Source organism: Scomber japonicus, chromosome 10, assembly GCF_027409825.1.
Source record: "Scomber japonicus isolate fScoJap1 chromosome 10, fScoJap1.pri, whole genome shotgun sequence".
In the NCBI taxonomy this organism is placed as follows: domain Eukaryota; kingdom Metazoa; phylum Chordata; class Actinopteri; order Scombriformes; family Scombridae; genus Scomber; species Scomber japonicus.
Genome location: NC_070587.1, coordinates 3198857 through 3270031, shown reverse-complemented (window position 1 = coordinate 3270031; position 71175 = coordinate 3198857). Strand labels below are relative to the sequence as shown.

The 71175-nt window shown below is 38.2% G+C and overlaps 6 protein-coding genes across 7 annotated transcripts; 3 read left to right on the top strand and 3 right to left on the bottom strand.

Moving 5' to 3' along the window:
• Positions 1 to 24161: 24161 nt before the first annotated feature.
• Positions 24162 to 25798, bottom strand: glrx3 (glutaredoxin 3). The gene has a single exon (XM_053327241.1). The coding sequence runs from the start codon at positions 25791 to 25793 to the stop codon at positions 24816 to 24818; it is 978 nt and encodes a 325-aa protein (XP_053183216.1). The 5' UTR covers positions 25794 to 25798; the 3' UTR covers positions 24162 to 24815.
• A 414-nt stretch (positions 25799 to 26212) lies between these two features.
• Positions 26213 to 38402, top strand: bag6 (BCL2 associated athanogene 6). Its single transcript, XM_053327231.1, has 25 exons — positions 26213 to 26334; positions 28345 to 28432; positions 28604 to 28721; positions 28938 to 29152; positions 29386 to 29457; positions 29540 to 29662; positions 29764 to 29960; positions 30236 to 30368; positions 30698 to 30898; positions 31003 to 31225; positions 31626 to 31676; positions 31892 to 32238; positions 32328 to 32400; positions 32544 to 32890; positions 33635 to 33902; positions 34030 to 34199; positions 34464 to 34517; positions 34979 to 35087; positions 35181 to 35305; positions 35540 to 35674; positions 36004 to 36060; positions 36155 to 36379; positions 36608 to 36715; positions 36809 to 36955; positions 37345 to 38402. The coding sequence occupies exons 2-25, from the start codon at positions 28352 to 28354 to the stop codon at positions 37438 to 37440; spliced, it is 3675 nt and encodes a 1224-aa protein (XP_053183206.1). The 5' UTR covers positions 26213 to 26334; positions 28345 to 28351; the 3' UTR covers positions 37441 to 38402.
• Positions 38403 to 41530: 3128 nt separating this feature from the next.
• LOC128366509 (tetraspanin-13-like) lies at positions 41531 to 45030 on the bottom strand. Of its 2 annotated transcripts, XM_053327245.1 has the most exons (7): positions 44903 to 45030; positions 43367 to 43534; positions 43184 to 43264; positions 42926 to 43039; positions 42694 to 42810; positions 42523 to 42609; positions 41549 to 41603 (listed from the first exon to the last, which is right to left on the bottom strand). In XM_053327245.1, the coding sequence occupies exons 1-6, from the start codon at positions 44963 to 44965 to the stop codon at positions 42535 to 42537; spliced, it is 618 nt and encodes a 205-aa protein (XP_053183220.1). In that variant the 5' UTR covers positions 44966 to 45030; the 3' UTR covers positions 41549 to 41603; positions 42523 to 42534. The 2 variants fall into 2 exon arrangements, with proteins under 2 accessions (XP_053183219.1, XP_053183220.1); XM_053327244.1 differs by having other exon boundaries at positions 41531 to 42609.
• Positions 45031 to 46799: 1769 nt separating this feature from the next.
• On the top strand, positions 46800 to 50477 carry LOC128366507 (C-type lectin domain family 4 member M-like). Its single transcript, XM_053327242.1, has 7 exons — positions 46800 to 46947; positions 47454 to 47534; positions 47630 to 47737; positions 47837 to 48031; positions 48608 to 48768; positions 49071 to 49183; positions 49834 to 50477. The coding sequence occupies exons 1-7, from the start codon at positions 46890 to 46892 to the stop codon at positions 49979 to 49981; spliced, it is 864 nt and encodes a 287-aa protein (XP_053183217.1). The 5' UTR covers positions 46800 to 46889; the 3' UTR covers positions 49982 to 50477.
• A 4810-nt stretch (positions 50478 to 55287) lies between these two features.
• LOC128366173 (natural killer cells antigen CD94-like) lies at positions 55288 to 57484 on the top strand. Its single transcript, XM_053326854.1, has 4 exons — positions 55288 to 55540; positions 56059 to 56213; positions 56738 to 56853; positions 57337 to 57484. The coding sequence occupies exons 1-4, from the start codon at positions 55288 to 55290 to the stop codon at positions 57482 to 57484; spliced, it is 672 nt and encodes a 223-aa protein (XP_053182829.1).
• A 2070-nt stretch (positions 57485 to 59554) lies between these two features.
• gpatch4 (G patch domain containing 4) lies at positions 59555 to 65174 on the bottom strand. The gene is made up of 8 exons (XM_053327240.1): positions 65038 to 65174; positions 64177 to 64255; positions 64007 to 64080; positions 63785 to 63877; positions 62275 to 62391; positions 61062 to 61177; positions 60775 to 60825; positions 59555 to 60573 (listed from the first exon to the last, which is right to left on the bottom strand). The coding sequence occupies exons 2-8, from the start codon at positions 64253 to 64255 to the stop codon at positions 59817 to 59819; spliced, it is 1287 nt and encodes a 428-aa protein (XP_053183215.1). The 5' UTR covers positions 65038 to 65174; the 3' UTR covers positions 59555 to 59816.
• Between the last annotated feature and the right edge of the window lie 6001 nt (positions 65175 to 71175).

Below are 71175 nucleotides of genomic sequence, written 5' to 3'. Positions count from 1 at the left end.
ACTGCACTATAAGAGACCGCTGTTCATTTCCTGTTTTAAGCTGCAGCTGTCACATTTCCCGTTTAAAAAAAAAATGCCTCTGCCACGCAAGACTACTGTTTATTTCCTGTTTCCAACCACAAGTATCACATTTCTTTTTTTTTCAAAAGACCCAACTGTCCGTTAACTTTCACCACTGTGGTAATCATTACCCTTAGCCCTGATGACGACAGTCACCTGACTTTAAGGAAGTAAGTGAAATCCACATAACTAACTTTAAGTGATCATTTTAATTCAAACCAATTTTTTTGTGCCTAAAACTAATGGGACCCTGACCATAGCATTGTCACTTCATAAAGCATTATTATTATAGGGGTGATTGGTTTGAAAACACCCTTGTTCTGGTGTGTATGGTCAAATGACACGTTTGGTCGTTTAATTTGGGGGTTTATCAGAACTTTTTCTTTTTTCCTGAAAGCAGCTGGCCGAATGAGAGCTCAACCAAAAAAGTGAAGTTGCACATTGTTAAGCTAAAACAATGAGGTGAAAGAGTTTTGTAGACCTGAGAGGAACAATAGAGTAGGATGATACTTTTCTATCTACCAGCGACCATTTTAACAATATACAGTTATTTAATCCACTGTTAAAATGATGAAACACTAATAACCATCATAACATTGGGTGGTCATGGTTCATGGTTTCAGATAGATTTCCAAGTAAAAGCAAAACACCCTCCTAAAAATTCAGTCACTTTGAAGTTTGGAGTGTGACATTCTGGACTGTGATTTTACTTTCTTTGACTTTTGACATTTTGCAGAGCGTGCAAGCTCTTCCTCAGTTTCAGATCGACTGCTGTTAGTGCTGTGCAAAAGGGCATCTCAAAAATATTTCTGGAGAGAGAGAGAGAAGTGTAGCTTTCAGATTTTCCCCGCAGTGGGGGATTCAAAGCCCTGGGTCCACTTCTCTAATCTTAAGGTCATCCATTCCAGTGTTTCATACATGTAAGTTTAAATGTGTATCACATTACTCCTACACTTACTGGTTAGATCATAGATGTTGGTGATCACACAAGTTGAGCTTTGACAAGGCAAAGTATGCCACATGCCACACGCCACACGCCACATGCAAATGCAGTGGCTGCTTTGAGTGAAAATTCACACATTTACCCACACATTTCTTTTTTTGGGAGTGTGTGTGTCGGGTGGGGACTTGAGTTGTGAATTTTTTTTTTATTTTTTTTTTGACAGTCACAACCCCTGTGAAATGACTTGTTTCACTATCAGAATTCTATCCATCCGATCAAATCACAATTTAATTTGTTTGAATAATTTTATCGCCATTCAAATTCCCTAAGTCCCTAGTGAGCATGCTCCATGGGCCCATAGAGCATATGCAGGATGTTTTCAGCTATATGTGCCACTGACTAACTGTCCAGCACTGACAAGACTAAGGAAGTGATACTATTTCCTTGTGTCATTTTAACTCAGATAATAAAAACAGCTACTATCGCTAATGTTGGTGTGCTAGAAACAGGAAGTGGCATATGAAGAAATGACTTTTTTTCCCATAGTTTCAACACTGACCATTAAAGCTCACAATAACTGATGTAATATAATGAAATTAACCACATGCAAATTTAAAGCAAAGGTTTGATATTTTCAGGAAATATACTTATATGGTTTCTCGTGGAGAGTCATATGGGAAGCTTCACATGATCTCTATATTTTCGATGATTGAAAAGTCAGCAGTTGGTGCTCATGACCCAGGCCCACGCAGTTGTTGACACTATTCATATCGGTCACACTATAATCTATCATACTGTCACATTATAAACTGTTAAAACATTTCAAGTATTAATTGTTGTTCGTATTGTCAGAAATGTTGCAAAATTAGTAATGATATTAAAAGTATTATAATGTTTTGTATCTTTGAAAAAAATCATAGAGTAAATTTTAGTTAGATGTTTAAACAGTGATTTTTGTCTACATAGCAAGACAGAAAAAGTAATATAATGACATTTTATTATAATGTTTTTTTGTGTGAATAATGTTTTATTATAATGATAATAAAACAAAATAATTATATTAATGATTATTTCTTGAAATCGTGGGTGATGACATCATTTTATTCAACAATATTACTATGAATCAATCAGTTATGTATCAAACAATATTGAAAATGAATGCCATGTTGTGCATTAAAAGGCTTTGAATACATAATACATCAGAGGGTTAAGTTTAAAATCAGTGGCTGGTTAGCTAAGGGATTTATTTGACTGCTGTAACATTGTAATTCCCCTTTGGGATTAATAAAATAGAGGAAGTTCCAGCCAATCCAGTCATTTTTAAAACTGGCTACTTGAAGCATGAAGACTATAAATATTTTAACGCAGATAAGGATTCATAGTTATAGATTAAACTACCTACCGATATGGTAAGCAGTTCAAAATGTGCTCCATCTTGACCTGTTTTAATCTGAAAGTGGTGCTTACATGTTAATTTATCAGTATAATGAAGTACAGTGTCATGCGCCAAAATGCTGACAAATGCTTTAATTTTGAGACTTTTAAGTACATTTTTAAAATGATAATTGTTAATTATACAGAACATTTACTTTTTGATGGCATACCTTTACATTCAGGTATCGCTGTATTTGTTTAAGTAAAAGAGGTATGTCTTCCACTGATGTACATGCGCAACATTTATACTTATTTGAAGAAAGTTTTGTTATTCTGTAAGAAAAAGTGTTGGTATTTAAAAGCTTTACTGGAAATATTGTGGCTTTTAAAACAGTTCGACTTCAAGCGAAAAGAAGACTTAACAGTTATTGGAAGAAAATATTATCATTACCACAGAAGAAACTATTAGAGATAATCTGATTCTGTATGACGTACCAAAGATGACTTACACAGGAAGCATAAGACAGGAAGCATTAGATAAAATGAATCGTCCTTTAACCCAAAAAAAAAGAAACTCACACCTTTTAATGATCGGTTAGTTATTTTACTTTGTCTGATTATGACTAAACCACAGTCAAACCACAAGGTAAAGTATTATGGACAAAAGATATCTCTGTGAAACTTAAAATGTCATCATATTGAGTAAGAAGCTGCCATAAATAACGAGGCTGACAAAACAACCCCTACAGAACTACAAAGGTACGGAAGAACAAAGGGACAACTGTTACAGAAAATTTGTGAGGAAGTCAGATACCTGTTGGAGGTGATGTCATGCTGCCTGCCTGTTTTCTCATGCTGATCTCAATGATGCCCTCATGGTTGTGTGAACACCAATAAGGTGATGGACATGTATGGGCCTCACGCACAGGGGATATTTTTCAAACCACATAGAGTTGAGTCAATCTTATCTATCACGTATCGGGGAAAAAAATGGGGGAATCACTATTAGAGCTAGTTAAGCTTCACAGTTTCTTTATTGAAGAGTATGTACTCATCTGTGCATTTTTGCCCTCACACGTATTCATCTTTGTGAGGGTCAACTTGAACCAGGAAAGTGAAGATATTTTGGAAAGTGAGAACATTCTGGACAGTCATAAGGTTACAATATGATTGGGTTGAAGCTAGATTTGTGGTTTTGATTGAAATGTCTTGACAATTATCAGCCTATTGCCAGACATGATACAGTTGGTGTTCTTTCATGTATGACCATCATCAGGACACAATAGTTTCCGATGTGGAAGCACAATAGTTTCAGGTGACAAGAAATGAGCTACTGGAACTAGCACTGTGAATATGCATCAGTGAAATCGCTATAAGTATCACCAGTGAGACAGTGTACAAGCAGAGGTTGTGGGATATATGGATGTTTCAAAACCCAACCTCTAAAGAAACAACAGCAACTGCTATCGTGACTAATGAGGGTATGACAAAGCAAGAGGGAGCTAATGTATTAGCTCCCTCTTCCTGTCTATTAGCTATTTAAAAGCAAAGCAAGAGGGAGCTAATGTATTAGCTCCCTCTTGCTTTGTCAGAGGGGAAATCCGACATTGAGTACCAAGCCCCAACAAGACTGTGACAACACAAGAGCAATTGACCTGAATGCAGCACTACTACTAACTGAGACCAATCAGCAAAGGGAGATTTATTTTTTTATTGTTATCATTACAACTGATCCATAAACTGGAAGTACTCAATATTCAAAGGTAGAGGATGAAGAGAGGGAGCGCTCTGACCAGGATCTTCAGATTCGACGCACTGTCACACAGGTGGTGCACCCGGAGAGCCATGAGAAGGGTCAGGGACAACTGTTACAGAACATTTGTGAGGAAGTCAGATACCTGTTGGAGGTGATGTCATGCTGTCTGCCTGTTTTCTCATGCTGATCTCGATGATGCCCTCATGGTGCGAGGTTGTGTGAACACCAATAAGGTGATAGACATGTATGGGCCTCACGCACAGGGAATATTTTTCAAACCACATAGAGTTGAGTCAATCTTATCTATCACGTATCGGGGGAAAAATGGGGGAATCACTATTACAGCAATTTAAGCTTCACAGTTTCTTTATTGAAGAGTATGTACTCATCTGTGCATTTTTGCCCTCACAAGTATTGACAACCATCAGCCTATTGCCAGACATGATACAGTTGGTGTTCTTTCATCAGGTCATTTTTTTTGTTAGTTTGTTTGTTTCTTGGGACACAATAGTTTCCAGTGTGGAAGCACAATAGTTTCAGGTGACAAGAAATTAGCTACTGGAACTAGCACTGTGAATATGTATCAGTGAGATCCTTATGAGTATCACCAGTGAGACAGTGTACAAGCAGAGGTTGTGGGATATATGGATGTTTCGAAACCCAACCTCTAAAGAAACAACAGCAACTGCTATCGTGACTAGTGAGGGTATGACAACGCAAGAGGGAGCTAATGTATTAGCTCCCTCTTGCTTAATGTATTAGCTCCCTCTTGTATTAGCTCCCTCTTGCTTAACACATTCCGACATTGAGTACCAAGCCCCAACAAGACTGTGACAACACAAGAGCAATTGACCTGAATGCAGCACTACTACTAACTGAGACCAATCAGCAAAGGGAGATTTTTTTTTTATCATTATTATTACAACTGATCCATAAACTGGAAGTACTCAATATTCAAAGGTAGAGTCTTGATGTTTTCTGATTTTTGACTGATTTTGTATATTTCAGCAACTGAATCTCAGTTGGAGCAGCCACTTAGGCCCATCAACATATTGATCAGCGCATCCTCATAGTTGTACCTTTCTACTAAAGTGAGACATACAAGAAAAGTACACATCAGCTATGCAATCTAATGATAGTATTAGCTTTTATTGCATGAGAGGAACCAACCACCATGGAGTTTGATCTGAGTGTGATCTGAGGGCGTTTAAAGTTCAAATGTGTGAATGTGTGATAAGAGGCAAGCAGTATGACTAATGTTGTTCTACATGTGGCTTCCTGTTTTCTACCTTTTGCTCCTGTGTTTTTAACCCAACACCACATGAAAAATCCCTGCAGTTATACAGTACAGTATTGGTATCACACCAATGAGATGAGTAATACCACAATTTATGTTGCCGAAGGTGTTTGATTATAATCTAAAGATTTCTCAGCCTCTGTAGTCCGTGTAGTTTCTTTAAAGTGATAAAAGATGAGAGTTTGATATGAGACCGTGTAGTGTGATCTATGGAAACGATTGTGCATAGGTAACAGGTACAGATTGGCTTTCATGTCTATTTAGTGGGAGGTGGCACCACCATGTGGCGTGGCTGCAGCACACAGTGCAAATAAAAAGTCAGACGAATGGCTTTAAAATAATATTTTAATGACTTATTAATTTGAAACCGAACTATAACAATATTTTATTTTATAAATTACAAAGTACATACCAGAAAAAATAAGAAAAAATATATTCATGCTCCAGACAGTCACAGTTTACATTCATTTTATATGAAGTTTTGTAAAAATCTACACAAACTCCAAACACCCACACAATTTCAAGACTCAGAACCAGCTGACATATTAAAACGTAAAGGCTTTGCTGAGTTTGGACTAATACAATATGTTTTTATGCCAAGATTTTGTTGTCTAAAGCCAATGTGTGACAATGTTTAAAGGTCTGAGTTAGTAAAATCAGTAGTTAAAACCTTCTCCAACTTGTCTAATGGAGCTTATAACATTTTAGTGTTCCATGATGGATATTTTTTGCTTAAAATTGTGAATTGGAACAAAAATATAGGTGCTGAACAGCTTCTCTTGATAAATATTAGTATAGGCCTACAAAAAAAACATACTGGTCCAACCCAAAATTATTCTGACTTCTTTGGTAACAATTCTCTTGAGCCCTACAATTCAATTCAATTCAAGTCAATTCAATTCAATGTTGTTTATATAGTGCCAAACCCCACTTTCATATAGAGCAGGTCTAGACTGTACCTTTTAATTTAATAGATCATACTCTTTAATTTAATACAGCATTAATGAAGCTGATAGGCTCCCCAAAATGTGTTGTCTGAGTAAAAATCAGCAGTGATGTTTAAGCTGACACTGTCCCCCCTCTTGAGGATGACAATCCCGGCCACCCAAACAGAGCCCTCTGTTGTGTTTGGGAAGGTCCCCTCAACTAATGTCTTAACCCTTTTACCAATCGTGGGATTTTTTATCAAGATAACAGACTTTGTATGCTGTCCGTTTGGGCGCTTGCTGAAGGTGACCTGGGCATAGATGAAATAGATGCTCTTCTTTTTGCAGTGGATGCTGTTGTTATGCAGGACCAGGGAGCAGGAGTCACATCCGGGTACATCTATTTCCCAAGAGAGATTGTCGATTGCTGTTGGAGATTTAACAAACTCTTCTTGAGTCACTCAACTAAAAAAAACTTTCTGAACTCACATACAAAACTTCACTAGGAAGTGAAACAATATATGCTTTCTCATTCAGATTTTAGTTCTGCAATCTACCAAGGCCCTTTGTTTAACTCAAACTATCTTCACAAGTTGTATAATGACATTGTGCAGGTAAACAATGTTGATCTTCCAATTAATTGCTAATTTCCTTCCAGTTGGCAGACTAAGCATCCCCTGACAAGTCGATGATACAGTTGTCGTGGGCTGTAATTATGCCTTGTTGTGCTGTTGCTAAAGCCCACATTACAGCTCTTCTATGGGTTTGTTGTGGTTGTAGAAACCCACTTCATACAGGAAAAAAAGCAGTGTTGTGGGAGGTATAATATGCATGAGGCTGGAAACATGACAAGGCTACAAGTCTTTCTCAGTCTAAGCTGTGGCGGAGAGCCTGTATGTTTTACACTTTTATCTCTAAGATAATGTCCAACTGGAGTTTGAAAAACATACTGTATGTTATATTTTAAATAACAAGTCGTTTTGACTGGATCCAAATGAACCTAAAATCAAACAGAATTTCTAAAAATTGTCTAAAACATTTATAAAATCAGGACTTTTCCATTTTTGTTGTTGTTTACTCATCAATACACCCACTTTCCTGCCATGTACTTCACAAAGTCCCACATCTTTCAGAATGACTTTAAGTGGCTCAGAGAGCATACCTGAACCTGTAGCAACCAGCATATATAAGTACAGAGTGTCAGCAGTTTCTACTCAGTGAAAGCATAATGACAGCAAGTGAAATCAGAAAAAATATGAGTCAGACCCTGTACTCAAAATACATTCTACTTCTGGTCAACTGAAACTTCTGTGGGTGAGAAAGTGTCATCTCTGTCTCGACTATAGTGTCATTTTTCTTGATGTGACCATCGAAAGATGGTGTAAAGATGCTTCCAAAAATAGTACACTCTTTTAACCTTAGACACTCACGTCAAATCCTGGTAGTCACATGTTAGGTTTAAACTGATTTAAAGCTAAACTGATTTAAACTGATTTTTATAAGCTTATAAAAAGTACAACTATAGATGGTAAAGTAGTAACTTAGACACATGCTCTCTAAAAATGAAAGGAGAACATGATTTCTTTATATACTCATGATGATCTAAGCATATCGTTTACTGTCAATTAGGACCAATGAAAAAAGATTAAACCAGACAAGGAAGTGTACTTACACTTGGTTAGCTGGATGAAAGAGAGATCGAACCCTGAAAAGCAAAATCATAGAGTTTATTGAATGATGCCACAGATGTGATAAAGTTTACAGTAAACTATATTTTTTCAGTTCTCTCCATATTTTTTTTAGTTAGTTGTAAATTTTGTAAGTTGAGGAAATGCCTATACTTACTCACTGATTGTAGGGACGCCACAGAAGAAACTGTAGAAGAAGAGTTTCCAGCTAAGTCAATTTGTAGTCATGTTTAAAATGCTCACAAACTTCAGACAAGCACAGTAAAATGAGGTAAAAGGCATTATTTGAAGTGACACAATCATATTAAAATGTACCTGTTGGGTTGACATTGTCTGGTTTCAATGTGGGGACTCCGTCCTTGAAAGTATAGAAAGCAGAGTGTCATCTACATATCATCATCGTCATCATCATCGTATTCATCATCATCACTATCAGCATCAACATCAATGTAACTTTGTTGTCGCACCAACAATAGCAGTGATATTTTGCCATTTGTCTCCAAAATATAAAATTTTGAAGAAGTAAGAAAAGCTGCCTTTTTTTTCAGTCTTTTCTGAATCTGTCTCATCCGAAAAATGACTGTATAATCCTGAAAATATAAAACTGATTGAGGCAGGCTTGAAACAGGAAGCTAGTCTTGCTCTACACAATACAGCAGGTGGACACAATGACAGGATCACATGTGTAATGTAATCCAATACAGTAGCTCTGCAGTGAATGTTACGCTGTGACAGTAATGCTGTGAGTCGAAGAGGTGATAATTGCACTGTGGTACTTTTTGAGGTTGTAGTTTGTGGTATTACTGGTATCGGATCACAATGCATTGAACAAATGTTCCGTTATTGTGAATATGCACTGTAACACTTTGGTAACATTAGTATAATGGCGGTATCCTGTTTCAAACGTTGATGTGATCCAGCGTTTGATTTAGCCAGTCATGAAATATTTGCTGCCATCTAGTGGCATTTACAGAGAATTTTCACAAACAGGGACTGATCTCTACTTGACTTACAGCAGTAAACATAAAATACAGTAAAGAATAAATACATAAAAAGTTAAAGCAATTACAGAAAACAGATTTTTGACACAATTGTAATCATTTGAAAATATATGTGTAATATCATGCTTCAAGCACATGTGAGACATGATTTCACATGTGAGGGCATTCAATTCAATTCAACAAGTAGTTCCGCCATGTGCCTGCCACATGAGAAATAGCATACAGTCTAATATAGTGATCCAAATTTCAGGTAATCATTAAAGAATAGTTTCATATTATCTCTCTTAAAACATCATTCACATATCCACGTGTACATTAAAATAGATTTAAAAAACAAAACATTGACCAAACCTGAATTTTTCTTGCAGCTGACCATTAAAACCACCATATGAATCTAAATATCATTTTTACTTGCTGTGACAGGTGTACTGACCTCATCTGATTTCAGTTTGATTGTAGCCAGCAGGGTAGCCATAGCCACCATGGCCACAGTGAGAACACCACACCACACCTGTAGCAGCAGGGTCTTACTAGAGGACCTCAGTTGACCCTCCATTCTGTCAAATGCACACAATTCAATCTATGATGATAATATGTCTTGTGATGTAATATGTCTTGTGATGCAGCTTTACAATGAAGTCAACAAGGACAGCCAACAAGTTTAATCATATTTTTAAGAGATGGTTAAGGAGAATGGATTGTTAAAAACCTGTCTGATTGCCTGTGTTAGTTTTCCTGAGGAGTTTTTAGAGTTGACCATTGATCTCTTGTAGAAATCTGGTGAAAGTGAAATACCATGAGTCAGAAAATGTTGACCAATACTTACTACTACTTACTACTCTTAATCATATTTTATGAAGTAAGGACCACCCAACTAGGGCAGCTGGGTGGAGCATTGTATCACATGTCCAACTGTCAGCTGTTAATACAAATATACATTTGTTAGCTGTTGACACAAGTATAACTGAATCACGTCAATCATTACAGTGTACAGGGCTAAATCTAAAACAGGAAGGCTATGTGCACACATTGCATTGTGGGTTAATGGATCCTCCACACTTCACGTAGCCACCATGCTGCTGTTTTTATTATTTATTCTTTCTTTTTCTTCTTCTTTTTTTGTCTTGCACAGTTAGTGCCATGCCAATGCAATGCATACGTTTATAGTGCAGCTGTTTATTTGTGATGACATAGACTGAAACTCATTTGTGGTTGTTACCACTGTACCTCTTTTCTGTGTCAAGTGGCGGTCAGACACCCAGTCAGACATTCAACACACACGCATGTAAAGGTGGTCTACAGAAAGTTTCCAGTATCCGTTCATGTGCAACTTGTACAAACACATGGTGTATGATTATCTATTGGTGTAACTCATGTCAGTTTGAATGGCAGCAAAAAAATTAGCAAGTTGATGATGCAATATATGTTGAGGATAAAATGTTTTAATTTTAAATGACGCATTTTTAAAAATATATATATTTCTGACCAATATATGCAACCTCATACAATACAAAAAAAAATATTAAGAGGAATATTTATATAAAAGACACTATTAAGAATTACATTTTTCTTTGATAGAGGTAGAGAAGTTTTTACAGCATGAAGTAATGATAATGATAAATAAGGTACAGTGTGTGACTCTTCATTTGTGTTCATGTGAATCAGTAATCTGGTAAAGAGTTTAGATTTTAAGTTTTTTGCATTATGTTTAATGGTACTTTTTATTTTTAACCACCGACTCGGGATTACACAAATGGATGAACATGATTATATCATCAAATAGTTAGATCAAACATAGCTCTGTGACACTGAGGAAATACTAAAAAAAAAAAAAAATCCATGAATATGTATGTTCCCCTCTCCACACATGTTGCATAGGAATTCATGCATCAGAACATTTTTGTTCTCAGGAGCAAATCTTCCCTGGAATTAATCTAAATACATGTTGCATTTTAAAGGAAAGCTTGACTCACCCAGTCTGTGTTGTACTCTCAGTGTCCAAATTCGTCTGCTGCTTCTCTCTGAGGGACATGCCAAGTTAAAAGGGTTTCCCCTTTTACAAGAGCTTGTAATGAAGGTGATGGAGGTTTTTTTTCTGTGGTAAACTAAGAGTAGGAAGAAGGCTGTGGTGTAGGTGGCTCCACTTGTGGACGGCAAATTGTAATGCATGAAACTGAAAAGCGCACAACAGCGCGGACTAGTGTGAAACTTTTATTGGATTCATGAAACCAAAATGCAGTTTCACATACCATAACTTTGATGTTGGCCAGGCAAATGGAACAAATGAATCCTTTCAAATGAGAATGAGAGAAAAATCTTTAACAACAATGCCTGAGAAGCTGAAAATCTGAAGATGTTCCTTATCTTTGTGACATGTTGTGATATGTTTGTAGATCAGCCACTCGCTGACACCGTAACGCTTGTTGTGGGTGGCTTGTGATTTCCCACACTTATAGGTCACCAAAGCAAATATGAGGGACTTTTTTTTCTTCACACCTTGCATCTGAATTGACCACGTGCATTCAGCTACTACACTGCCTGTCTTTTTCAAATCTGTAATGCAGCATGTTGGTATTCGTTTTGACGTACTTCTGCTTAATTATGTCTCTCTCCAAAATCTATTTTCTTAATGCAATAAAAGCTAAACAAGTATTCACATTTGTGGTAGATTTGAAGTATGAATGGTTCAGAAGGCTCCATAATGGTCATTTCAGCTACATGAAGTGTATTTGTAATGTACATTTGAGCTGTTTATTTTAAAATGACATTAAAGTTAGATTTAGCTGCATTCTTCCTGTTCCATGTTTGACTAATCAAAATTAATCAATGAGTGTTAATTAATATTATCTAATTAATTAATTAATTAATAATTAATTAAGAAAGGACATCATTGGCAAGGTGTTTTGTAAAGTCTAAACTAATAAACGGAAAATATGACTCAACAGCTAAACATCTGTAATAGATTTGGCGAACAAAGCTCCAGGAGTCATTTTAAACTGCATGTTCATTCATTTATTCATTAAAACTTTGACATCTGCAATGATGTCAACATATAGAGTTAAAAATAAAACATGCAGCGCCAAATCACAACAAAGTTATCTCAAGGCTCTTGACACATAGAGCAGGTTCTAAACCAAACTCTTCAGGTTTTAACTTTAAAGAGACCCAACATTCCCACATGAGCAACAGTGGAGAGAAACAACTCCCTTTTAACAGGAAGAAACCTCAGAACCAGACTCAGAGTGGGAGAACATCTGCCTCGACCGGTTGGAGTAAAGAAGAGACACAGGAAGGATAGAGGAGAGAGAGGAAGGAGAGGAGAGAAAGGAAGGATAGAGGAGAGAGAGGAAGGAGAGGAGAGAGAGGAAGGATAGATGAGAGAAGCACAATGAAAATCAACAATGAAGCTAGAAGGTCCGGGACTGGAATCCAACATCCGGACGTCTACAGGCCCAGATCAAAAAGCTCAGTATAAAACTGTGGGACGTGAAGTATAAGACAGTTAGTAGAGTTAGTTTAGTTGGGTCCAGTGGTCCAATCCAGCAGAGATGTTATACAGAGTGGTAAAATGTCCAGTAAGGGTTTTATGAATGAAAAGAGGCTAGTGTTTATCACGTCATACAGAATGCAATGGCGAGAATCTCGAGTAATTAATCTGACAAAACTAGGCTGAGTGTAGGGGTTTGAGAGTGGACGCAGCAGCAGGTTCTACAGATTATATCACCATAATCTATGACTGATAGTAAGACTGCCTCAGCAAGTGTGTTTTAAAAAAAATATTAACCTACTGAAGCTAATAATACAGTACATCAAACATTTACTTTTAACACTGTACATACAAATTACTACAACACACTTTTTTATTCGGGATATGCTTGAACATATCCTACATTTTGATATTTAGCCATGTCATACCTTCTAGCTCCCTGACTAAAAGATTAGGTTTGTCAAACATTGGCACCGGCATGGGCTTTTTTTGAAGTTTTGTTTATTCTATTAATAGGATTTAGTAAGTAACGACATGTGTAAATCCCCTTCCATAAATACTGTGGCCTAACTATTGATTTTTTTGGTTTGCTTGGTTTTGTTGTGGCTTACATTACATTACATTACATTACATTACATTTGCCACAACCTGCAGAGTGAGACAGCTACAGAGTGAGACAGATGAAAGCACAACGTCCAATGGATATTTCTTTTAGTGTGCGTCCATAAATATGTGAGTTTGTTGTGTTCTGTTAGAGTGTATATGTCGCTATGAGAGCTAGCTGCCAGGTGTCACAGGCTGCAACACTTTATGAATGTTAAGTTATTGCATCATGCTGGTTAACGCTGCTGTACGATGCAAAAAATGTTAGCCGAAATTTCTTTTTTTTAATCAGTAACGGAAGTGATTTAAAATGTTTTGCGAAGTACAATACTTCACATAAAACATACTTAAGTAAAAGTAAAATTACAGATTTTTAAAACTACCTTAAAAAGGAACAAGTGCACTAAAAAAACTACTCAATTACAGTAACGCGAGTTGTTAGTATGTATTTTCTCTTAACATACCCCACTCAGCAGGGCACCATAAAGTCTGAGGAAACATGTCAAAGAATGATTGATATAGTCCAGAATAACTTGAAGTGCCTCACAAAGGATATCACATTCTGCTCAAACTGTCTACTGAAGATATTTGACCCACTCTGTGACTGTATAAGACTCCTGTGTTCTGGAGTGAATCTTTGTCAGTGTCTCAGGTATGCAGACATGAACCGAGCTCGTATTAAAACATGTATTAAGACAGGACTTCTGATTTGATTCATCTTTGCCGTATATCTACACAGTTTTGCAATAACACAAGTAAATGGAATTCGTTACTTTCCACCTTTGGCCACAACCCATCCTAGGTAGCCTTAGATATTAAACAATATGTGTGAGGCACATATCAAGACAAGATAAAGTAACATTTTGTAGATGCCCTTATTCTATTATTGTTTATTGTGATGACAGTAGTTAACGGTAAATACTCAGTAAATATATAGGGGGGTCTGGGGTGAGAACTACATAACTCATCACATATCTCCTGTAATGTCAATTGTTCATGTTGACAGAGTTACAACTGTGAAGTGTAAAAGTTCTTAAAAGTTCTTTTGTTCCAAATGCGGATTGGATTAATACTGAGAGGAACAATGTCAGTATTTCAAAAGAAGAAGGAGCCAAGAGGATTACAATTCCTGTTATTAAAACAGTAGTGAAAGTAGAAGTTTGGTTTTGTATAATGAGCCAGAGAGAGTGAAAGGGTCAATTTCCATTTCACTTCACTGTTTTTGGTTTCATGCTCCATGGGACATCCCCAACCAAGCGGTATTTTCTCCTGGATTATGTAAATATTAACTTATCTCCGTTATCTCTGTCAACCACAAACACATACACAAACAAACACATATACACCTACACATGCAACATGAAAGATAGGTGGGCTGGATGTCAAGCTGCTGGGTGCTGTCCCCACTCAAAAAAATTAAACTGTTTTCTCGTGTGCATTTTACCTGTAGTAGTAATGATTGTGATGAAAACACAGATATATTTCAATGTTATCAAATGCTACCACATAATTGCCCTCCATGATAGATCAATGCATATGAATGGAGGTCAAGCCAAGCCCTGAGTCACAATCTGTAGTTGTAATCTGTAATTAAAACATAAGGTCATTGTGGTCAGCACAGTCAGAAGGGACAAGAAGAAGTTGAACTTTAGTTTTAGGTTACCACGTAAAGTTCAGAGCTGCCCACTGAGAACATTATACCATTCTCTAGAACTCATAGTTATGTAACTTCAAGTGTTTTTTTTAAATCTACATTTTATCACAATATATTTTCATATTACATTATTCAGAGACATAGTCTAATTTAAATACCAAAGGCTGAGCTAATTATGTACTGTTTGTATATATACATGCATACATACATGCCTATATCATCATCATGTCATATATATTTATAATCTATATGTCATATGAAACTTGAATGTAGATTAAAATTATTTTATTTTATTTTCTGCAATGCTGACTTGACGTTAAGCGATACTTAAATTACTGAGAAATGTTTCCCTCACACCTTTTTCTGCAAGCTCCACACACACACGCACCTTTTTTGTCTGAAAAACGATTTAGGTTTCAAGTTTATTTTATGGTTGTGACACACACTGTATCATTTCACAGTAAAGCACTTTCTCTACAAGTAATGACTCATCGTTTGGAAGCACAAAAAGTTCTCAGCAAACATTATTTCTTTGAAACCATTTATGAATAAAACTGTGTGAGAGTTTGTCTGCGGGCTAACAGAGTGAAAGCTTATTCTAATACTTGTACAGGAAGAAATGACTTTAACGCCATTTGTATTGGACTACCACCCACAGCATGGTGGAATTCTTACATTAAAAGTTAATTTGTGGTAGGTTTATTAGACTTGATTTCAGGAGCATGAACTATTCAAATAGCTCAGTGCAGCAACAGACTCACATTTTGTATTTACATTTTGTCATTTGGCAGATGCGTTAATCCAAAGTGATTTACAAGTGAGGCAAGACAATCAGGCATTAATGCATTGCTTCATCTGAGGGAAGTATTAGAATAAACAAGGTTATATTCATTAGGATTTACATGAGCCTTCTATATATTTTGTTATCTTTGTAAGATTTGTGAAAAAAACATTTCATGTTAAGTCTGAAAGTCAAAACTTCAGCTTTCATCAGCAAGACAAAATATTTTTGCCAGAGGGCCAGATCATAAATGATGATGTTTCCGAGTGCACTCAGAACTACTGCACCAGTATAATAACTAAAACATAATGTTTCCAAAGATATAAAATATGTATGAATTTTGTGCAAATGTGTCTAAAATGACGCACAAAATATGAAAGATATTTCCATCTGATGAAATGATGCTGATACATAAAACATGTACTTGAGTTTGAGTATTTCATTCAGTGAAAATAGCTTATAGTTTCAATAAAGAGCTAAAACAGGCTGACAAAGAGCATATATATATATATATATATATATATTTCACTGTCAGACAGTGTGGAATAACAAGAACAAGGAGTTCTGCAACAGATTCAAATGTGTCTCACATTATACACACTCTGTGAAGTTACATGATACAATATAATGTAATTTGAAACCAGACAATGATGGGTTTGTATTAGTGGATATATTTCAATGGCACAACAATTCACAAACAACATGTGAAGAAAGATCAGTCGGCACATTGTTAACTAAGTAGAAAGTCACAGAGGGGAATTCAGCTCCTGCTTTCTGTACTTTTGGCTTGTTCTGTTCTCTTACCATTTGTAATACTTCCCCACTCTTTGTTTTCGTCTCCCAGAGCCTTTCCGCCACCCTGACTAATCTCACAAATTAGTATGTGTTTCTCAGTGATTATGCTTTGTTAACTAAATGCATGTTTGAAGAAACTCTTACACCTACAGTCCGAGCTGCTACTGTTACACTGTTAGCACATCTCATGTTGGCAGTGATGAGGCAGATAAGAACATGGATTTCATCATGCTGTGTTTATTGTTTGCCTGGGGAGTTTCAAAGAAGGTGGAGGTAACCCTAAAAAATAAAAATAAAAAACAGGTTGCTGTAACGACACCACGAGCATAAACACACACATCATTCATTATTCTGCTCCTGTTTCCTCAGGGAAAACATACCAGGGACTGGGTCTTAATAACAAAACATTCATATACTGTATATTAATAAAAATGTATTGTATAAAATGACAACATAGAGCAGCAAAAACTCAACTTATTGATATGAAACTGATCCTGAACATCACTTTAAAGGAGTCACTGATCCAATGGCCCAGCTACTTTAGGTTTTATTAAAGTGTTTCTTTGACGATTTGTGATTGAATTCCAACAAACTGAATAAACCTGAGTGTTTAATTAGTGTTAAATGCTAAAAAATTGTACGGTCTTCATTTAAGTTGTGTGAACAGGTACATCTGTCCAATAGCAACATTGGAATTCCCCTGGTTTGTGCTTCATGGGTGTGGGTGGATCCTTCCCCACAAAGGTGTTTTTATTGCATTTCTGGGCATTTGGACAGAAATTTACATGTTCAGTGGCTTCACTTTTCATTGGAGCATAATAGTTGTGTCACTAGTAAACATCAGTTTTATGATGATTTGAAAAAAAAAAAGCTCGGAGTCATGATGAGTTTCTTGAAAAAAAAGGAAGGAAATAAGATCAAAATGACAAATTACTTGGAAGAGAATACTTGGAATTTAGCTTTATTTATTTCCCCATGACACAAGACAAATAAAAAACCATGTGAAATAAACTTGTTATCCTTCAAGATTTCCATGGCAACAGCGACGTACATCCTAAAAGAAATCGTGGAGAGTTTGTATCGACATGAGTGAAGTATGGAAATATCATCAAAAAAATCATCATAAAAATAGTTCCTACCTTGAACACAATGCCTAGTTGCAAAACTCTGTAATAGAGATAACTTTTAGATTCAAATATAAACATTTAAAAATTTATAAGCAACATCAAAAACATATCCACAAGACAAACCTTTCTTTTGATCTGGTTTGACGTAATACTTTGAGCCGTTACAAGCCAGATTATCCATAAGTGTTGCCATCTCACTGATGTCCTTCTTCTCTCGAGCTAGAATAAAGAGTAGTAGACAAGAATTGATTTTATTTTGATTTCTTTTTTGTTGCCAACTTTAAAAATATATATATTTTTCCTATTTAGTTTGGAATTAATACAGGAGACATAACACAAGAGAGACTGAGAGTAGAGAAGACCTTATACACCAATCTCCCAGATCCCACCTACACTCACGCATCTACACACACACATACAAACCGCACACAGAATGAAGCTGTATAGATGACATGCTGGTTTAAAAAAAAAATGTCATGCAGCTCAGTAAACACCTTCACCCACCCAGAAAGTATACGAGGGCAGGTAAGTAGCTCCAACCACAATCCAGGGTTCAAACAGGCCTACACCACTACAGCAGGTGTCCACAATTAGATTCAACTATGGGTCAGTTTTTCCAGGGTGTTTTTTATTGAGGGGCTGTTTAATGATGCAGTGGAAAGTTTTATGTTTTTGATTAGTCATTTTAATTTCACTGAATTTCACTGACTATACCTGAAAGTTCCTGGTTGGCCCATAGACTTTACATTGTGGTGACATCATATATTTTTGTGCAATTTTTGTGGCCATTTTTGTGACCATTTGTGGCATTTTGCAATGCCACAAATGGTCACTGAAAAATATTGACTGCGAGGCTGAGCAGTGGTACCGTAGACTTAGAGACTTATTTGGTATTGGTTACTCACACAGTGGCTTGATCCATTTATGGTTCAATGAAAGTACTGTTGTTGTATAGGAAGAAATGACTTTTGTGTTAAGGCTGCCACCCATAAAAGTACATTTGTGGTAGGTTTATTAGACTTGATTTCAGGATCATGAACTATTCAAATAGCTCAGTGCAGCAACAGACTCACATTTTGTATTTACATTTTGTCATTTGGCAGATGCGTTAATCCAAAGTGATTTACAAGTAAGGCAAGACAATCAGACATTAATGCATTGCTTCATCTGAGGGAAGTATTAGAATAAACAAGGTTATATTCATTAGGATTTACATGAGCCTTGTAATTATTTTGTTATCTTTGGAAGATTTGTGAAAAAATATGTGAACATTTTGATGTTAAGTCTGAAAGTCAAAACTTCAGCTTTCATCAGTGAGACAAATATTTTTGCTAGAGGGCCAGATCATAAATGATGATGTGTCTGAGTACACTCAGGGCCCAAAGTTTACAAAGATTTAAAACGTGTCTGAATTTTTGCATGTATTTTCCAAGCTCCTGTCACAGAAATAGTAAAACGGGATGTTAAAGGGTAATAGCAAATAGTGAATGTACTTACTATTTTGAGTGAACTAGCCCTTCAAGATAGCTTACCAAACAGCAAGTGTCTGCCAAGGCTGTCCTCCGAGCCTGTACTGTCTAGAGGGGGCTCTATTTCCTGGATAAGGATGCAGTCTTTGCAGTCGAATGAATCAACTTCCCAGAGCAAGGTCCATCGCTGTGACCTCCCTGGATCAAAACCACAAGACACATCAAGGTAGCTGCAGTACTGATCAGTGAGAGGTACAATATGTAATAAAAATAATACTGTAGTTTACTCTCATTATGCAGAAGTGTGTTTTTTCTAAGACTGCTTTCTCTTTGTTAGTTATGATCTTGGGTGGTAGACAAGTTCCTGTATTGGCAGAAGGGTGAGACTTTGTTGGGGTAAAGTTTTCATGGGGGCAGAGTGCAGAGGAGGGAGGGAGGGAGGGAGGGAGGGAGGGAGGGAGGGAGGGAGGGGAGAGAGTTCAGCTTCCTCACAGCCTGGTGGATGAAGCTGTCCTTTGGTCTCGAGGTGCTGAGTGCTTTTCTGCCCAGACGCATGTTATAGATACTCCCCCCAGAAACGAGGGGAGTGAGGCACCAATGATCTTCCCTGCTTCATTCACTACAGTATGTGCTGGAGGGCTCTCTTATTGAAGGAGGTGCAGCTTCCAAACCACACAGTGATACAGCTGCCACGGTAGAACGAGCACATGATGAGTGCCGGGGCTCTGGCTCTCCTCAATTTGCGGAGAAAATGGTTCATTATGAGAATGTTTTTGGATTCTTTGAAGTATATCCCTATTGTCGCGTCCTAATGTTTAACTATTTTTTTGAGGATTTAATTTGAAAAAAATACAGTCTCAGTTGTTGCTGAACAGGTACTTTCTTTATCTGTTTTCCACAACATGCTCTATTGTACTTCACCATAGCAATAAAAAACATCTGTGAAATTAGATTTTTTTCCCCCCCTTGGTTATTAAGAGGTCTAATACGTCCCCGAGTTTTCATAGCTGCATACCCATTAAAATAATTTCAGTGCCGGGATTTTCAATGGTCTCAGCGATGGTCTAAAAAAAAAGAAACAATGTCTAAATAAAAAGGTGGGAATTCTCAGGGGCCTTTCCCACACTGCTACGAATACAATTCTTTTTTGGAAAAACGCTGGCCCAAAATTCACACTTTCAACATCCTACAAAATGTAAAACTAGCTTTGGAATTCAGAAAATCACATCTGTTGATACCTTATGTGTTCATGTCTTTGTGTGTTTTGGAGCATCTGTACACATGATAATTAGTTACCTTCCAATTCAAAGTCATTGCTCTCAGGGCGTATGCGGTAGGTCCAGGTCATATTTGTGCAGGTATCCCCTCTAAAAAATATTGTGAAAACCAATATACACATTTAGCACACCTTATAATAAATTTGACATACATACTTTCATTTTTGAAACATTTGGGCCTTTTACACTCTCTAAACATCACTTCCTTTATTCTGGGGCCTATTTATGATCTTGGGTTGTCTTGTTTCTGTTCTTCCTCATGACCCTGCCTTGTTGTAACCATGTTGTAAACCATTTTATTTTAATTAAAACTTAATTGGTTTGGACAGAGCTGATATTGTCTTTGTTGTTGTATATTAATAAAGATATAATCCAGGCTTAAACATGTGTGAGTTCAAATTGTTACACAAAATGTAGCCTACATCATAACTAAGAAGCAAACTAACTTTAAAAGGGTCACAAAATAGTGTTGAGACAATTCAAGCACCCAACAGGGCATTAAAATCCCTTCATAATGCATTTTGAGTGTAAGTGATGGGGGACAAAAGCCACAGTCCTCTAGTTCAAAAAATTATGTAATTACATATAAAAGTTTATCTGAAGCAAATACAAGGCTTCAGTCATCCAAATAAGTCAAATCAACAGGATATCATTCAAAATCAAGTATTTTAAGTGCCAAATTCTCTTTTTTGTTAATATACTTTCAGCACAGTTTGACAAAGAAACAAAAAGAATTTTAGGGAATTTTATAACTTAAATTTTTACACAAAACAAGTATTGTGCATTTTGTCCCCCATCACTGAAACTGAAAAGGCGGGGAGGAGGGGAGATTTCAATGGCTAGTATTCGCAGAAGGAATGATTACAACAAGCAAATCTCTTTCAATCTTTATATTGACATGTGACTCATTTGAAGACAGACTTTTAAAAAAAAACAGATGTGAACCCATCCATTAACTCATTGGCTGCCAGTCCTTTTCAGAGCAGAGCCCCATACTGCCAGCATTTTGACCGATCTTTCAAGACCCACAGAATATTGTGTTCTATGACTATGTAAACACCGAAGGTACCAAAAGAAAGAGAGAAAAACATAATTGACGTCAATGGCAGTGAACGGTTGTAATCAGATTGACATCTATAGACGTCAATGGCAGCCAATAAACATGTTATCATGTTGACTTGTTAGTAACAACAATGTAGTAGTTCATCAAACAAACTGCATATCAGACCAGTCACCATCACTGTGGTCTTACTATGATCAGTTGTCATCAAATATAGAGAGTTATGATGCAGACAAGATATGTTTAAGAAATATATTTCTAATGTAGTGCCTGTGTGTGTTTGCTTTGCTGTCTCACTTGCGCACACGTCCGGTCAGCAGCAGCTTCTTTTGGGCCGTCTCCTCCACAGTGATCACAAAGCTGTCCACTGCATTATACTCTTCGATATGAGCTTCTCTGTAACTGACTGCTAATTGAAAGTACCATTTCCCCAGAAACTGAAAAAAGACAGAGAGATAGAGTGGTGGAATAACAGTGTGGGGTGATGGCAACCGTAGAGAAACAGAAACGCTTTTCTAAGCCCACAACTTGCAGCACAGACCACTATTTGGAAAGAACAGAGACGGTGGAAATTGCATCTGTGGTTAGTGTTTAATATTTATCGTGGTATAGATCTGTATCTGCAGGAAATGCAAACAAATTACATATTCACAAAACATTCTTAACCAGGGTTATGCGAGAAGACTGACAGTAAATGAAATGAAATTGGACCAGTGATAGAAATACAAACCTCTGCAACATTTCTGCTGTCAGTTGTGATGTGAGTGTCTTTTGCATTTTCATACAAATACAAAGAACCTAATTGATTCAATCATTTTGTTTCTCACCTGCTGTGTGTCGATATTGCTGCTAGGCAGCCTCTCGGGATGAGGACAAGGACGAAAGAAGTATAACAAACTATGAAGAACAGTAACAGATAATGTCCCGTTCACCATGACTGCAGCTGAAGAGCCAATACTTCGAAATGAACCTTGGGACGCTCTGAATGTGTGTCATCTTCCAGCATGTCACTTTAAAGAGTGTGAGGTAAATTATTAACTTGAGCAAGCATGATTTTTGGACAGTCAGCTGTAGTAGAGAGAGGTATTGCAGACCTGGCTCAGTGGGGCCAGTGCCAGTTGAGTTGATTGATTTGCCAAATAAAAGGGTTCATTGAACTCTGTCTGTCTGTGCTCTCTGTTGAGGGATCCCACTGTGGCAGCAACTTGTGCCACACTGCAATAATAATAATAATAATAATAATAATAATAATAATAATTATATATGGGCTGTTTCTGTCCTTGAATGAAGAAGAACAGCTTTAGGACAAGCACATTAATCATTCTTTCACACAGACAGATTTGCTCATGCTCTAAAATCTGCTTGGAGAAACTTTCTTTACCTTAATCCTACTGTAGACTACCCTATGAACCCAGAGTTAGGTTAGGTTACTTTTTGTCAAATCTCACGTTCTTTTTCTATCATTTCAAGTTTTCATGATTTTATCAATAAATGCATTCCTAATTAATTCATATCATTGTTTTCTGTTTCTGTTTTAATTAGGGCTTTTAAAAAAAAAAACACCAGTTTATTCAAGCAAAAAGCACCAACTTCTACCTGTGCAGTTTTAATAGATAGAATAATGTGTTCTATTTATTGAGGTCATGTTTGGCATGGGTCCTAATTTAAAGCATTAGAAAGTAAGTCATTTTGAAGGAGGCAGACACAGATGCAGCAGACAGATTTACATATAACATAACATATAATATTTTGAGAGGAAATACGTTTTTAAGGAAATTATGCCATGTCAGTTGTTCCTAAAAGTAGGTTATTCTTGGTGTCCATGGAGACACCGGTCTGTAGTTCATGGTATTTATATATATTGGTAGTATGAGGTTTAAAAGCACTCTTATTAAACCATACAGAGTCATCATTGTCTTCTCAGAAAGTGGTGGTTTCTTTTAAATCGCTACAACAAAGCTAAATTTACTCAGTGCTACACTGAAGTTTAGTCTGTAGTCAACAAACGTGTTATGAAACATGTTTGAAGATAATGATAATGATAGGTTTTGGTAAACAAAGTACTGATGCAAATAAAAATGAATGATTAAATGAATGTTTGTATGACATTAGGGTCAAAACATCTGCAACCACTTTCCCAAAGTGACTTTTGATACTTACTACATATGATCATGAGGCTCAGAGATCAGATTATCCGTTGATGGGATTTAATTTACTTATATTTCTTTATATTTTTGACACTAACTTGATACAGCTTTGAATTACAGACACTGATCATGCAGTGTAAAATCAACCAGTCATTTTATATAATTATGTATGATTACTTTTGTCCTGCACACTTATAAATAAATGCTTTCCCTGCTTACTTCTATACTGACATGCACACTCAAGATGTGGACTAAAGTTAATACATGTTTTGTTGACATGGTCCAGAGCTATTATTTAAACTGTGCTTAAATGTTTGAAGCTGTTGTAATTTTCATTGTTCTTCACAGCTGCAACAAATACTCCATTAACTAATTAACAGAAAGTATTATTAATACTATTGGGTATTTTTTCAAGCAAAAACACCAAACAATCTCTAATTGCAGCTTCTTAAATGCAAATATTTGCTGTTTTTCTTCAACATAAACATATTTTTGACTATTGCTTGGACAAAACAAGCAAATTGAGGTCATCATTGTGGGCTTGAGGAGATAATTACTGTTATTGTGTCACTTTTTTAACATTACACAGACAAAACGTGACAAGAGAACTCCCTGTTAATGATCAACTAGCTAACATTGTGCTTCCAAACAGCTAGCCTTTTTTTTCTTAAGTTAAATGTAGTATCAAAAACAACACCATAACAGGGTTTTTTTTCATCATTTATTCATTATGTTATTGCTGAACAAAGTATTAACAAGTGCCTTGCAGAGTTAGTTCTAAGTACTGAAGCTGTTTTTAATCCTTAAAGGTGAAGAAAGTGTCAAGAGGAGCTGGACAGGACGGCACGATGAGTCAGCAGCTGGGTCAGTTGGTAAATGACACTAAATATTAACCTGTTGTCCACTGTGAGGCTTTGTATACAGAAAGAGCAGATGTAACCCCAAAAATGTTAAATGGCATCGGATAATATGAATGTAAGTCAAGCTGAAGGTGCTTTAACAACTCTTTATTAAATTAGGCTTAACTTCTCACTTTAAACATTTCTCAAGATATACAGTAGGGTCCAAATGTCTTCTGGACTCTACTGTTTTTCCAAGTATTGCCCAAAAGCAAAACACTGAAACACTGCAGAATAATTTCTCTTCATTTTAACTTAAAGTCAAACTATCATAATGCTGCAATGGGTTTATTATAAGTGAGAGAGAGCAAAAGAGAGAGAGAAAAAATATATTGTTAACTCTTAACTTGCTTTCATAAACTCTATCTTTCACTTCCTGGCCCTAGTGTTACATCAGCCACAGAGGACTCTTTTGGGCATCATGTGGGAAGCTGTTTTTGCTCTCCATCTTTGTTGACTTGGCAAATCCACCTACGACTCCCCCTTCAGCACTGATTGCAGGTCTCCGCTTTCCTTCAGCTCCTTGACTATGTCCAAACCTCCGATCAGCTCTCCTTTCACGTATAGCTGAGGGTAGGTGGGCCAGTTAGAGTATGTCTTGAGACCCTGACGCACTTCTTCATCCTGCAGAATATCAAAGGTGTCATAAAACACCCCGGTGCCGTTCAAAAGCTCTATTATCTGCCTGCTGAAGCCACATTTTGCAGCCTCCTTGTTGCCCTTCATGAACAGCATGACCGCACTCTGGTTGATAACGGTCTTCAGGCGGTGCTCCAGGCTGACAGCTTTTGGGCAAGTGTTTTCAAGCTCCCCAGACTCAGCCAGCTCCTTCACAATGTCCAGGCCTCCCACCAGCTCCCCGTTGGCGTAGAGCTGAGGGTAGGTGGGCCAGTTGGAGTAGGTCTTCAGCGTCTGTCTGACCTCCTCGTCGGACAAGATGTCGAAGCTGCTGAACTGGATGCTGTGCTCTTTCAGCAGGGCCACTATCTGCCTGCTGAAGCCGCAGCGGGGCTCCTGCGGGGACCCCTTCATGAAGAGCATGCAAGGTGCAGCATTGATGAGCTTCTTCAGCCGCTGGTTCAGCTCTGTGGTCTTACTTTCTGCACTTTCACCAGCACTTCCAGTGACTGCTAGGAGCTGTACCTTCTTGGTCAACTCTGGAGCATGTGCGCCATCCAGTCGATCCACATTTTCCCCTCCTTTGAAGAAAATGAAAGTGGGCACCGATGCGACTTCATACTTCTCCGACACCTCCGGCACTGCTTCCGCTTCCAGCTTCACAAACGTGGTGTGCGGGTGCTCCTTCGCCAGCACGGCCATCACTTCGTTCATTTGGCCGCACTGAGGAGCCCACGCTGCCTGGAAATGCACCACTGTCAGGCATTTTCCAGCTTTGGCTAAAAAACCTTCAAGCTGCTGCTGGTTCGTCGCCTCCACGAGATTCGCCATCTTTTTTTTTTCGTCACCCTGGTGACGAATCTGGCGTCACATCCGGGCAGCCTGGTAGCGTCTAGAACAGTCTTGGTTTTTTTGCTTTGTTTTTTTCTTGGAACCAAGTTCACTAGATGTAAGTGGAAATGGAAAAATGAAACTATTTCAATATAAAATAATGTAAATAAAGAATAAAATAGTAAATAAATAAAAATATCAATTAAAACACTTTGAATAACATTCAATGACAGATATACTTTTCTTATTAGTTATACATTTTAGAGACTCAAAACAATACTTTATTTCTATTATATATATATAGATCTTTTATATCTATAAAATAACTTAAACGATGGGGTTGTTTTTGATATTTTGGCCTTGTGGAGGAAGTCGTGTTTTTTTTTCGTCGCCTAATGTAATGAAACTTACGTCACATCCGGACAGCCTGGTAGCTTCTAGCAAGAAACAAGGAAGTCGTGTTTTTTTGCATGTTATTTAAAGATAAGAAAAACAGCTGCATAAACTGGATAAGCTGATAGGATATTGTGACATTTAAAAGGTAAGCGTTAAATAACATATTATATTATATTCTTGGGAAATGAAATGCGTTTATATTCACTGAAGTTGTTCGATTGAGATTAACGTCGGGGTTTATTTTAGCATTAGCTTAGCCGTCTGAGTCGGTTAGCCTAGTTTGCTAACGTGTGCTTGGCGTTAAATCCTCATAAAAGCTGATTATGACGAACTCTGTAGCAGGCAAATGTTGTCCGTAAGTGATGTCGGCGTTAACTTACATACCACTGTACTGTAAGTTGTTGAGATAATATTGAAATTTACAAAAACAGCCGTCTGGCCCAGCAGCAGCAGCTCCGCTAACTTAACTTAGCTTAAACACGCTGTTTATTAACATCATGATCACTTAGAAAAGTGGACTTAATGGATTAATTTAACTGATGTCAGCTACAGTTTCCACAATATAATACAAATAATGACTGAAGAGAATAACTGTAGAGAGTCACAGGCAGCACTGTACAGTTTGTAATGTGTGTTTTAATGTTGATGTCTCAGTTTATTTATGATTTTAACTGAAGAGCCATAAACTGATTTATATTGTGTTTTAACAGTGACAATAAAGATCTATCTGTCTATTTATACATTTGTGGTTTGTGTGGACAGTTAATTATTTTCTTGATCTTCTAGGAGTTGCTATATTAGTGTTGTTGGTGGTGGCAATATTATGGAAGACCTGGTTAAAGCTGATTGACATCAACAGAACATTGTTTTGATAATAGATTCAATGTTTTTGAGACATGAGAAATATATGCCAAAATGCTCTGGACTCACTCAAGGACATCTTACCAGACACATAAACAACAATTGTTGTGCATCAAACATCATAAAATCAGTGAACACTGAAGTGGAAGTTAGTATAATAGTATAATAGATAAACTTGAATGTAAAAATATAAAAGGAAATATGCTCAGATGCTCTGGTTTTGGCTTCTTAAAAGTGAACATTGCATTGGAGTTTTTTCTGTGATAAACTATAAATATTTGGATTGTGGTCTGCTAGTTGAGACAAAACAGGTGGAGCTGCAACAATTTGTTGATTATCCAATTAGTTGAAAACTATTTTTATCGTTGATTAATTATTACATAATAATGTCCAAATTCTCTGATTCCAGCTCCTCAAATTTTCGAGATAAAACCAGACATTTGAAGACATATTTCACCATTTTCTGACATTTACTAGACCAGCAGCTGTTATAACATGTTATGACTGTTGATGTCATGTAAGGAACTAGCTGAAGCTGCAACGATTAGTTGATTGACATTGACAGACAATCGTTTTGATAATCCAATGTTTTTGAGTCATTTTTTAAAAATAAATATGTCCAAATGATCTGGTTTTACCTATTTTGATCATTAATTAATTGATTGGTGTAATTTTTAAAGTAAAAATGTCAAAATTCTCTGATTCTAGTTTCTTAAATTTGAATATTTTCTGGATTTTTCAGTCTTACTTGACAGTAAACTCAATATTTGGGTTGTAGATGTTTGTTTGGAACAAAACCAGACATTTGAAGACACCAACTTGCGCTTTTGAAAACTATGATTTAGTAGACTAAAGTTATATCAAGAAAATTAACAACATGAATAATCAATAATGAAAGCAATTGTTAGTTGCAGTCCAAAAAATTAAACATTTTAGGTTGCATCTTGGGCTTCATGAAATGGTAATTGACATTTTATAGACAAAACAACTCATTTATTTATCAAAAAATAATTGACAGTGAAAGTGATCATTAGGTGCAGTTCAGTGCATTGACTTACTTGTTGTAAATATGGTTAAATGTGTCTCAGAGATGCTAATTTTAGGCCTGCAATTAAGTTGTAATTATCTATTTTATTTTCTGATTAATCAAGTAGTTGCTGAGGCTGTAAAGTCTCGGAAAATAGTGAAAAAGGCCCATATCTTGTTATTAGATTGTTACTTCAAATATCAGTATTTGTATTTGGCTTCAAGCATCCTTTGCTTATAATAAGTGTAACTCTATTTTATGATACAGGAACACCATGGAGGAACAAACTGCAGACATAGAGGTGACAGTCAAAACTTTGGACTCACAGAGCAGAACCTACACTGTCGGTGGTCAGGTAAATAAAGATTCAATATTTATTTTATTGTCTTCAAACACCATTTCAGCAGGGATACAGTGGAGAACAAAATTAGTAAAGTAAAGTGCAGCAGTTTTGAGCATAAAATAGTCTCATTTTCAGTCTGCCTTTGTGGAAGTCTAACTTGTGTCTGTTCCTTGTTTTGCATAGCTCACAGTGAAAGAGTTCAAGGAGCACATTGCCCCTTCAGTGGGTATCCCTGTGGACAAACAGAGACTCATCTACCAGGGCAGAGTCTTACAGGATGAAAGGACACTGGCAGACTACAGTAAGCAAACAAATTAAGTTAATTAAAGAAAAATCAAACTAGATTTCAATTTTAATTTGTTTTTACACTCCTTCTATTTTTTGTTTTGTGCAGGTTTCCAAAAATGTTTTCCTGTTTATTTATCATCAATATCTCTTGTGTTTCTAACAAAAGTACAAAGTCAATACATCATGATACTTTTACAGATGTAACCATAGTTCTTGCTTATTTTTCCAGATGTGGGCGGCAAAGTGATCCATCTCGTGGAGCGGGCACCGCCTCCACCCTCCCAGCCTGGCTCAGGCTCAGGCGGCACTTCAGCCGACAGCGGGGCTTCCTCGTCCTCCCAGGGAACATCACAAGTGCCTGGACATGATAGAAACGCTAATAGCTACGTTATGCTCGGCACCTTTAACCTCCCCGTCAACATCATGGACCCCCAGCAGATACAGGTAGATCAGCTTTGTGACTCATTTAGGCTTCTTCAGTGTATTAATGTTTAGTTTATCCTTATCATAATGGTGTATTTTTAATCATTTACTGTACAATAATTAAGCTTATGTAATAGAAGAATGCTTATTTATTAGTTTAAATGTTTATTTTCATATTGCACAGTCCTCTCATGACTATCAGGAGATGTATCTTACTTGTTAACTGATGCTTTATTTTTGTGCTGTCCTCTCAGATGTCAGTTCAGCAGATGGTGTCCGGCATGGGCGAGAATGCCAGGAATGCCAGAGTCACTACCAGTACTGGGGTAAGTTACTATGCTGCTGATTGCATATAAACCCACATAACATCACCCTGCAGTTCGTTAAATGTCACCTTTTCCCTTTCAGAGCAATGGATCCGTGAATGTACACATTGATATGGACCAACCAGTGCAGAGTGAGCCGAGGCTGAGGCTGGTGCTAGCTGAGAACCTGCTGAGGGACATCAATGAGGTCGTCCAAAGAATGGAGGTGAGAGTTCAACCTGTCTGACACTTCAGTAGCAAAAAAAACCCCAAAAATCGCTGCATGTTAAGTGACAAATATGACTGCTATCTTGTGTCTGGTTTCAGGGCCGGCCGAGTGAGTCATCCTCCCAAACTGAGACAACGTCTGCCGCCGCTCCTCCTCCTCCCTCGTCTTCGTCTACTACCTCCACTCCCTCTCCCTCTGCTCAGCCTATGGACACCTCCCCACCTCCAACAACTCCTCCACCACCACCCACCTCTTCAGCACCACCTGAGGGACCAACACCCCAGCCTGGACCCAAGTGAGACATCCCTCTCAGTGACTCACATTATCACTTACAACTTACAGAACATACCCGATGATTCACATGAGAAATTCCAATTTTTTTTTTAATACAGCAAAGCTTTTTCAAAGCAGAGAATCAATAAACACAAAGATCTTGCAGGCCAACAGGAATAATTTCCATTTGCTAGAATTTATATATTTAAAACTAATGTCAGTGCCACATTCACGAAAACACACTTTGTCATCAGTTGCTTTGATTGTGACCAGCTTTGCCTTCCTTTCCTCCTCTAGTCATCCCAGCCCAGCTGAGCTGGCCGAGATGTTGACTGAGCTACGGAGGGTGGAGGAGAGACTGCAGCCCTTCATCCAGAGAGCTCACACCATCCTTGAGACAGCCACTACCGCAGAATACAACAATAATACAGTAGGACTTAAACTGCCAAATAGCTTGTTGTGTGCAGGGGTAATAATGTTGACATGTTAATATCTCTGTTAGGGTTAGGGTTAGAGGTGCACCAGAGGGCAGTAGAACTAAAAGGAAAGCTGAGAAATATCCTCATACGTTTCTGGCCAAACAATCAATCAACCTTGTACTTAAAGAAAGATGTTTGGACCAAAATCAAGTTATCAGTTTTTAGTGAGCGTGGGAGTCATTCACATTCAATCTTTGCATGGTCAAAATGACACAAGTGTTAAATATGGATTATGTAGTTGTTATTTAAGTTTCTCAACCTGGTTTCTTTTCTGCCGCAGGAGAGAGAGGAAGACCAGCGCACTCTCATGCTTACATGGGAGTGTCTCCGTCTCCTTGGTAACGCCCTTGTGGCCCTTAGTGACTTGCGATTGAACCTCATGAGCCCTGTGCCCCGTCACTTACATGTGGTCCGGCCGTTTTCCCACTATGCCACCCCAGTCACTCTGCCTGGAGCCATGCACCACCACATCCCAGCACAAGTAAGAAAACACAAGCATATTTTAGTCAAAAGTTATTCATGCAAACTTTTAAACTTTTAAACCTGGATCAAGCTGACTGTGTTTGTATCTATCTCCACCGACAGATGAACCTGGGTGCCACAGTGACTGTTGCAGCTAACGGCACTGAGGGACAAGCCCCATCCGCCCAGTCGGCCAGCCAGTCGGAGCAGGCAGGTCAGGGACAGACCCCCCCCACACAGACTTCCCCGTCCAATCAGCAGGCTGGACAGGGACAGGCTGGCCCCCGGGTCATCAGGATCAGCCACCAGGCAGTCCCGGTGGTCATGATGCAGATGAACACGGACGGTGTGTTGTCCCCTACCCGCCACTGATTGAATGCTCCACTGCGTCAAAGCTGTTTGTGTGTTAATTGCTGGCAGGCAGTGCATTGGAGTCAAGTTAGCATACCACACTAATTCATCCTGTATACACTGCTGCCACAAGCAATTGCTGAGTGATCTGTAGAATGAAACTTTAAATGTGTCTGATTTAACGGCTCAAATTATTATTATTAGTTTGTTGAATGATTGGTTGGAATGACAATTTTCATTATCAATTCATTTCTCAGTTATTTTCTCAATTAGTCATTTGGTTTGTAAAATGAAAAGTGCCTGTCACAGATTCCCAAAAGTGACAGGGGAGAGTAATATACGTGCTTTCAGCTTGCACAAGTTAAAACTGTTTGTGTGTGTGTGTATGTGTGCAGGCCCAGGTGCAAACCCTGCAGCAGCTGGTCAGCAAATGCCTGGACAACCAGGTAAGGACCAGTTGAGAGTATATTTAGCATACTGCATTTTCCTTAAGACAGCCCTGTCATGTAAGACACCTGAGTCCAGTTTTTCTGTTTTTACAACTTACAACAGTTCAGTAAAGCATTCATTTCCTGACTCTTGAAAATCTTTTACATTTCCTGCTGATAACTGAAATAATTCATTATTCTTACACTTACTTATTGGTCTTTTTTCCCCATAGGTGCCCTGCCCCCTGATTTTATGCGGAATCTCATGCAACAGATCAGTCAATATGCCGCCGCCGTAGCTACTAGCGCTGCCACCGCCGCTGCCACTGGTCAACCAGTCCCACCTCAGCCCACCCCTCCCGGCTACAGCTCCACAGCCAACTCATCAACTACCACCACAGGTCCCAACACACCAACCACCACTCCTACTGCTCCCCCACCACCGCCCCATGCTGGCCCCCAGCCCCAGGCGAGGGTTGTGTTCACCCGACCCCCCTTCGCACCCAACATGCCCCCCCCAGCCTTCGGAACCCGGGGAACTACTATCAATGTGAGGGCTGCCATGCCAGGCCAGCAACAGGTGGGAATGTTTACTGATTTGGTTTTTCGAAGCCGATTGTCAACTCGAACTTCAAGTAAATGTTTTTAAATGTTAATCTCATCCTACAGGCTTTCAACCCTGCTGCTCTCAACCAGATGATCAGCGGACTGGTTGGTCAGCTGCTGCTGCCAGGACAAATGGGTACGTCTTCCGTCTTCCTAATTGATGCATTTAGATGTTGGCTCCTTCAGCAGCATTTTGTCTGTAATCACAATAACTTAGTTGATTAAAGTCCAGGACGGCTGCCAATCAGATTTTTCATCTTTTTTTTTTGTTTTTCACAGCTGGTCAAACAGTCACATCATCTTCATCTACGCCCACGTCCACGTCCTCCTCATCCTCATCCTCATCCTCCTCTCACACTTCTTCATCTTCCTCCTCCTTTTCTTTCTCCACCTCCGGTCCAACACCACCACCTGCAGCAAACACTACTAATCCACCGAGCCACCCTGAGACTAACACCAGTGAGCCCCAGTCCCAAGAGATGCCACCAGATCTCAGCCAGCTCCTTGGTTCTCTCCTGGGTGTAGCCGGTGGGGCCGGTGCAGGCGCTGTAGGAGCCCCCTCAATCACTGTCACCACATCTGGTGTCCCAGCCTTCATCCAGGGAGTGAGTGAGTTCATGCAGCAGGTCAGTGTTTGAATGTTCAGCATGAATGCAGTAAATTACACATGCTTTTGGATATGACTTTCATTTGCCTATACTTTTATTAAATATTCTGTAATCTGGCATAACCTGCACACAGATCATGTGTAAGGATTGTAAAGGTAAAGTAAACTATTCTAGAAATGAAGCACTGGTGAGAGCAGTGGTGTCTGAATAAATTCAGATCTTACTTTGATCTGCTAAATCCCACAGTATCCACATTCTTCAATTTTTTGTTGGAAAATGTGTTCTGCAATATTTGACATCTGACGTTTATTACTTCATCATCAGAGTAATAGATATAACATTTAACTTTTAATTTAAGTTGACAAAAATCTAAGCTCTGTCTCTTTGTGACTTTTTGGTACCAACACGTATGTACCTAATAAAGAAAACTGTTCAGGGCTACAAGTTTTAACCACATGTGATTTTTTTATCATTACAATTTTATATTGGATTTTATGTCAGATTTCTCATGAAAATGCTTTTATTTGGGCAGATTTTAACATTCAGGAAGTTTGTGATTTAAAAAAACAAAAGAAAGCATGTTTATAGTCTTCAAAGTAATGCACCTAACTAACCCTAACCCTATTATACCTTACTCTTGTCATTGTGATGTCCACTAGAGGGCAGATATGCTGAGACTGAGCGGGTTATCTTGCTTGCAATTCAAGTAAAGCCAAGCTAATGTTAACAAATATTCACTCCTTCCATCCATTTAATTTCTAGGCCTCCCAGCCCATCTTCTCTCCACCGCCTCCTCCCTCTGGTCCAACTCCAACTCCAGCTCCTGGTGCAGGGCCCAGCCCGACCCCTAACCCACCCGGAGCAGCCGAAGCCCTAAACCCGGAGCTGTTCACAGGCATCGTTCGTGGAGTCTTGAGCACCATGATGGGTTCTCTGGGCCAGGCCCAGAATGACACAGAGAGCATCGCTCAGTTCATGCAGAGGCTGTCTCAGGCTACCAACCTATTCATCAGTCCTGAGGATCCTACTGGTAAATATTGTGTCATACAGCAGCTGAGGATGACAGATTCTGATGTCATCCTGTCAAGAAGTGTATCCAAAACATGGTTGGTATAACTCACTTCCTGTATCTTCTTCTTTTCTATTGTGGTTCCCAGGGTTCTTTGGAGAGCTGCTGATGTTGGTGTGCCAGACGTTCACCATGTCAGACCTGGTGATGCTGCTTCATGGCCAGCACCAGCCTCTGGGCCGCATCCAGCCACAGCTGTCCCAGTTCTTCACCCAAAACTACCTCAACGGCAGAGAGCCCACTGATGACAACATTGCTGTCAGTACCACTCACCAGCTGACTTTTTTTTCCTTTCATTTTAATATGTTGTTTACTTCAGTGTGAATATTTATATTTAAATAATCATGCATATCTAAAAGTAGACAGTGCTACTTTACCTTTAATCATTGGTCCCATTTATGTTGGTTTATTTTTTTCTTATTCCTGTGCATACGGGCTCACAACTGTCCAGCAGCTGTATTTTCCTCTCACAAAACTTACCAGTCATTTTTTTCCTCATGTTCTTCTGTTTTCCGTCCCCAGGCTGCTGCTGATAGTCTTGTCAATGAACTGGAGGGTTACATCACTGAGAGCTTTGTAAGTCATCGATATTCACTTATCTTCCTTCAGTGTCTGTTAAGCACAAAAAAGACTGATGAAAATGCTACCACAACATGTTTATTACAAATTATTCACACTATATGAAAATGCAAAAGCAAAAGTTTTCAGGTCCACGTTTCTATTAACAAATTACACAAATTCACGTTACATAATAGTAGTTGTTGCCAACATGCACTTAACTCTATATCTAAGATAACATTGGGTTAATTCTCTCTGCTCCATCAGATACCACAAACTGGCAGACTCACTAAATGGTGTAAAGTACTAGTGAACTGAACCATTTCAGAGAGAAAATGTATTATATTAATACAGATTTGACAGCAAATTCAGATATAGTCCAATAATTCATCTATAAGACATACTTCAGCTAAACCTATTAATTTTAAGGTCACTGTACCAATGTATTGTAACAACATCTTCTCTTTCAACTCCTACAGAGAGAATCTTCGGTCACACTGTTGGAGGGCGTTGATGCCACTCAGACCAACATGTCCTTTTTCAGGCAACAGCTGACGCAAATCGCCACACACATTCTGCGTTGCACGGGTATACTTAAAAACAGTATAATAATAAATATGTCAGGAATATTTAGTGTAATATTTTTGCTAATTACTTAAGATGAATGTTTTTGTCGTCCAGATGAATCGTTTGGGCCGCGGCTGCTACAGATGTGTAACCAGGCGCTGTTTGAATGTCTCGCCCTCAACCTGCACTGCCTGAGAGGAGACCAGAGAGCCCTAACTGCCGTCATCAACCACCGAATAGTCAGTACACACTTTCTCACTAATTAACTGTTGGCTGTTGCTTAGATTCAGCAGGCAGTAGACTGCAGATGAAACACATGTTTGATTATAATATATCAAATTTAGTGCTTTGTGCAAATAGAAGTACCAAATGAAAGCTCCAGAAGTGTAACAATTCAAAGAGAGAAATGTTGCTAAGAATGCTCAAATACAGATAAAACAGCGAGTTCTAATTTAATTTCCTTCTGTTTCCAGCGGAGGATGTCGAGTGAGATCAGTCCCAGCCTGGTCAACTGGATGACCAGCATGATGACGATGAGGCTGCAGTTCATCCTGGAGCACATCCCCATCACACAGGACCAGATCCAGAACTACATTGTTTACACTCAGGTTGCTGACCATATACATACATTTTTAACACATATCTAGCATCTGAATCCTGTACGTGTGGCTCCTTCCTAGAATAGACAGGGAAACATGCTGGCATGATGTAACATCTCTAACCACCAGGCCTTATTTCAATTTATTTAGTTACACTACGAGATTTGAAGTTAGTTTTTCTCTAAATTTTGTTTCTGTAACTTTAGATTTCAGTTTTTATTTTCCTGCTGAACAGAATGCACGTTACATGTAGAGAAAGCAGTCCCTGTTATCTGATGGCGGTTACATATCCTGTTACTCTGGACAGCTAATAAATATTAGATGGCATTCTTTCACAGAGAGATCAGTCTTCTGCAACTGGCACACAAGAGCCTGAACGAGCACAAAGTGCGACGGTAAGCGTGGCGTGTCTTTAATGTCCAGAGTTTGATGTTTTAGGTGTTGCTATGCTCTTCAGTTCCCTCATTTTGCTTTTATCCACTTCCAAAGATTGGTGACAACCTCTCACCAGCTGCAGCCACTACAGCAGAGGAAGCCATGTCGGTGTCACACGACATAAGGGTGCCGTCACAGGAAACAAGGGTGTTGCCTGGGGACCTGGGAGCCTCAGGAGGAGCTGCACCATTAGGTGGCGACATGGCAGCAGCGGGAGCCGAGGGAGGGAGTGAGGAGCCCTCTGGAGAATCAGAGGCCTGGGCGGCTGCTGTTCCCCCTGTAAGGGCCCCCGCAGTTTGTTTATTTAATGTTTTTCTATAATTATTATATAAAATATTCTGTGGAAAATAGTTCAAATGAAACTCTTCATAGTGAGGTTTGTGGTATATCCAGAGTCATGAGAATATTGTTTCCGGAAAGTGTTGCTGCAGATTATCATCTCTCTACTATTCAACCTAGTGACCCATAATTCTCATCCTTCCTATTTATCCACTGCATGTGTTGTAGGAATGGGTGCCTATCATCAGGTGTGATATGATGACCCAGAGGAAGATGAAGGCTCAGCCTCCAATGTCTGACGCCTATTTGCATGGCATGCCAGCAAAGCGCAGGAAGGTAATCAGATCGGTTTTAACTTCACTCATCACATGAACAGTAAGTGTCACCAGGCCTTTACTTCATCGAGATGTATACGTGTGTGTTTTACAGACAGGACAGGGTGGTGGAAGCCTCCTCTCCATCTCTGATGCGGTGAGTCAAGCAGCCAGGACAGCAGGAGTGAGACCCATCACCTCTGCTGAGCGGTTGCAGGATGAGCTGGAGACACAGGACGTGAAGGAAGCTTATGCAGAACAGGTAACTGAAAGTTCAACCTACCATAGAACAAAGCAGGGGCCCACTACACATCATTTAGGCTTATAACCACAGTTTGATTCTGTTATGCCTACAGTTTGTATTAGTTGGAACAACATTTTCTTAAATCTACATTGTAGAGACACATGGTTACATTAACAACAAAAGTGATCAGACAGGTTTTAAACAAGTCTGTATTCACTCATTTATCTAAATTATTTAAAAGAGTGTAAATATAATGGTAAGCATTATATTTACAATAGATTTTGAAGATCTATATCCCAGTTTCAAACCAAAGGTCACATGACTTTGTCTCTCTGTCCAGTAAGTCTCCTTTTTGCATAGTGCTTGTATGTCTCACCATAATGATCAAGCCTTTTTTCCTCTCTCAGGTCAAAGCAGACATCAAAAAACGAGTGAGGGACGACCCAGATTTCAATTCTCAGCAGTTCCCGAGCGCACACAGAGCCTTCTCATCAGACTCATAATCAAGCCCACCTGATAACAAATCTGCGCGCACTCTAGCTGTTTCCATCATTATCTGTATTATTTTTTTGAATCTCCATCTGACTACCACTCAGTGCAGCTTCACCCCCCAAACTATATACCTTTTGAGCAGTTAGCACCTCTCTTGACTAATTGCCTAACGCTAATGTGACCACTTTTCCCAGTGCCTATTTATTGTGTTTATTTTGGTCCAATTTTTGCTAAGAGAATGTTCCTGATTAAAAGGTATTATGTTAGATTTAAGTTTGATCCGGTCACTTTAATTCAGTTTGGATACATTTGTATGTCTGTATTTCTTTTGCCTTCTTATCCTTGTGTTGCTTTGTTAATATGAGCTTGAATTCGCATTATTTAGACTTTTGCCTTCCTCTCAATATTGAGTGCAAGAGTATACTTTCATGTGATGAACATGCTGTTTGGTACATGAATGTACAGTACGCTTAATAAAAATCTTGATACAATACAAGAAGGTACTCGTGATGCAGTCTGAGTAATATCAGCTTTGAGAAGGATTGAAAGCAGATGTTAGCTTGTCACATATATGTAGTTGTCATTATATATGTCAGCCGATAAGTATCAAGACACAGTAGTACAGAAATGCCAAAGATACTGTATGTTTGTGGTCATTTGGAGACAGTGTTGTCATTACATAGCTTGTCCAGCAGAGGGCACTGACACCTATGAAGTTGTGAAATGTCCAGCTCAGCACATAACTCACATTTTTTAAATTTAGGGAATCTTTATCAAATTTTAAGTCATGTAGAAGTAAACACCAGCCAGCACATCTGCATCAGATTTCTTTAAAAAACCAACAACAATATAATGGGAAAAGGAACCGGTTTCATTTTACACAGTTTGTGAATTGTACATGACAGGAAAATATTTTAAAAAACTGAATTATGCCTTGAGCTCTGCAGCATCTTAACATTTCGGATAGGTTTGCTGTGAAGAACCATCTCCACCTATTAAGTGATATATCATCCCATTGCCCTGTTGTTGGCATTAATTATTTTAAATAAAAACACATTTCTCAATTCTCATTGTCATTGTTGAAGAAACTCCAGCTGATGTTGACTAACCTGTACTGTCCTGCTTCTTTTACTTCATCTTGAGAAAAGGCATCTGCTCTGTGGACTTGGTGCTGACAGTGAAAGATGGTCCAGTCCACTGCATAAAAAAGAAATGAAGAACAAACTGTGACCATATGATACTGGAATACATTACACTGTCTTAAAGTAATATAAAAAAGGATAAGCTTTATCGATCTCAGGGGGAAATTCAGATCTTACAGCAGCATCAGGGAAGTAATGTCAGAATAAAAAATACAATAGGGACAAAAATTAAATTCCAACCCAAATTTCAGTAGCATTGAAGTTTAAAGTCAATGAACTAATACAACACTGTTGAACACTATTTAATGGAAATGAAACCATACCGCTTAAATAAAACTGTAAAACCTAAAACCAAACCCAAATGTATAACACTGCAAATGCAAAGGGCAGTGTAGTGCAAAACTGATGAAGCACCAGGAGCAGTTGGCACAAGCAAGTGTGTATCATGTTGCTATTGTTGTGTTACTTAAACCTCCAGTGAGCTGATATATTTTAGTATCATCTCTACTTTGACCTCTGAGTATAATAAACCTCATGGCTGGGGGGGGGTCCAGTCCAGAGGTGTGAGGTCAATTATGGATCTATGTCAGAGGTATCCGAACTCTTCCATAAAGGGCGGTGTGGCTGCAGGTTTTCATTCCAACCAAGCCGGAGCATGCCAGGATTGACTCATTTAATCAACAGATCTCAGCCTTCACCCAGTTGTTTGGCCGAATCGTGTGTTTGGAACAAAAAAGCTGCAGGCACACGGGCCTTTATGGAATAGTTTGGACATGCCTGATCTATGTGGAGGAGGCCAGATCTCTGAGAACAACAAACAACAATGCAAGGTCATACACCATGTAGCAGTCACACAGAAGAAGAAGTTTGGTTTGTTAATATTTGTGGCCTAAATGCTGAGAACAAGTTTGAACTTTGTCTTAGTTTGATCACAGTCACTCAGTTAGCACCTCTCATGACTAATTGCCTAACGCTAACGCTAAGTCACAGTTTGATCAGAGGAGTCTTGCCACCCAGTTTGACATGACATCAAATATTGAACATTGAGGAAAAGCTTTGCAGAGATCACTTAAGGGCTTTTTAGAAGTTTTCAGCCAAGCATGTGATATCTGTTTGTATTGAAAACCCTCAACTTCCTTTCTTCAACTGGTCTAAATATTTGAAATGCACATATAAGATATGATCCATGCAGAAAAATACCTGGTGGCAATGTGATAACACTCCACAGACAACAACCACAGTGTGTTTAATATGGCAGGAGACTGTCTCCTCATCAAATACAGAGAAAGATAAAGTAATTTGATCATCACACAGAAGGAGGTGACAGAAAACACAGCGAGTTAAAGGGAGTTTTCTGGATATATAAAGGCATTTCTAGTTCAGAAAGTCACACCAAATTCCACAACATTTTGTCTTTGTTGTAATTCAGAGGGACAACAGATGGTTTGCCTATCAAGCTCTAGATCAGTGATCATTTCATTTCATTATTTATTCTTGACCCTGCTGCATCAAATAAACATTAACTGCTACAAGAGTCAGCAAGGGCAAAGACTTAAACTGTGTTAAACCATACGCTTTTAACCGTGATTACATACAAACAATCATATTCACCTGTGCTTCCTCGCTAATGCTCCTCAAATGACCTTTGACCCTGGAAGTACTTCCAAGCTTTTCCTGTCCAGGGCTGTGAGTTTTATATTAGGTACTACATCATGCAGAGAGTTTATCAGAGCATCACCACGCTGTATGTGTTCATCACTGAATTTGACCCATTGTTGCATTTTAAAATAAAAAGCTCATTATTAAATAAAGCTGTCAAGCAGTAAGTCTTTTCATGAAAAAAGTCTGCAGTGCTCTTTTTTCTAAGATCAGACAAGTAGCAAAAAAATGTGCAACTTATGGAAATAAATCTATATTTTAAATTATGTAAAGATGTAAGAAAACCTTTTAGAAATGTTATTTTGATTTATTAATGTACATAAAGATGATATAGTCTGGAGTCTGAGAGGACCGTGTCTTATGTTTAAAAGAATTGTATAATTTGGCATGGTAACCTGTTTTTGTTAAGTCAGGAGTTGAGTCACTGACTTGTCTTTTTGTTCCTTTTTGTTTGGGTAAATAATCTTAGCTTGCTCAGCTTTAGTTCCCTTTTGTTTAATGTTTTGCTGTTAATCCACCCTGCAGATAAGAGCTTATAAAATAAACCTTTAAAGGACTGCGAACCCTGTGTTGCTGGTGGTTCTTGGCCAGAGGGAAGTTTCATCTTTCATGTTGGGTTCCTCACATGATGATTCATAACACTCTCCCTCCACCTTAAAGCCTTTTGTATTTGCATCTTATCTGAAAATGTGTGAATGCTTTATAACCTAACAAAAGAAGCAGCATTGTATTGGTGTCTATACGCCTCTACAGCAAAAAACCCCTCATTAGCTCTGCTCTCTGGTCACACATCCAGACAGTAGGTTTGTCTTTCAACAATAAACTTAGATATATTCCTTTTTTTTAATCAATGCTGAATAAACACACTGATCTTAATAATGTGTTGAGCAAACAATGATTTTCATTTCACAGTTGGCAGTGCAGGAGCTGAGCTGTGTGAGTTCAGTTACCTTGGTGAACAGGTTGGACTGCCCAATGACTTTGTTAGACATTCAGAGGAAACTAAACAGCGAGCACAGTTCCTGGTTGGCATCCTGTTTTGAGGTGAGGAATGTGAGCGAGTCATGTGGGCGCTGATTACAAACTCCTGAGTGAAAACACGCCTCTCTATCAGCGCTGGATCTGATTAGCCAAGCACAAATACTTTTACCATGTCACGTTCTGCTACTCTGCATGTTTAGTTTGGACAATTAAGTAAAAAGACTGATTAATATGATGAAACATGATTTATTATGAAGGCATTTCAACAAAAAACAAAGAGCAAGAATAATGGTTTAATGCTTTAATGATAGCATTACAGTTAACATGTTTGATTTTTATTTGATCTGAATCTTTTCCTGCTGTTTTGAACATACAACACCCAAATCCACTGTCTGCAAAACACACAGATGTATGTGGTCACCCATGAGTAGTTAGCCTGGGAGTGAGAACAGTCATGAAGCCAGCATGTTGCAACAGCCTGCACTTTATTTGCATAAGGAGTGTGTGTGGTGAGCATACACAGCTGCTGTTAACGTCTATCACTTTGAGGCAGATTAGAATTAAAGATGTGACACATATTAGGTTTCACTTAAAGGAATAGTTCGAAATTTAGGGAAATACACTTATTTTTTTGTCTTCCTGTTAAACTAGATGACAGGCCTTTATGACATGACAAAAAGATGCCTTAAAGATTGCCTAATTTCAATTTGCTGTGTAATAATGTGCATTTGTAATATGTTCCTCCTACTATGACAAGTCAAAATGTCTGCTATGAAAAAGGCCTGTAAACCACTCTCATATCTGTATGATAAATATGAAGCCATTTAGAAGCTCTTCCGTATTAAGCAGCCATTTAGCTTTGCTTAGCATAAAGGCTAGAAACATGGAGAAACTGCTAGCCTGGCTGTCAGTAGGTAACAAAATTGGCCTAGCAGCACCACTAAAGCTCACTAACTAAAACCCCTTCAGATAGTTCCAGTCTGAGTGTTTCCACCTATTTCCTGTCTATATATTGAGCTAAGCTAACCAGCTGGTAGCTTCACATTTACTACATCGACACAGATGATATCTTCTCATCATACTCTCAGCAAGAAAGCAAATAAGTATATTTCCCAAAAATGTTCAATTAATCTTCACAGTCTAGTCACAAGCATTGATACAACAGCAAATAAATTGCATGATTTCTTAAAACTAACTCAGCATCAAATATTAAATACAGACAAATATACAGATAAGTGTGACTGAGAAAGTTAGGAGGAAAAAAAAATATTCTGCAGTGCGAGGTTTGGTTTATTAAAATGTCATTATTACAATGTTATGTGGTTATAGGAAGGCGCTAGGATTTGATCGAGGGTCTTTGATATTTCTGAATCTGTGGACCAGCCAAACTCCAAGGATCTGAAAAGAAAGAAAAATGAGCAGTGTTCTGAATTTACATTAAAACTTTTCATGTTGGCATCGTTGCCATAAAACTTGACCCACCTCCGTGAAACTGAAGAAGAGTCCGACACCGCCGACAAACTGTAGCATCTCCCCTGTATACTTCTGGATGATGGTGGAGCAAGTGACACAAGACGGATGTTCTTGTTTGAAGCATATCTGGAGGAAGAGGAAGTACAAGAGAAAAGAATACAATAGCCCTCAGAGACATGAGTGGAATTCAAGTTGTGGTCGATACTGAGGAGAAAAAAGAGAATACAAATGGTTTACTTACGGCAGCACATGTGCCATTGGGGTTGAAATGAGTGAAGCCGCAACAGTTGAGTGTCTTCTCTACATCCCTCTGAGTCGCCTCAGATTTGTTCCACCCAACCTCCAGGAGTTGATCCTGTGTAAAAGCCGCAATTATTTAAAAAGCATGAGGATAATCTACTATGTTAGGGTCCTTAAACACATATGAGAGTCTTCATGTTCCAACGAGATAAAATAACTTGTAGGCCTATGTAGTTAAGCAAAGACAAGATAAACATACCTGTTGGTCTTTATTGAGGGCCAGGCAAGCACAGGACACAGAGAACTGCACAACGAACACTATGAACAGGATAATCATGTACTGGCGAAAAGTTTAGGAAGATAACATTTGATGAATAATCCTGAAAACATTACTCATATGTTCCAACAAGCAAACAAACCAAACAGAGAATCTAAAGGATACAAAGAAGAGCAGGACCTGGTGGTGCTTCAGGGCTCCGCAAAGCCCCACAAAAGCAACCAGGAACAGGAAGATGCCCACCCCGATGACCCCTGCCACCACGTTGATGCTGGAGATCAGGCCGAACCATTTCCCCCAGGCTGCCACTCCGATGAGCAGCAGACTCACCAGCTGAGGAGGAAAAAAATAAAATAATGTTGGCATGAGAGAATGAGGAAGCAAAATCGATATCTTCAAGAAAGGTCAACGCTGCTGACATGCAAGTTGGTTGAAAGCTTGTTGGTTTGGGTAGAAATCAGCTTTCCTTTGGCACTCTAATGGCACCTACAGACTATGACATTTCAGCAATCGTATACGTTTATAGCAAGTCACACTGTCCGACAATGGGTCTAATAAACTTGTGTACAACATCAAGTTTGATGTATGTGAACTGTAAAATGATCTCACCTACTAAATCATAGGCTACAACACAAGCCAATATACAAGTAAACATCATCAGCATGCATCATCCATCGTTATCAATCTTTATAATGGTAAAAAAAAATGAAGCTCAGCAAGAATCGATCCCTTCTTGTCGCTGTCATGATAACAGCTGGACGACACATCACACAAACAAAGTTTCTGCTGCAACAATTCAACAAGATTTTATTTTTTTGTTGGAATCACAAACATTTTTATTTTACTCGTTTTACCTCCATCATTGATTTTAATCATTGTGTCATTTAATGCTACATTCCTCTTTAAGGAACCTCTGACTTAATTGTGTCTCCCCATATCTGAAACCAAACCTACAGTATGGCCTTGATTAAACTAAAGGCACACTATTTGGAGCTAAGGGCTGTTAGGCTATATTCACCTGAAGCTCACAATAAATTGATTTGGGGTTTTAATAATTAATGTTTACATTTTTATAATAAATGTATTTGTCTATGAGGTAATCCAGGTGACTTGGTTATTATACATCCTGATAAAGGAAACTGGATATCAAAACTTTCAAAACTTTAAGTTGGATATATCAATGTTTTATTTTTACTACTTCACTGAAATATGAAGGACAGAGGATAACAGTAACATTTCCTCCCATGTCCAGCAGCCTCAGAATTATTATAAAACATAATTAAGAAACATTATGAGAAATAAATTAATTTTAATGTCTCATGATTTCTTTAACAACAACTCAAAAGGAAGGTTTAACATGTTGACATAGAGGCCTATTGTTTGCTCTTAATACTTTTTATCGCCAGACACAGTTTATTTATCATATCTCAGAATAAAGCCATAAAAACCAGCCCTGTTGATATCATTTAGCGGTCATTACTGGGCCTAATCATTTACCACCAGCACCTGCCTGCGTGCCTCTTAAACAAGAAACCTGGACAGAAAACCTCCAAAACATTAACATCTATATTTGTATTAAACTCAAGTGGCAATTTTGAATCGCAGCAGAAAAGTAGAAGGGTAGAAATAGAAAGGCTTGTTTTTGGGGACTACATTCTCGGTTAAATGCGGTATTAGAAAAGCAGTAAAACTCCTACTTACAACATATAGTATATTGAGAGCGCAGAGGCAATTCTTGGTGCAAACGAATCCGCCGCAAACCATCGCTGCTCACCGGGTCGGGTTAATCCTCACGGTATAAAGATACTTGTGCAGCCACCGTGTTGAGACCTATGGTTGAGACTCTCTGGGCTGTGGCGTCTCATGTGCAGGTGGAAACGAGACTGGGAGCGTTTCCTCAAGAGATCCTGTACGCTGATTTGTCAGCTGCCTCTCTGACACGTATGACTCATTTTTTTTTCTTTATCTTTCCAGTAGATAAGTACTTTTCACATCACATCTGAGATCACTGAGTTATTGCAAGTTAAAGGTTACAAAAATGACCTATTACACCCTGTATAACTTTATGATGATATATGTTTGATTGGATATACTATTGGATATATGTTTTTCAGAAAGTTGTTAGTGAAAACATGAAAGGATATTCAGTCATTTTATAGTTTATATAATAAAATAACGTGTTTAAAAGATGTCTGAGTTTGTGTTTACTTCACTGAACGACAGATTAATCATTCTTCCCACATCATGATTCCAGTTAATGTCTCTACAGTTCACCCTGGTGGCTATAAACAGGTAATACAGATGCTTCATGAAATAAACAGGCACAACCAGGTCTGAATGTTTGACCCCTACAGTGAGGGGATCTGGTGGCTCTGTAATGCTGTGAGGGCCATTTTGCTGGTATGGTTTGGGTCCACTTGTCCTCCTTTGAGTGAAGGGTCACTGCAAATCAATAAAAAGTTGATCTGAGTGATCACCTTTATCCTATGATGAAATATTTCTATCCTGATGGGAGTGGTTTCTTCCAGGATGACAAGGCCCCCATCCGCAGAGCATGAGGGGTCACTGAATGGTTTGATAAGAATAGAAATAGAATAGAAAACTTGCTTTTAGCGTGTAGAGAGAACTGAAGTTTTTCAGCAAGGAGCCCTGCTGCAAAAGTTTGTTGTTGGGCCCTTATTGACTGTAGCAGCCCACTATAAATACATGCAGTACTCTAGAGCTGAAATGATTAGATAATTAATCGATAAGTCAAAAATGCCAAACATCTTCCATTACAATAAACTAAACATCTTTAGTTTGGTATGACTGTTGGTCAGATGAAACAAGTCATCTGAATATCTTAATTTGGGATTCAGGGTATACTGATTAGCACTTCTTTTTACTTTTTACCATTTTATACTTGGAGTCCTTCTTCAAGACCAGAACCACAAGATTGAGGATGGAGGACTTGTCATAGTTCAGTATTATAAATTCCTAACAAATTTGAGAGTAATCAAATTATATAGACCCAAATGATATGGAATATACCTGGGGCTTTTGGGGCCCTGGGGTGTCTATAGCCAGTTTGCCAGTTTGGTAATCCAGCCTTGATGAGGATGTAAAATTCAAGTCCAAAAAAGTAGTCTGAACATCACCGCACTCCTCCTGATCCCAGTTTATCTTCATCAACCTGGATCACAATTTCTAATCCCTCTTTTTAAGATTAATTGTCAGACTTATTAATAATTTCTTTGTTTCTAATTTCTGATTCAGTGTATTTAGTGAGCAAACTGTTTGTCGCCATCTGGTGTTACAAGATATAATTAAAAAAATGTCAGCTCTATCTATTGACTTTTTCATTACTAACTTTTAACAATAACTTCAGTCAAGTCAAGACAAGACAATTTGATCTATATATCTATATATTCATTTATATATCACAAACGATGTGTCAATCATGAGTCAGCACAGCACTTCCCCTCCGTCTACCATGTGCCAGTCAAGAACACTACAACAAAAGTTCACAACGTGCCTGTCTTGCATCATTCCGTCAAAAAAGAAGAACTTCAGACAACTTGCCATCTTGGGCTTTACTGATAAAACTCATTCACAATAACCTTCACTAAAGCCACAGACGTTAGAGCTCTTCTCGCTGTCTTTGAGATAAAGTGAAAGCTGCGGTTAATAACAAATTGAAATTAAAATAATGGAGGATGACCTGAATTACACAACAGTGATATTCAAGACTAAAATGTCTACACTGGGTGAGTAATATACTTTTTTTTAACAGCCCAGCTTGAATTATTAGTTGATTATCTATCTATACAGTCTGCTGAGCTAAACTCAGAGGAGTCTTGTTGAATCTTTAGGTCCTTGAGCACAGGTTGAGTTTTACTTAAATATTTTTATTCTACTCCTACTTAAAACTTGGTAAATGTTGCTTTTTACTTCATTACATTTATTTAATATAGTTACTATTTGTAGATTATTGTTTTACATACAAACATATGACCTATATGAAATATGATCTGCTGTGAAATTACTATTACCTTACCTACAACCTTGAAATGCATGCCTACACAGTAATGCATCAGTAATCAATTAATATGTAATAATTAAACACTGACAGTGGTAATTATGCTCCATAATAAGCATCCTTAATTGTGTAACTTTAAGTACATTTTACTAAAACTGTTTGTACTTGACGGAGATCTTTGATATTGTTACTTTAAAGTTTTAATTTCCTTGATGCTCTTTTGTGTTTTTGCAGAGAAACCCAATGACCAGGAAATAATCTATGATGAAGTGAAGACTGAGGAGCAAACATGGGATACAACTCCTGTGATACAAGGTTATTTGTGGTTTATCATGATTTTTAAAAAACTAAAAAAAACTACCTGCTAAAAAATAGTATAATAAACAGATTTTTTTTCTTTTTTCTTTCAGTAAATGAGAAGAAAGCACCACTTCATACTCCTCTCAAACTGGTGGCAGCAGCTTTGGGCATTATTTGTGTCATCTTGGTGTCAGTCGTCATCGCTCTCAGCATCCATTGTAAGTTTTATCTGTCTGTCGATCTGTTTACAAGGACTTTCAAGGCAGTTTGATAGTAACAAGTGAGCGCAGCAGTAACAGTTTTATCCTTTACTGCAGTCAACACAGTCATTTCAGAAAAACACAGAGAAAACACCAACTTAACAGCGCAGAATCAGCAGCTGTGGACAGAGAAGACTGACTTGGAGAGACGGACGGAGGAGCTGACGAGAGACAGAGACGGACTCAACTGGACTATGGGAGCCATCCTTGAATATGAAAACTTTCCAGTGAAAACCCACTGCCCACAGAAAGGTGAAAACATACATACATCATGCAAAATGAAAAAGAAAGAAAAAGGTGTTAAATAACATCTGTTCAGACTCCTGTGGCTCTATTGATCCACTGAGACTCTAACACATCATTCAACAACAAAGCCATAAAACATGAAGAGCATTAAGAGAAGAAACACAATATGATATAAAATGATAAAAAGTATTCAATTAAAATATAGAAATAAGAGATATATAAAGATAAAATTAGGTAAAATAGAATAAAACAGAAAACCGGAGAGCCATAGCAGTACAGTGCAAGATATGAATAAATAGTCCCAAATTGAAATTTAATAAAAGACAGAGGCAAACAGAAAAGTCTCAAGCCTTCTTGAACTAATTTGAGAGCTCCTTGTTTAAACATGTAGCCCGGTTAAACAAAAGGATACATGAGAAAAGTCATTATTATCAAAAAGTATATATAGATATTATATATTTTCTTTAATTGTATAATACTTACTTACTGTGTGATGAAATTAAAGTTGAATATAATTGAATCTAATCTAATAACCTTTGTAATTGATGATTGTGAATTTGTTGTCTTTGTCTTGTTTAACAGTGTGTAAACCTTGTCTGGACGGCTGGGTGCTGTTTCAGTCACACTGTTACCTGTTTACGTCATCTGATTATTACTATGATTGGAAGGATTGGTCGGGAAGCCGTGATTTTTGCAGAGAAAGGAATGCACAGCTCGTGGTGATTGGAAGTCAGGAGGAACAGGTAAAACTCATTTTATGGTTTAAATTGATTTAATTTGTATGCTCAATCAAAGCTGAGGAGCATCTCCACCTCTATCTTCAATAGACAGAGATGGAAATGTCCAGAAATTAGGATTAGGGTTAGGGTTGGGGAAAAAGGATAACTGTGGTGCACCCTGCAGTAGAAGCACATTTGACTAAAACAGGAACAAAAACTAAAACCAAAAATTGAAATCCCACAAAAGCTTCACTGCTACTTGAATTCAAAATGTATTGTTAGAGTTGACTTATTCTAGATGATTAATAGCTGTGTTACACATTTAGGAATTCATCAATAACCACACCAAACAATATGACGATGAAAAACACGGCTACTGGATTGGGTTGAGGGAGGAGAGTACATGGACGTGGATAGACGGAAGCAACCTCACTGTGACGTAAGCGCACTCACAGGCACACACACGGCAGGGGGGGGGGGTTATTCTTGCCAAGAGTTGAAAGTTGAAGTAGATGAACAGTTTGACATCACTCTCACTTCTGTATATGAAGCTACAACCAGCAGTTGACATGAAGACTGAAAACGAGGGGAAATGGCTAATCTGATAGAAAATCTGCCTACGTCTCACTAATTAACATGTTACAATGTGCAGTTCTGTCATGTATTATTGTTGTGCAAATGTGCAACTTTACTTTTATTTTCTTTGTTCTTTTAACTATGGCGGCAGCGGTCTCAGCACTTAGAGCCCAATAAAGCATCTATCTATCTATCTATCTATCTATCAATCTATCTATCTATCTACATCTTGTTTGCTGACTTGTTACAAAAAACAAAGCTAACCAGCTCCCAACTGCACACTAGCTTCATATTTAACAGACAGACATAAGAGTGGTTTTGGTCAAAGGTGGTAAAAAGTAGCGTCCCCACACTGGATTATAGCTCCCAAAGTCTTTTTATTACTGACTGAAAAAGGCAATGATTGGACCACATAGGGTCTCTGAACAACAACGTAAGGGGTTTGAAAATGTCAAACCATTCCTTTCAATTAAGAGACACAGATTGATATCATATTGCTTTTGTCTGCACTAGGTACTGGATAGAAAAACAAATTGGCTACAGAGGTCCCTGTGCTCTAACTCTGGCGGGTGCAGATCCACTGGCCAACTGGAACACGGCAGGCTGTAACATGAGGAACCGCAGGATCTGTGAAACAAGAACCTTGATAAAACCAGATTAGGACTTCCATTCATCCGCCCTTCATCAACGGCAGCTGTTTTTTGTCAAGATACATATACAGTTTTTAATGTTTAATGCAATGTACATTTAAGTGATGTAGCAGTTTTGAATGTTTAAGTAATATAGCAAATTTAACTATTTACGTATTATAAATATTTCTCCGCTGATAGTTATAATTCTAATATTATGCTTAGTAGTGTTACTAGTGCAGCAATATTACTGCTATGATGACAGCTTGTGTATTATCACAGTGTCAGAAATATTGCTGATCATTGACCCAACACCTACTGTACTGTACTGTACTGAAAACTACCAGTTGCACAGATCGACAGCTTCCTACTAGACTGGACTCATTATAGACTCTCAATAAGCTCAGTTTTAACCAACAAACCACTGATGTCCAAAAGCTCAGAACACTCCTCTCTCTTCTTCTTCATTATTTTGACCATTTACCTGAAAAATAAACTCAACAGTATCAGACATGCTACCTCCAAAAGCCAGGGATTCACATTGGCAGTGTAGTAGTAGATGTATGTAAATATTAACCTCAAAGCACTTTGTTTATTGCTGCACTTTTGGTATTTCTAATGCACTTGTGTATTTCCAGTTGTTACTTTTATGATTAAAAAAAAATAAAAGGAAAAAAAAAACCTTCACCTTGTCATTGTACTTGTAGCTACTTGAACATTTGTATCACAGCTCTTTTTGAGTCCTCTAATTCTTGATCGTCTGGCCTTGCTTGTAAGTCGGTTTGGCTAAAAACATCTGCAAAATGACAAAAATTTAAATGTAAATTACTCAAAACTCACCTTTTTAGAACTTCTTTTAATGTGTGATTAACCGTTTGGGGTACCTCTGGTTTTAGTGTGTTTTTTTGTTTGTTACCGAGGATGTTTTTAATTTTTATGTAAAGCATCTTTGAGTAGAAATTAAATGTATCATTGTCTAAGTATGGGGACACAGGTGATGAATGATTGTGTATGTGTATATATAAATATGTGGGATTTGTGTGTGTGTGTGTGTGTACAACCTCTAGAAAGGGTGGGCCCCACAAGTGATGATTGTAAACTTGGTCCCCATGATACATGGAAACGAGTATGTGTGTGTGTGTGTGTGTACATGTACAGTCAAGCCCGAAATTATTCATACCCCTTTTGGACATGCCACTTTTTGTTCAAATGTAAATAAAAGCTGACTGAAATATTTTTTTTACCACAATGATGCCTCTTGTACATCGTCTTTTTATCTTCTTGGAGACGCCTGTGTCACTTCCGGTCAAAAAACAACTTGCTGGTTGAATAAAAGTAACTTTAAGTCAAAATTTGCCAGGGGTATGAATAATTTCGGGCTTGACTGTATATTTCTGCTTTGATGTTGCACTCTCTTGTACTTTTTCTGGTACAGGTCAGGAGGGGGTAAAGGTGTCCTAAAGGTTAGAGAAGCTTGTGACTGGAGAGTTCAATCACAGGTTCTTGCAACTCCCTCATTACAACCACTGAGACGCCCTTGAGCAAGACCCCCAACTAAGGGCCCCAGTGGAGTTGTTCAGTAACCAGCAGGTCAGATTGTGGTTGTACTGGGAAACTTCCAGGTGTGAATGTGTGTAACTTTGAATGTGATCAGAGTGTTGCTGCAAAAGGGAGACTTCCTCTCACGTGAAGTTGCCCTTGAAAAGTTAAGTTATGGTTAACTTCAGTATCAGGCCACTCTTTAATGTGTCAACTTCTTCCATCACAGCGGTGTGTACATTTGTTTGTTACACACATGTTTCCAAGAACAGACGATATAGCATACACATATTACACAGATCTTTGTAGATCCTGTGACTACAAAGCCACTTTGGACCTCTGTCATCATTATAATGAAGTGTCCCAACAAAATGTGACATGATGCAAACCCAGAAGCTGAAACTTGTGAATAGTTAGAGGAAGAGGAACCATTTGTTTTTCCTTCTCCACGAGGTAGTACGTTAAAGGTTTGTTCAGTGGCACCTTTTAAACATCAGCACCAGTGTCTGTGAACATCTCCTCTTGTTGTCTGCATTGAGGCAAGTTCAGCGTGACATTTTAGGATGGAGGAAGAGATCAATTATTCTTCAGTGGTTTTCAAAAACAGTCATCCACCTCCAGCAGGTAAGTGACGACTGCTTTATTCAAAGCAAATGTCACTGGAATTCAAAATGTCTAGACAAAGTTATTATAGACGACTTAATATCTTTCTAAGGGTTATGTGCATAAGATGTGATGTAAGATATGTTGTTCATCTTTCCTTGTTCATCATTTCCCTGTCATGATATCCAGTGCACACTATTTCAACGGCACTTTTTTGGAACAAAAAAAAAAAAAACTCACTTAAGACAGCAGAAGGAAAAATTACTTTTTTTCCCCAAGGAATTAAATAATAAATTCACACATGCTACATATTTTTGGTTGTACAGCTTATGACTGACCTATTATTATCAGGTTGTAGATTTGAATCAACATTACACTTAGACTTGTAATATTTACCTGTTTATATTTTCTCATCTTTCAATCATACACCCTTACACAGCTGCACATTCTGCTCTCTCTGCTGAGCCTGTGTCGCTTTACATGTGACTTAATTTTGTAATCCAACTCAGGAACAGATTTCACTTTATTTAGGGCAAGATTGAGGAAATTGTGAGCAGAGATTTGTGTTAAATTCTGGGTAAACCATTCATATGTGATGGGAACTATGTAAAGAGAACCAGAAATCATTGAAGGAGAACTAATAACCATTAATAATTGTATGCTAAATATATGCATGATATGCTATTTACATTTTTGGGAAGTACAACTACACTTTTGTGGCTTTGGCAAGAGCTGTGTGAAGTATGGTAGATTAGCCCAAATTACGTCACTTGAGTTAGTGTCAGTTACGGATGAAAATTAAACAAATCTGGGAGTGTGGAGAAAGAGAAAAGAAAGAGATGAGGTGACCTTTGTATCCTGCTGCTCATCTCTGCTTGACGTTAGCTGATCGAGGCTATATTAGCTGCCTGACTGACCTGTTGCGGGTCGAGTTAGCTTGTTAGTAATGTTGCACCAGGTTTGGACAAGGAAGAGGAAATAATAAAAAATATATATTGCCTGGTACTGCTGCAATCATTTTGATACTTCTACTTTGAAACACAAAGCTATCCATTACGAGTGAATATCATATTTTAGCAATGCAAAATTGGTGGAGTACTGTTTTTTAATAGATTAAATTAATGATGACTGCAGTACTGCTTTTGCAATCTTATTACACAGTTGGCAAAAGTGCATCAAATCAATAGAGGAATAATGATTACTCCACACAGCACCAGAAAGATTTTTTTAAAAATCCATACTTCATGCTATTAAATTTGTGAAGAAACCTCACAATCAATGAACTTGCCTCCTATAATTTTGTCCATGTTGTTGTTGTTGCCATCCAGAGAAAAAAGAGGAGCCATCAGTTTATGCTGAAGTCAAAACTAAGGGGCCTGCAACTGCTGCACCGAGTAAGTTATAAATCTATCTTATTTTCATCTTGATCAGTCAAGCTGTACAACATATAAACCATATCATATGGTATATATTTTTATTCATGGAGAATTTACATATTCACACTTCATGATAACTGGGGCGGCTAACTGGGGCGGCTGTGGCTCAGGAGGTAGAGTGGTTGTTCTCCAATTAGAAGATTGGTGGTTTGATTCCCAGCTCCTCCAGTCCACATGTCGATGTGTCCTTGGGCAAGACACTTAACCCCAAATTGCTCCTGTTGCTGCGCCAACGGTGTGCGAATGAGAATGAATGGTTAAATTCCCCTGATGAGCAGGTTGGTAGCCCCTGCCATCAGTTTGTGAATGGGTGAATGAGTTATGATGTAAAGCACTTTGAGTGGTCGTAAAGACTAGAAAGGTGCTATATAAGTACAGTCCATTTACCATGATGATGAGAAATTACCATTATGAGGACAAACACACAGAGTACATTACAAATAAACCAAATAAAGATAAATCAGCCTTTTTTTAAGATCATGTTTTCATCCTTTTGACAACATCTAACTTGGATACTGGTGGTTCTGGTATTTTGAATTTTGCACCTAAAGCAAAAGCACCTGAAAACTACAATAATTATATAAATGTATCCTATGTCAGAATATACTGTATACTGGACATACTGTAATAGTCACAGTAGGCACACTGTTGTATTATCAGCTCATTTTTACATTGTATTACCAATGTTTGACAAAATGACCATGAGTTATGAGTTATGAAAGCAGTTGTGATTAGAATACATGTTTTCTCATTTAGAAGCAGATGGTGAAGCAGCTGCACGCTCTCGACTCCTTTGTGTGTCTGCGGTGTGTTTGGGGATCCTTTGTGTCCTTCTGGTGGGGGCCATCGGTGTCATCGTCTACTGTGAGTTTCAATAATAAGTTTGAATAATTATAGCAGCATTTAAACAGATTTACACCAGCCAAGTCAGTCTGTAATGTTTCCTACCAATGAACACAAATAGGAAGCGATACCGTTCATGTGAGTTCTGTTTTCTCTGAACTCTGCCTCTTTAGTTTTTTTTGTTTTTTCCCCCACAGGTTTTATTTTTATTTTATTGGTTTGATCCATCCATATGAATATAACTAATTTATGTTTATTTATTGATACCTATTTATTATTATATTTAATTTTATTCCCTCTGTGTGTTACAATATTGATTTATATTCCGGTTAAAACTCCATTTAAAATATATAGACCTGTTCAACATAATAAAGTTATATAATTGTGTCACTTTAGGATACCTACTTTATTTTTTGACCATTTTCAGAAGTTTTATATTGATTTCCAGGAAGTGGTTAGTTTAGCTTTTGTTTCAAGGCGCAGTTAAAATTAAGTCACAGAGGACAGGAAATCAATCACAGTGACAACTATGCAACAGCTTTATTCTATCACATAAAAAATATGGTAAATCAGCAATGGAAATATTTTATCAAAAGCTCTGTTGTTGCATCAGTCTAATCTTATCACAAAATCTACATTTGCTTATTTCACATACTTGCAAACGTGTGGATGCAATTCTATGTGACTGCTGAGTATCTATAGATATCTACAGTATAGATTATGTATATGTAGATGTTGGAGTGTTTTTAAAATGTTCCCTATGTCAGGTTAACACATATCAATAACATTAAAAGCAAGGTTAAGTTTGGAAATCAGTCTAAAAAACTGTCTAAACTGTGTTCTATCTTCTTTGATAAAAAACCAAATGCACCTACTGATTGATCGTTGTGTCTTTTTTGACTCTCACTATAGTCAGCATGGTAATGAACGAACAGAGAGCAAACCTCAGCAGAAAATCAGCAGAAAATCAGCAGATGAGCATGCAGATGAGCATCTTAGAGAACAAGACAGAGGAACTGACAAGAGACAGAGACAACCTCAACTGGACATTGGGAGTCTTAGAAAACAAGACCGAGGAACTGAGAAGAGACAGAGACAACCTCAACTGGACATTGGGAGTCATCCTGGATTTTAACACCTTTCCAGTAAATGAACACTGCCCTGATAAAAGTGAGTGTTTCTCTCTTTATTGACCGTTCAATAAGTCTGGCTCTTAACTCACAAGATTATTATGATTTGAGAGGTACACATGGTTGACTAACAGTATAGTGATTCCTCCATGAGTAACCTAAATGCTCTGGAGGTGTATAGCTATGCAATAAGGGGTGCGGACAGAAGCCAGCCATCTGAAATCATATTAAAACTGTAAATATAGTATTAAATAAAACAAACTCAGGGATTACAAATAAGAAACAGAATACTACAGTAAAAATATGCCATAAACAAGAGTTAGACGTAACAAGGACAAAAACTGTCAAATGGCTTTTCTACCAAATCACAACATTAAATGAAGTGCAAATTATTATTTAAAGCATTTACATTAATGTCTAAAACGTATTTGTCCATGCTTTATTGGTATTTAAATGCACTTTTTTATATGCAACATTGTGTCTTTTGTGATTTCTCTACACATTTAAATGAACTTTGATTCTATTTTGATTGAACTTTATAATCTTTCATGAATGCAGAGTGTCAGCCGTGTCTAAAAGACTGGATTCAGTTCAAGGAAAATTGCTACCTGTTCCATGATCCACACGCTAATTGGAAGTCATGGCAAAATAGCAGAAGATACTGCCAAAGCAGAGATGCAGATCTGGTTGTTATTGACAGCCTGCAAGAACAGGTGAGCTTTGAGAAACACAGTAACTTACCTGACATTCGTCTCACAGGTAATCTGGGCCTGTAGACGTATGGATGACAGATTCCAGACCGTCTAGCTTCATTGTTGATTTTCATTGTGCTTCTCTCCTCTATCCTTCCTCTCTCTTCTCTCCTCTCTCTCTCCTCTATCCTTCCTTTCTCTCCTCTCAACCCCAACCGGTCGAGGCAGATGGCCGCCCACTCTGAGTCTGGTTCTGAGGGTTCTTCCTGTTAAAAGGGAGTTTTTTCTCTCCACTGTTGCTCATGTGGGAATGTTGGGTCTCTTTAAAGTTAAAACCTGAAGAGTTCGGTTTAGAACCTGCTCTATGTGTAAAGTGCCTTGAGATAACTTTGTTGTGATTTGGCGCTATACAAATAAAGATTGATTGATTGATTGATTGATTGACATTCAGAGATTGCATGGGAGTTAAAGAGCTGAGTACCAAATCAACAGAAAACATTCATATTACAGCCTTGTATCTTGTTCTGTTACGTTATCATTTACAGGAATTCATCAGTAATCACACCCAGCCTTACTCCATTTATCATGGATACTGGATCGGGTTACAGGTAACTGATGAACAGAAATGGCTCTGGGTTGACGGACGTAGTGTCACTCTACAGTAAGAAAGCCTTTTTCCTTATTAGTATTTTAATTCACCTAAGCCTCCTCACCACAATGTGATGACACTGAGATTAGTTTTTTCTTCTTTTTATGACTTTTTTCTTTGTATATTCAGTTTTCTTACATAATTTACCAAGTTTTGTGATTTTTGCCACCAGCTGTTTCTAAAATCAGGAATTCAAGAATCAAGAATTAGTCTCAAATAGTTCATGTCAGATCATGTAATTGTGTGTCAAATTTCTTTTATCAGGATAAAACCCTCAAGATGTATCAATTAATTTTTAAGGAACGTCTAGACATCTTACTAACTCGGACAAAAGAGAATCTTCATGATTATCGTGCCATTTGGTTTTTGTATAGTTTTATATTTATCATATCCAGTCTTATTTTCATTTCCAACTTAATTTTTTCTGTTTTGCTGCATGTAAAGCAAAATGTTAAATGTTATAAAGGTACTCATATCTATGTTCTATGTTTCAAGGTACTGGTTGATGAAGAAACTTAATAGACCTGGTCGATGTATACTGATGATACCTGGGAAAAATGTTACAGCCAGCTGGGACTCAGCACCCTGTGCAATGGAGAACATATTCATCTGTGAGACCAAAGCCCTGATAAAGTCAGAGTAGTCATCACTGCCCTTGTTTTCTGAACATATTCTTACTATAAGCTTTTACTGATTGGAAAAGTGAGTTTTAAAAACTGTATTTCTGATTTTGTGATTTTCTTTCTGTATTTTCTCATTTTGAATCCTGAAATGGTAGGAAGTGTTCATCAATTTGTCTAAATACTATTTTAATCTAATATACTACTATTATAATTGTATCAGCTACAGTGTCGGAAGTTTTTACGGATATTTATCTAACTTGACTAAAAGTGTTAAATGTATAATCTCACGAAATGATAACAAAACTGAGAATATCCAGGATCAAACAAGCACTAAAACATTTTAATGTGAGAGAAAGGCCAATTTAAACATGTGAGTTTTCAGATGCTTTATAAAAACTTGGCTGCAGATGTAAACCTAAAGGAAGAGAGAGTCAGTTTTGGAGCCACAACTTCAAATGCAACACCACTGTTTATTTTTGGGCAGGTTTGAGGAACAACCAGTAAATCCAAATTCTAAACCTTTTAAAACAGGTGCAACATCCGGAGCACAGCTGATGCAACAGAGCTTTGTTCTTATGATTGACTCACTGCATATTAACACTTCTGTTTTTGCACACCGGTGGTGTTGCATCACGGCAGAATGTGCCAAGAAGTGTTCTGCAACAAACTTCCTAGCGTATGTGGAGTGTTTAACGTCAGACACACACAGTGCCACCACCTTAACATAAGGCTGGAGGTATGACCAGTCTGTGTTTCCATTATGCAGCAACATTTAATACATCACCTAAGCTGTTGAGTCAGACTGTCAGCTTTCTGTCCTTCCTCCTCAACATCATTATTTCTCCAATTTCAGTAACTTATACATACTCTCTATGAGAAGGCTGATTTTCAGGTATTGAAAAGTTATTATTTGTGAAAGAGAGAGACAGAGGAGAGCAAAGAAAGGGGTAATCTAATGTGGAGCCAAAGCACAGAGAAGTATTTGGTATTTACTGGACATAAGAGTGATTTGAGCTAAGAAACCTGCTAAAGCACAGAGCTATAAGTAGCAGCTTCTTGCTCAACAGACTTAACCCTCCTGTTGTCCTTGAGTCAAGGAAGGACGGAAAGGAGGGAGGAACGAACGAAGGAAGGAAGGAAGAAGGAAGGAAGGAAGGAAGGGAGGAAGGGAGGAAAGGAAAGGAAGGACGGAAAAGAGGGAGGAAAGGAAAGAAGGAAAGTAGGAGGGAGGGAGGGAGGAAAGAAGGAAAGGAGGACAGAAGAAGGAAGGAAAGGAGGAAGGAAGGACAGAAGAAGGAAGGAAGAAAGAAAGGAAGGAAGGAACAGTAAAAACAGACAGGGTCAATTTGACCCGGGAGGACGACATGAAGGTTAAATCGTTGTAGATGTTTAAAGAGGTTTCTTTTTTCAATTAAATCTTGAATGAATCTGTAATTTATGTCAGGAGATTTTAGGATGTATGGGTACTTTCAATACTTCATAGAACAGATTATTTGTGTATATGAGTCATGTTTCCTTTTTAATTGGAAGCAAAGGAAGGATGGTTTTTGGTGGGTAGAAATATTATTATGTATTATACTGAGTTCTTTTACCTGTATGCTGCATTACTTCTTCGTATACAACTTGGAAAATGAAAGAATAAAAACTAAATCAATCTGTAAATTTGAAATCATCACACAGATGCTGTTTGATGTGTCACGTCATTTAATTTGCATATAAAGCTCACATAGTTTTTTTCCTCCCATATCAAGTATCTCTTACATCCTTGCAGTGAAACACAGCACAGTTGTCATCAATAACAAGAGCTCATGATGCAGGAAGTCCACTGAATTATACACATTTCATATCAAATTGTCTCTTAAAATGCATCAATACACTTTTACATGAAGTGGTCAATACAGGCAACCTGGTGTTAAATGTTAAATGGCACCTTAATTGGCAGGTGATTGGATGAACACTCTGTACACAGCTGTAGCAATCTTAAAACATCTGCACCACCAGCACTGGAATAAAACTGATTTTTCAATCACCTAGAAATGTGAAAAAGGCCATCAATAACAGCTCACAGTACATAGTGATAGAAAACAAAAAGTCAGGTTATTTGTTCCATACAATATGAAAATGTTTAAAAGGCAGAAGAGGCACAACTGCTGGATGTCATTATTGGGTTACTGGTCTTAATTACTGACTTTAAAGTATTTTACAATCAATAGAAAACATCTAAACTCATTTACAGAGCAGAGTCTCCACACAGTCCATGTCTGGCACATTTGTACCACAGCTGATTCAACTTCCACCATCAGCAAAGATAAATCTACTTATCAATGTTCAAAGCACGTTTCTTATCAAAATCTACTCATGGGACTTTTTCTTCTTCTTTTTCTTTGGAGGAAGTGACTCCTCGTTGATATCGTCACTCATTAACTCTTTGTCCTTTTTACACTTTTTCCTTTTCTGCTTTACTGGAAGTTCTTCCTCCATAACTTCTGTTTCCTCTAAAGCAACTGTGGATTTTTGCTTTTTACTTTTTGAAACGCAGTCCTGCACCGGCTCCGATGGGCTGGATTCTGTGTCATCGCTCTCCTTTTCCTCACCGTGATGCTCTGAGGATTTCTTTTTCTTCTTCTTCTTCTTCTTCACCTCAGCATTGGTGTGAAGCTCAGCGGCGCTACTTGGTGAAGGTGCTCTCTCTTCTTCGCTCTGCTCTGCATTGTTTTTCTTCTTTTTATGTTTTCTCTTTGTTTTCTCTTCACTGTTTTCTACACAGATCACTTCATCCTCAGCAGGAACCGAGTCAGTTGTTTCCTCCGTGTCCTCACTGGCTTTCCTTTTCTTCTTCTTCTTTTTGGGCTTAACATCTGTTTCAGGGCTTTCACACACTGCATCCCCATTTAACTCATCAATGCTCACAGCAGATTTCTTCTTCTTTATCTTTTTACTCTTTTCAGCCGTATCCTCCTGCCCCTCCACTGACTGGGGTGATGGTGTAACACACACTGGTGAAGCACTTGCTGCTTGGCTCTTCTTGCCGTACTTAGCCATGAACTCAGCCTCCTGCTGCTCCAGCCTGGCTAACTTAGCGCTCATGGTCAAGCCGTGCCTCGCTCCTCTACAAAACACAACAGTAGCAGGGTTGGGGTTAGGGTTAAGATTACATTATGTCCTCTTTTATTTCACTTTATTTCCTTTGAAATGTGACAAAAATATATATTTTTAATTGAACTAAAAATAGGTTTGTTTTTTAAACAGCCTCCAACTTTAATATGGGAATGAGCACTCATACTTTGTTGAATTTTATGGATCAACTTACTTGTGAGCCGTTCTTCCTCCACAAGCCTTCATTAGATCGGCATCAGAGAGGCTGTTGAGTATTAAGGAAGGAAGTGCTTTAGTTAATAAATCAAAGAGGGTGAATAACAAAGTAATTAAAAGAAGTCTGATTAGAAGAAACAACAGAACATCAGCTGTACAGAATACAAGAGGGAGGGTGGCATGAAATCAAGAAGTTGTTATTGTCATGTTGACTATGATTAAAATATTTGGAAGCTTTCAACAAACATAATGATGAATAACAGCTGCATCAGATGAAGCTCTTACTTGGTGGTGCTGGAGAGATCCAGTTTCTGGTCTTCCTCTTCATCTGAGCTGCTGCTGTCGTCAGAGCTGGAGGACTTGGGCTCCGGCTGCTCCTGACCAGACAGCAGTGTGGCCGACTGAAAGACGAGCACGGAAATAAGATTGAATTGATGAGAAGATTTACAGGATTGTTGTGCTGAGAGCAGGATCTGAAACAAATTAACCAGCATGTTCATGTGTTTCTAAGGCTGCTCAATTAATCAAAATTTGATCGTGTTTACGATTTAGGGGCCAAACGATCTCAAAACGAATAAAATCAAGGGGGAACCGATTTTTAATAATAATGAGATAGCACTCAATAACAAAGGTTTTATTTTGAAAAGCTTTGACAGGAAGCCGCCACAGCTCCATTAGTTTGACAGAAGCTGAAACACACGGTGAAATGTTTTAACAGTAAATAAAAGTGCAGAGTTTCCAGCTCGCGTCTGACGATGCTGAGTTTACCGACTGATTATTAAAAACCAGGATGTGATGTGTGAACTATCGTCATGGTAACCTGATCAGCACTAATATCTCTGCTGTGTGTTGCGTTAAGCGGCAGATAAAAGGCTGCTGCTGGGAGAGAAAATTAATTAAGCTGAATGGACCAGAAATGCAGCATGCTTATAAAGTTTAAAAAAAAAAAAAAGTTTTAATAATCGTGATTATGATTTTTTCCATAATCGAGCAGCCCTATGTGTTTCTACTTTAACTCTGCAATAATCAAAGTTTACTAGAGTGGTGCATTCACTTGTAATTGTATAATGTGGTTTATAACCGCTGTCACCTCATTCACATTCACCCACCACTAAATATTCTCAGCCAGTAAGAAATGGTGGAATAAGATTAGTTTGAGTCTCTAACTTTACAGGATGAAGGTTATTTAAAACTCTGCAGAGTCAACAAGCTGCAAGCGTTTCAAGATGATTAACTCTGCTTCGCTGGAAGCTGTGTGATGTGAATCAATCAAAACTAATAAAAATGTTAACTTTTCTTTCCACAGTGGGATGCAGGCAACACACACGCAAGAAAGACAAGAGCTCACACACTATTTAAGCTATATGGATAAACTGATAGTAAATACATCTTAAATACAGTGTCAAGTTGGTATTAATGTCTTCTATGTGGACTTTTAATGGATAAAATAACTCATTTAATATTTTCACTAGAAATAAGAAAGGAATAAACACATTACCTTGACAAAGCATCCATAAAGTTTGTCTCTAGCCAGCGCGGCCTTCCGTGGTCTTTTATTGGAGATCATCCCATCTGCTTCTTCTTCCTCCACCGTCTTCTTCAGCATAATACCGTTCTGGATCACACAGAAAACCAGAAAACATTTTACCTCTATACTAATCGGTGTGATAAGTGAGTGATCTGTAGTATTTAAAAAGCAGTTTTTTATTAAAAGTGACAGAAAAGTTTTTTTAGCTTTCATTTACACTTCAAGGTTGTTGCTTTGACATATCAAGCTGCTCCTAAAAATATTCTCATGATGACACAACAGAGTAACTAACTACAGCTACGTTCACACATGGAGGAGGTGAAGCTTCTCCAGTCCTGAGTCACGCAGTAACCTTTGCAAATGTTTGACTAATAAATGAGCCGAATATAACTAGTGATTATTTTCTCATTCTGAGGTAAGTTCACCTGTGACTGCAAAAAAAAAACAACCTCCAAATGTACAAGACTCACATAATAATATAAATATGTAATGATTTAATAATAATAATACATTTTATTTATAACGCGCTTTTACAAGTGCTCAAAGATGCTTTACAGAGGACACAAAAAATATAGAACAAAGTGGAGTAAACCAGGTAGAAGGTTAGAAAGACATAAAATGGAAAGAGGATAAAAGAACAGTTTAAAAAGGTGTGTTTTAAGAGTGATTTGAAGGTATGGGGGTCTGTACAGTGTCTGATGGGTTTGGGGAGTGAATTCCAGAGGGTGGGGGCGGCAGCGGAGAAAGCTCTGTCCCCCCAAGTTCGGTGCTTGGTCCGAGGGGGTAGGGCAAGGAGATTTCCCTCTGAGGATCGGAGGGCACGGGGGGGGGGGGGGGGTGTAATGGTTTGGATTTAAATAAAATGTCCTGATCATGTTGTAATGAGTGCATGTGATGTGTCTTTAGTCCCTGTCAGTATATGCAGTATATCCTTAAAATGTTTCGGGAACATTTCCTGCAGGGGTCATGTGTGATGGGAGCAGGGATCTATATTTAGGAAAATCTGTTCCGAAAATTTCCCACCTTAAGACCTGGTAATATTTCAGGGAAAATACAGCTGCTGAATGAAAGCATTAACAGTAACGGACGAGGATGAGAGGGTAATCTCTGTCAGACAAAAGGCGATTTCAAGCAGAGCCAATCACAAAACTCCACCAATAACGAATGTCATTTGAATCTGTGACTTTTGACAATTTTTTTCACCGGTGATTTGATACCTCATTTTTTTTTCAAGTAAACTGTTTCTCATCTGAAATTTTCCCGGAAATAATAATCATCAGCTTCCTCTTCTTCTGTTGAGTTTTAAAGCGGTTGGCATCCATAAGTGTATTACCACAATCTGCTTGACTGTCCCTCTCCCCATCTATTCTGACATCAGTAACAGCACCTGAAAGGTTATCCCAGTCATTGACCAGGACCTATATGTGTGTGAAAGAGGTTTTTGAATGAGTGCTCAGACGTGAAGTGAAGTAGGACCTACCTGATCAGACTCCACCTGCAGACTGGAGGAGGCCTTATTAAAAACATGATCCCACCAGTGGAAGGTGAACTGATCTCCTTCCTTATGGCCAACCTGGTAGAGAAGAGCAACACACAGTATGAGTCTATGAACAACTTTCTACACAAGAAACACTGTCGGTTAACTAATATTAAAGTCAATTCTGCAGGAAATCAACTAATCTGTGTCTCATCTTATACTCACCCCTCCTTTGTCACATTTCACTTTGACTTTGATAGCTTCTGATATGCCGTTCTCAGCTCGCCCCAGTCCTTTACCTGAGGACACAGTGGAGTGAATCAGAAACCTGCAGGAGTCTGTCACACGGCATAGTTTGAACAAAGCTGAACATCCATATCGATCAAGTATCTCACCCTGTTCCCAGCCGTGACGCAGGAGCTGCTGCTCGGCAAACTTCAGGCCACGACTTTTCTCTTGTTCAACTTCAGCCATCTGTTTAAAGGACAGTTTGAAGTAATATAAGATAGGACAACTCCATCCTGAGAAGTAAAAAATCTGATCTATCTAAATCTAAGCTATGGTTTTTATTCTTATGAGGCTCAGCAGTCTGAGTCAGTCACATCAAGTGGATATTTGCCACATTTACTTTTACTTTTACTTTTTAGCATCAAATCCCCTCTTTGTGTTTCCCTGTTGAGCTGAAGTGGAAGTAAAGTAACTAATAGAGAGACTGTAATGTCTTTAATCCCCAGCACATCACCCCACTGTTCGCACTTCAAGCTGACATTTATAGAGGCCCTTCATGCCCTCGCAACAATTCACTTTATGATATTAACTTTCTAGATAACGGGCACTCTCCCACTTTATGAATATGAGCATTATTTCAATTATGACTATTTTAAATCGTAAGAGCCAAACATTGGGGGGGGGGGGGTTGCACACTGTTTGGCCCCCAATTAATGACTCTACTCCCTTTTTAAGACAACGTGGACCTTTATATTTACCTAAAAATCTTATACTTTTCTAACCCTATACCACAATATGCCAAACTCTATTGCTGCTACTCTGTATTTAAACTTAAAGTGTAAGTTAATATGTGTGAGAAGTGAAGATCTAAGGTTATCTATCAACCTGCTGTTCAATTAATCATTTTTAAGGAAATGAAGGAATATAACAATCTAACAACAACCCGTAACAACACCTGGACAGTGTTTGCATCTCTTCCTCTTGGTAACATCACACTAACACAATAGAGATTAAAGAACTAAACCAACCTTTTGATGTCTTCTGTCAGTCACACTTAATCACTGAACCCGCCACACTGGAACATATATATATATATTTAAATGTGGTAATGTGAGTTTTTAGCCATGCGGTTTGAGCAGCAGGCTGACATGACACAGGAAACACCTCACTCTTTTATTCTTCTTCTACAGTGTTTGTTAGGAGTTGGTAAAACAACTTAAAAGCTCATTACTGCCACCAGCTGGACAGAAGTGTGGGGCAAGACATTACTGTAGGAAAGAAGGGAAATTCATATGGAATAGTACTGCTAATAAAAGAGGAATACAAATAAAAAAAATAAAAAAATTAATAAGTAAGAAGAATAGACATAAGTCAGCCTTTTGTTCTGTGATATTGCTGCTAGACTGGTCAATATGTTGAATCTGAACATAAATGTGTTTTGTCTGCTGTGCAATTTAATAGGAGCTTGTGTGTTTATTTTCTGCTTAGACAATGACCCTCGAAAACAGCAACAACAATAAAGAGCTGCATCTATATATTTCAGTGATCCAATCTTAGCAGGGCTCCAAATGGATCAGTGAAATAAATAGGTCCCTACTAGCACATCTCTTTGGGACTGATGTGTGTTGAAAACGCCTTTTTAATAGACTGATGACAGTCAAATTGGGTGGTGACTCACTACACAAAAATATATACAAAACCTCTGAAAGAGGAAAAACCCCAAATGTGCTCAAGTACAGTTACATAAAATCACACAAAAATCAACATGGTAATTACATGATATAAGATCTTCACTAGACTTAAGAGTTATGTGGGTTTGAATAATGCTTGAATGGAAAATGGCCTACATTTCTAGATGTCCCACCACTTAAAGCACTTTTTCACTACAAGCCACAGTCACACACACATTCACACACTGATGGCAGGCTGCTGTGCAAGGTGCCTGCTCATCAGGAGGAGCTAATTGCACACCGATGGCACAGCCTTCAGGAGAAAATTTGGGCTCAGTATCTTGCCCAGGGAAACTTCGACACGTGGACTGGAACAGTCAGGAATCAAACCACTGATCCTCCAATTAGTGGACTACCCAGTCTACCTCCTGAGCCACAGCCTACTCACCACTTACATGCCTAATGACTGACTTGCAAAACAGTGAGAGTCACAGTGAGAAGATAAGTAGCCTTACAAGAAGTCACTAGATGGCAGTATTTCAAGCCAAAGAATATACCATCTCTAGAGCATTCAAGTGACTGTTTTTAAAAGCACTCCAGGTGCAAACGTTTAGTGATCTTCACATCAACAGACGGGTCTGTGGGTCTGGACTGGTCTGGACACAGATGTTCAACTGATGTAATGGCAGCCCTCCACTCTAATCACAATATATCTGGCAGATTATCAACAAATGGTTCACAGGATTCAGGATCTCCCAATAAATATCCTAATAAAAGGCCAGTTCACTACCTAACATATTATCAAACCTGACTGAAAACTGTTTGAACTCTCTGCTTCCCGTACAATGAGAAAATACAGACCTAAAATCAAATATTGTGCATTTTTATTATTATGAATTTCTCTTTAAATGTCTACAGAACACCCAATAAAGCCTCTTTGTAAGAATAGACAATATTTTGAACCTCTTAGTATGTCAGCAGGCTTTTCCAAAAACTCAATTACTTGTTATTACATGTTTCTGCATGCTTGAATCTGACATTCAATTTTTTAGTAGAGGTACTGTGGATGCTGCGAATCCTGAGGCCATGTTTCCAGAATTGAGAGATAAAGATTTTAATGTTTGGAATGATGTTTGTTTGGGTGTAACAGAAAGTTACACCCACTGTGCTCGGTGAATACCTTTTCTAATTTTACCAGGACAACTGACAGCGACTCTAACATGATGACTCCCCCTCTCAGTGTCCTCTGCATGGGACTGCTGCATGTGGCCTGCAGGAAACAATTTTATTTCCCCTGTTCTTGGTTTCCGTGCAGCAAGGATATGTGCTCCACCAGGACTCCATCCATGAGTTGTTTATCTGTGTCAGCACCCAGCAGGGGGGGGAAACACCCGTCCTGAACAGGCTGGTTATCATGGCTGCCCTACTGTTTGGGAGGAAGCCTCCAACTGCTGCCTGCAAAGGATGGCTCACAGGAGGTTATTACACAGCTGTCAATAAAATGTGTGTGTGTGTGTGTGTGTGTGTGAGAGAGAGAGAGAGAGAGAGAGAGAGAGAGAGAGAGAGAGAGAGAGAGAGAGAGAGAGAGAGAGAGAGAGAGAGAGAGAGAGAGAGAGAGAGAGAGAGAGAGACAAAGTGTGTGGGTGTAGATGTGTGAGAGAAACAAAAATAATGAAAAAAACTGTATATGGCCAGAAGTAGACACCTGCAGGTGTTCACTAATGGGTACTTTTAGTCTAGTGACATTTTTCATGTTTTCTTATTGAATAGAATTCTATTTTGGACAATATTGTGCTTCTAACTTTGCTGTTTCAATATAAAAAAGACATGTTTTTCTTGAATCATAATTGTGGAACTGCACCTGTATGCACAGAGTCCTAACTCCAACCAAACAGTTTGGGACCTGACCTCAGTGTTGTGAGTGCATAGGGGCAAAAACCTGCAGCCAGGTTCCTTGTTATAGCCAATAATGCCCAAAAAGATTAAGGTGTCCACATTATTTTGACCATATATACTGTAGATCAGTTGAAAGATGAAACCTAAAAGGAAAAGCAGCAAAGGAACATTAATAATGTGCGATTGATATTGTGTCCGCCTCCAATCCAAAATATGTTTTTCTTCTTGTTTCTTTAGTTGGAACTTTGAGCTTCACTGTGCAGAATGATCTATGTGCAGAGTTTGACACTAGATGGCTGTTTTCACATTCATGAGCTGAAAGAACTCCCTCTGTGCTTACCAAAAATCAGAGTTATGGTGTGTACCTATGAGCATGATTTGTGACATCACAACAACTTTAGGAGCCAGATGTTGTCAAGTATGCAACTTACATAAGTGTGATGTGGAAACTTGAAGCCTCCAGTGCACAAACACTGAGAATGGATTTTACAGTGAAGTAGATGTCATTTTTATGATTTTAACAAGGTAATTGTTTTTAGTGGAAAAAAATATCAGACAAAAAATGTCAGAGGGGATCTTTAACGTATCTCCCTGCCAGACTGCAATGAAATGTGGTCGACCACAGAGAGTAATCTACCTGTTTGTTGCCTACATGGTCCTGGAAAGTCCAACAGACCTGGGGAAAAAGAATCGACTCCATTATATGAGGATTTTACTCATGGTTGCACACATGGCTGAGAAAAACATCATGCATAAAAGTGAGTGGCCATATGGTTCTCTAGCAGGTAAAAACAGTTTAAAAGGTGAGTGAAGGTGATGCGAAATATATTGAGATGATATTACACCAAACATTAACTAGGAACCCAAGAGATTTTATACAGATATACTTACAAACTGCAGACCAGAAATAAAATGAATGTAGTGTAAGGCAACACCTGCAACCTCAAATGTTGAAACGTTTGAACTTCAAAGTCCAGAAATAATATAATGCTACACATCTGTAAAACTGAACACAGGGTGCTCATATTTAGTTTGTGACTTCAGTGAGTTACAGTTAATGTTTGCCTGCGTATGCCTTCACCAGTGGTCCATTCTTGTAGTTTACCAAGAAGCAAGCCACACTGAACAGCTGATCAATGCTTCCATACACTGATAATGGTATAGTGTTGTCAAAGAGTTTGTTCTCCTTAACCCTCCGGATACATCTACCAACATGGACTCTCAAGCAGGCAATTGCTGAAGTATAGGTTGGGGGACCATGCCTATATAAATCAGGAGGAAATCAACAGCTTCATTAACACCTTTGACTCTAAACTCCAGGCTTTGGCAGTCAAGACATGTCAGGTAAATAATAACACCTCATTTGTCTTTATAAAAGTCAAGAAACTAAGTGAAAAATAGACAAATGAATCTTATCAGTTTACACCTAGATAGCTTTTACATAAAACTCATTACATTACTTTACAACAGTTAATTAACAGACTCTAATGAACCAGAAATGTGTTTACACTCTGACCATGATAGAGTGAGTTTGACACCCCTGGATGGATATTCTAAAGTGTCATTATCTTTCAGTTTTATAAAACAGAGATCAATTAAATCAGACCTATCCACAGTATTAAGCATGACCTTAATTTATTTTGCTCCTTGAGACCCTGATTACATAACTTACTGATGCTCTTAGTTGAGTTGGCTCATTGCTGTTGGCAGAGGCAGCATTGGCACAGTGATCCGCACCATCTTAGTTTTACGACAGGCTCCACCACTTGCCAAAAGGCCTGGAAATGCTTGTTTGACGCACATCTAAGAATGAAATCATAATCACTTCAGACTTTTTAGATTATGGTTGTTAACACTACCTACATTATTGAGACTGACACATACACGTACACACAACGGACTAGACAGGGAGAGACAGAGACAGAGAGAGAGAGAGAGAGAGAGAGAGAGAGAGAGAGAGAGAGAGAGAGAGAGAGAGAGAAAATGTAAAAATGCGTTCATCTGATCCTCCAAGATGTTGCAGCCCAAAAAGGGACAGCAGCTGTAAAGTTTCAAGCTGGTTATGTATCTCATGTATAATTCTCTTCAAGGCTTCATTCTTGTTTGCCAACTCATCTGCCGTTACTGTGGTTATTGGAGTAACACAGTAATCGGTACTATTTGCATTTCCATCCTGGAGTCAGAGCCAGATGCTGCTAAGTCCAGGGGAAAGGCACTTCGGCTTTAGTTCCCTAACATTAAGCCTTGTTTGCACTTCCATCCTCGAGTCAGAGTCAGATGCTGCTAAGTCCAGGGGAAAGTCACTTCGGCTTTAGTTCCCTAACATTAAGCCTTGTTGCGGGTATAGTAAAATTATTCCAGGCAAACAGAAAAGGTACAGCTCCTTTGTTGAATCTTCTCCGGCCTCCAACCGTAACAACAAAATCACCTGTCTGGAATTGCCTACAGAGGTGAGTATTTTAGGTGGGTTGGAAGTTGTGTCGATCGGATCAACTCAGGATTGACTGGAAACTGACTAGCACATCGAGGCACACAACAATGCAGACATTCTCTTATTGCTACACAGGTCTTCCAGATTATCCACTATAACCGGAAACATTAATGCACACCACTCATAACCTGGACATTAAAAGTCCAGTGTGTAGAATTTAGTGGCATCTAGCTGTATAGATAAATGAAAAACAGATTTATTCATATGTTCTATTTGTATGTATTATATAATCCCACAACAATAGAATGAGTCCTTTATAACTACATAAGAATCAGGTCTTACTCTGCCGTGTTTCTACAGTAACCCAGAACAGAAAAAACAAACACTGGCTCTTCGTAGATACTACACACTTGGAAGGTGGTTGCAATCTTCAATCCCACTATCCCATCAAATCCTTCATATTGATCCTTTAAGAGACTCTTGTTCAACATGCAAATTCTCATGCACTAATGTGTGCAGTCAATATGATGACAGAGCCAGAAGACATATGCAGTTTGCTTAGATTAGCATAAACACTGGCAACAGCTGTAAACAGATAGCCTGACTTTTGGTAACAAAATCTGATAGGCAACACCTCTACACCTCACTAATTACACTATATACTCATTTGTTTAATCTGTTCAAAACTAAAGAGTAAAAACAAGAAAGCATCTTGTTCAGCTGCACTTTTTCTAAAGCCGGCCCCTTTCTCTAAAGATTGTGAACACAAACCAGACAGCTTCATACCTCTCCAGGAGCAAAGTTAAAAAGCAGCCAGGCCCTTAAATGGACACTTTCACAAACTGTTACACTTTCGTACAAACAAGTATGGTCATAGATGATCTCACAGACACCTAATGGTCAATAACTTCAAACAAGGACATTCTTCAAATTTAGCTCATGCCTCATGATCCACTCAGTTTCTAAGACAATAGGGTAAAGGCAAAATATATCTCTAGCTAACCCTAGAGGTCAGCAAACAACCCTCACATAGAAACAAGTTCAAGGGTTCAACTAGCCTAAGAGTTGGATTTCTTGTATACCACAGTGTCACAGTGACATTACCATGACATCGAATGAGAACAGACATTGGCACCTTAGTTTGAAAACATTTGTAACATATACAAGAA

Coding starts and splice junctions, on each gene's coding strand:
- glrx3 (XM_053327241.1), bottom strand. CDS start 25,793: ATGGCGAATCTCGTGGAGGCGACGAACCAGCAGCAGCTTGAAGGTTTT.
- bag6 (XM_053327231.1), top strand. CDS start 28,352: ATGGAGGAACAAACTGCAGACATAGAGGTGACAGTCAAAACTTTGGAC. Junction 28,433..28,603: donor CCTACACTGTCGGTGGTCAG/GTAAATAAAGAT, acceptor TGTTTTGCATAG/CTCACAGTGAAAGAGTTCAA. Junction 36,956..37,344: donor AGGAAGCTTATGCAGAACAG/GTAACTGAAAGT, acceptor TTCCTCTCTCAG/GTCAAAGCAGACATCAAAAA.
- LOC128366509 (XM_053327244.1), bottom strand. CDS start 44,965: ATGGTTTGCGGCGGATTCGTTTGCACCAAGAATTGCCTCTGCGCTCTC. Junction 43,040..43,183: donor CCCTCAATAAAGACCAACAG/GTATGTTTATCT, acceptor GCTTTTACACAG/GATCAACTCCTGGAGGTTGG. Junction 42,811..42,925: donor CCAATGGCACATGTGCTGCC/GTAAGTAAACCA, acceptor CTCTTCCTCCAG/ATATGCTTCAAACAAGAACA.
- LOC128366507 (XM_053327242.1), top strand. CDS start 46,890: ATGGAGGATGACCTGAATTACACAACAGTGATATTCAAGACTAAAATG. Junction 47,535..47,629: donor TACAACTCCTGTGATACAAG/GTTATTTGTGGT, acceptor TTTTTCTTTCAG/TAAATGAGAAGAAAGCACCA. Junction 49,184..49,833: donor GGAAGCAACCTCACTGTGAC/GTAAGCGCACTC, acceptor TGTCTGCACTAG/GTACTGGATAGAAAAACAAA.
- LOC128366173 (XM_053326854.1), top strand. CDS start 55,288: ATGGTAATGAACGAACAGAGAGCAAACCTCAGCAGAAAATCAGCAGAA. Junction 55,541..56,058: donor TGAACACTGCCCTGATAAAA/GTGAGTGTTTCT, acceptor TCATGAATGCAG/AGTGTCAGCCGTGTCTAAAA. Junction 56,214..56,737: donor TTGACAGCCTGCAAGAACAG/GTGAGCTTTGAG, acceptor TATCATTTACAG/GAATTCATCAGTAATCACAC.
- gpatch4 (XM_053327240.1), bottom strand. CDS start 64,255: ATGGCTGAAGTTGAACAAGAGAAAAGTCGTGGCCTGAAGTTTGCCGAG. Junction 62,392..63,784: donor TGCAGGTGGAGTCTGATCAG/GTAGGTCCTACT, acceptor TGTGTGATCCAG/AACGGTATTATGCTGAAGAA. Junction 60,574..60,774: donor GGAGGAAGAACGGCTCACAA/GTAAGTTGATCC, acceptor TGTGTTTTGTAG/AGGAGCGAGGCACGGCTTGA.